Genomic DNA, 72,089 nt, shown 5'->3' on the forward strand with positions numbered 1-72,089 from the left:
ACCTGCTGACACTGAAGGCACTTGGACACATATTCTGCAATCTCTTTCTTCATTTTAGGCCACCAATAGGTTTGTTTCAAATCCCGATACATTTTATTGTTACCCGGATGCATAGCAAATACGGATCTGTGGGCTTCATCTAAGACCCTCTTCTTTAGTTCCGTGATATCTGGGACACATATTCGGTTTCGAAATTTCAACATTCCATTCTCGACGCCGAACTCCGCTTTTGGGCTTACTTCAAATTCATCAATTACCTTTCTGAGGAACTCATCCTCTTTCTGTTTTTGCTTGATTTCATCAACAATTGCCGGCTCGGCTGTAATAGCGGCTATCAATCCGCCCTGTTCACACACTACCATTTCAATTTCAGACTTTTCAAAGTCTTGCAAGATCTCCCTTTGTTCAGTAAGCAAACAAGCCATACTCCCTGTTGATTTCCTGCTCAAGGCATCAGCCACTGTATTAGCTTTTCCGGGGTGGTACTGAATTTCTAGGTCGTAATCTTTTATCAATTCCAGCCATCTTCTCTGATGCATATTCAACTCTTTCTGCGTGAAGAAGTATTTTAGGCTTTTATGATCTGTGTAGACTTCACACTTTGCCCCATACAAATAATGCCGCCAGATTTTCAAAGCAAAAACAACTGCGGCCAATTCTAGGTCATGTGTTGGATAATTCTTCTCATGTGGCCTCAACTGTCGGGAGGCGTAAGCAATAACCTTTCCGTTCTGCATTAACACACAACCCAAACCCTTATAAGATGCGTCACTGAAAATCACAAAATTTTCCGTACCTGAAGGTAGTGTCAAAATCGGTGCAGTGGTCAATCTTGTCTTCAATTCATGAAAGGCTAATTCTCTTTCACTGTTCCACTCAAATGGTTGTCCTTTACGTGTCAATTGGGTAAGAGGCACAGCTAATTTCGAAAAGTCCTCTACAAACCTTCTGTAGTACCCAGCTAAGCCCATGAAACTGCGAACTTCTGTCACATTAGTTGGTATAGGCCAATTCACAATTGCTTCTATTTTCTGCGGGTCCACTGAAATTCCTTCCTTGTTGACCACGTGCCCTAAGAAAATAACCTCATCCAACCAAAACTCACATTTCTTTAACTTAGCAAATAGTTTTCTTTCCCGAAGTATTTGTAAAACAATCCTCAAATGATGTTCATGTTCAAGTTTATCTTTAGAGTAAATCAAAATATCATCGATGAAGACTACAACAAACTCATCAAGGTAGGTTTTAAAAATTCTATTCATCAGGTCCATAAACGCTGCCGGAGCATTAGTCACTCCAAATGGCATAACAAGAAATTCAAAATGACCATACCTCGTTCTGAATGCGGTTTTCTCAACATCCTCTGCTTTAACCTTCAGCTGATGATACCCAGATCTCAAATCAATCTTAGAAAACACCCGTGATCCCTGCAACTGATCAAATAAGTCATCAATACGGGGTAAGGGATATTTGTTCTTTATCGTTACCTTGTTCAATTCCCGGTAATCAACGCACAGGCGTAAGGTACCATCCTTTTTCTTTACAAATAACACTGGTGCGCCCCAAGGCGAAGTACTGGGCCGGATAAATCCTTTATCAAGAAGGTCTTGCAACTGTTCTTTTAATTCTTTCATTTCGGCTGTAGCCATCCTGTAGGGAGTTTTAGAAATAGGCTGGGTGCCTGGCACAGTTTCAATAGTAAACTCTATCTCCCTGTCTACCAATTCCCCTGGTAATTCATTTGGAAACACATCTGGGAATTCTCTAACAATGGGAATATCATTCAATTCAACATTCACGGATTGTTCAGTCAATACATAACACAAATAACCCTGGCATCCCTTCCTAATCAATTTACATGCTTTCATTGCAGATATCAAATATGGTGGAGGTACTACCCCATTTCCCACAAACACAATTTCTTCCTGTTCTGGTGGTTTAAACACAACCCTCTTTGTCACACAATCTATAGTAGCACTATATTTGGTCAACCAATCCATGCCCAAAATTACATCGAAGTGTCGAAAGTTTAAGGGCAACAAATCTACATATAGGGTAGCATCCTCAATATGCATGTCACAAAACCGATATATATAGTCACATAACACAGATTCCCCCGATGGAGCAGACACACATAATAAATATGGCAACAATTCTAGGGGTCTTTTCAGTCTAGATGCAAATGCATATGTCACGAATGAATGCGTTGATCCAGAATCAATTAACACAAAAGCATCCTGATTACATATCGAGATAGTACCTGAGACAACGGCATTGGCATTCCGTGTATCACCCGGAACGAGTGCAAAGACTCTCCCTTGTCTCACTGTATCCCCAGTAGTAGCAGATCTCAAAGTGTTTCCCGGCTTCGGGATCGATGCAGTGGAGCTAGCAGCTATCTTCCCACTATTCTGATTACAATCTCGGGCTATATGCCCTTGTTTCCCACACTTAAAACAGGCTCCTGACGTACGGTAACAGACTCCACGGTGCTTTTTGCCGCAAGTGTTGCACATGGGAGCTATGTCTCGGGAAGAACCGAAAGTAGTTGAGGAGCCCGTGTTTTGCTTTTTCAAAAATCTCTTCTTCGAAAAGAAGCCTTGTCTTTTGTTGCCTTTCCATTCGGGTGTTGGCTTAGCTTGTCTAGTTATGTTAGCCTCTAATATAATGGCCCGGTCAAGCACCCCAATGTAGGTCTCCAATTTCAGGACATTCACTCGCTCTAGGATGTCACTTCGGAGCCCACCTTCAAAGTGCCTTGCCTTCTTATAATCAGTGTCAATTACGTGTGGTGCAAACCTGGCCAACTCAGTAAATTTGGCCTCATACTCAGCTACAGTCATGCTGTCTTGTTTGAGTTCCATGAACTCTGCCACTTTCCTGTCCCGGACACACTGCGGGAAGTACTTGTCATAGAAGATTTCCAAAAATTTCACCCAGTCAACATCCCTGTGGTTTTCTCGCATCAACATCCACCATCTTCTCGCTTCGTCTTCTAGCATAAAAGTAGCTAGAAGCACTTTCTGTGTATCCGAGCACGGAAATACCTCAAACAGTTTTTCGATCCCAAGAACCCAAGCTTCCGCTTTCAAAGGATCCAGTCCACCATGAAACTGCGGTGGTTTCATTTTCTTGAACTCCTTGGTGAGAGCAATTATCCGATCATCATTTTGATTATCCGGCACGGGCGGTGCCTGAGGTGGAGGTGGCGGGTGTGGTTGCTGCCACTGTTGCTGCCACTCTTGTTGCTGTCTCAAAGCTTCTGCCATTTCCTGAATCAGTCTTTCCATTCTGTCCAGTCTGGCAGCAGAGGATTCCTCTAACTCATCACCTCTGGTTCTCACCATCTGATTAAACTTGCATCATATTCCATACCAAAGGTACACAAGTACACATACACTAAGGAGCACATATTTCCAGATAATTCGTAATGCAAGTAGTTCACAACTTACACATATAATTATTCATAACAAAACATTTAAGCATAAAATCAATGCTTCCAAACTCGTATTTATCACATGAGTGCATCCTAGATCTTATCTAGACGCTTATTGCTCTTTTTGGACAAGTGTGTGAGTTATTAACTCGTGCTCTGATACCACTCTGTCACGACCCGAACCCGCCCCCGTGGGTTAAGGACGTAACCGGCCAGTAATCATGAGATTACCTACGGCCTCAAACTGTTGTAAACGTATTTTAACAGAGTTAATGGGGGCCAAACGGAAGCAAAATTAAAAACTTTGTCCATAGAGCCGTGCTTATATGCACATCAAACAAGCCATACTCAGATACGTTAATAACTCACATCAAAAGTACGGTTTCACAAAATTCATTACAGACAGGATCGTCCAAAACGAGTCAACCTATAACAGACTATGTACAGATATGCACTAGGTCCTTGCCAACAAGACAAAACATAGGTACATAGTGAAAGGGCAAGGATGGTCTCATGCGCGAGGCACAAGGCTGACTCTCCCAAAACTCCTGTTGTTTCTAGCAGACTTCACTGGGGCTGGGTTTGGACTTCCCTTGGCTCACCTACAAATACATGAATGAGCGTGAGCGATAGCCCAGTGAATAATATCAAATATAACAGTTACATAACAATATGTAGAACAACATGCTCCAAACGGCCTTGGGCCCAATTCATACTTCTGTTTAACAACAAAATATATATATATCTATACGAAATGCAAGTCAAGTAACGGTAGTTCCAAACATTCTGGCCTTTGGCCCATTCAGATTTCCATTCATGTCAAAACGGCCTTCGGCCCATTCATTCATGTCGAAACGGCCTTCGGCCCATTCATTCTTATCAAAACGGCCTTCGGCCCATTCATTCTTATCAAAACGGCCTTCGGCCCCTTCATTCTTATCAAAACGGCCTTCGGCCCACCCATTCTTATCAAAACGGCCTTCGGCCCATTCATTCATGTCAAAACGGCCTTCGGCCCATTCATTTATGTCGAAACGGCCTTTGGCCCATACATTCGTGTCAAAACGGCCTTCGGCCCATACATTCTTATCAAAACGGCCTTCGGCCCACTCTTTCATGTCAAAACGGCCTTTGGCCCACTCATTTATTTATTCTTGTCAGACTTCTGTCCACAATCCCGATTAACAACTCATAATATTTATAGGGGAATAACAATTGGACATTGACAAGTTTTCAAATATTGATATTACTCACAGTGATCGGCTTGTGGATGCGCCCTGGAGCTTGACCCTACACATTTCATGAATACAAAAGGGTCACTAACAGTTCAATCCATTCTTTAATTCACATATTCCTCTTTAGGCTTTGTTCTTATCTCATTAACTCATTTACAATGCTTAACATATGCCTAAGAGTGCTTACAAGTGAAAGGGAACGGAAAACGAATCACAGAATGCATGAACAAAATTCCAGGAAACAGGGTCCCCGCTCGAGCGTGAACTTATCCGCTCGAGCGGACCCTTAAGGCCTGCAGAAGTTCTGGTTGCACGAAAGATGAGCTCGAGCGTGGAATAGAGCGCTCGAGCTGAAGGCCTGTCTACGAAAATCCACGCTCGAGCGTGGAGTGTACCGCTCGAGCGGACATCCAACTCTGCAAAAATGCTGGGAGCACGATTTTCCCGCTCGAGCGGCCATTACCCCGCTCGAGCGGACCTCAAAAATCTGGGTTTCCCAGATCGTGTTCTTGAGCTCAAATCGGTTTTCCATCTACATTTCTTGCATGCAATGGTTCAAATTACACATTTACACATGCTAACATGCTACTAATGCAAGATTACAACATTAGGAAAGCTCAATTACATGAATTACATGCATTTCCCAAAATATCTCAAACCCATCATCAACATGCTCAAATTCAAACATTCAAGACTTATACTCCCATGATTTGTACATGCATGTGGGAGATGCTTATCATTCTCAACTTAGATGGTACAAATGGTGATTACAACATGAGCTTTAACCAAAACTCTACACGAATCATGTGTTTCAAGCTCAAACATGCAAATTCAAAGTAATTTCTTACATGCATGAGTTCTAAGACTTCAAACTCAACAAAAATCAACTCATTACATGTTCTTGATCACAAACAACCTTTGAACTTGCAAATTACAAGTAAGAGTCCATGAATTCACTTACCTAAGAGCTTCAACACTCAAGCTCTAGCCAAATCTTGAGCTAGATCTTCAAATTCCCAAGTCTTGAGCCCAAATTACACAAATCTCTCCCTTTTTCTCTCCATGGCCGGCCTCTCTCTCACCCTCAATTGTCTAACTCAGATTTTGAGTTTTTAAGAGAGCTAAAGGAGAGTGCAATACAAATATACAACAAGCCCCACTAACAAATATTTTAATATAAAATAATGGGGTACTTAATTTATCAATTTAATCAGTTTAAATTGACCAGAATCAAATTTCAATTAAATTTCACCGTAGGCTCTAAAAATTATGCCAACCACAATGGCGTAATCAATTTCGGGTTCCGTGGCCGATAAGGCCCTCAATTAATTTTCCAAAGCAGACTACTCAAACAGATATTCCTACGATGAACAGATAAAATTTCAAACCACATATTTTCACATAGTGGAACACCAAATCATATCAAAATACATAATCACATCATGTTAAGGACCAATTAACATATTACGGAACAGGGGTATTACAGATGTAGTTAGAATGATGCGCCGAGCCCGGTGCATGCAAAACAAATGTATGAATGCACGCATGCATTGCATGAGGTATGCTAATTTAGACGTGCCCTAATACTAACCATCAAAGCGGGTAAATAAAAGGGAAGAAAGAAGTGGGGATTGGAAGACATACACGCCACTCACCCACACTTATTACAGATTCGCCCTCGCTCGGAGGGACCAAATAAATAATACAAATTAATTAACTACGCAAGCTAATTAAATATTACAAATTACCTAATTAGCTAACAAACTAATTAAGCTAGGAAAAACAGTAAACCGCCTCGGGAGGAGGGCCGGATGCAGCGCGTGCTCGGGTCTTGCTCGGAAGTGCACCGCCATGCATAGTCTGCCTCTGTTTTCCCTGCTCTGCCCCTCTGAAGACTGCCAAAGTCTCAAAGATGCTCTTCTGGATACTGGAGATCACCACCGACTGAATGAAATTACCACCGGCAGTGGTATATAGTCACCGGCACAAGATGAAGCTATCGGCAGGAGAATGACTGCCGGTCGGCAATGTACACTGCCGGTCGGCAAAGAATGCCTGCAGAACCTGCAACTCACAGCAGCAGAGGACAGAACTTGCATGGCAATACAATACAAACAGTGTATGCACCAATCATGCCCCCTATCATGTTTGTGACTCAAAAGGGCATGTGCCTCGATTCTCGGACTGTCAATCACGCATTTCCATGTATGACGGCCCAAAGAATCAAGTGTGCAACTTTCATGTCAAATGAAATGCAAACCAAACAAACAAACCAAGGCCCAATTCCTATCACCAAGTCAAGGAACAAGGCATGCATGCAAGATGCAATGCAACCTAGGCATGCAAGCTAAGGGTGCAACATGGCATGGCAAGACACTTATGCAAACATACAAGCAAACATGAGGTAATGCAAATCAATGGAAAGGTGGACTTACACATAATTTAGGCAACTCTAAATAGGCCTAAAGCAATGGCCAAAGTGCCATAATAAGGGACCACACATGCACACATACACATGATTAAAGACCAACACTTAGGCACAAATTGGACAACTCTCAAACACATTTGAAAGAAAGTAATCATGGACATATAGCATGCAACATAAGCATTGAAAATCATGTTAAAACATGGAGCCAAATCAAGTAACAAATCAAGCCAAACATGCAACAAATGGCCTAAATGCTTGAAGCAAGTCAAAGGGGCTTGAACCATGGCCAAGCCAACCAAGCCTCACAAGGCAAAGGGGGCTTAAAATAAGTTCAAGGCAGACCTAGACCATGCAAAGGGGACCCCCTAGATGGCATCTAAGTGGCTCAAAATCAAAGGCATGTATAATCACCAAAACATGGAACATGTTACACAAACCTTCAAAGCATCAAAGAGGTAACTAAAGCAAGCATACAAGCAGACTATAAGGTCTGAAATAACATGGTGGATGATTCCAAATCACCAAATCAATGCAAAAATGTCATGCTATACACTCATACACTTAAGGCCAACAAGCCGGAATGCAAAGGAGCTATACTAAGCATGCCAAATTCGATCCAAACAACCTAGGACAGACCTTAAACATGGCAAAATGAGCACAAAACCTTCACAAGGCTAAGCCTAAAACATGCTAGAACAAAGGCTAACAACCTAAGGCATATTAAGGCAATAACATGGCATTACATGGTAGGTATGCTAAGCATGCATGGTGTACCAAAACCAAGTAAAAATAGAGGCATATTATGACATAATAAGCACAAAAAACAACTAAGGCATGGTCAACATGAAGCTTAGCTAGGTGCTCCCTCAAGAGGCCAAAAATGGTCCTTTTCAAGGACAACAAGGAGAGGGGGTGGCCCTCTCCTTTTGGAGACTTCAAGGCACCATCTCCACCGCTGAAATCCCTCAAGATTTTAGTGGTGAAGAGGCCCAAACACCAAAGTCTCGAAACTTGCTCAAAATGGCTCAAAATGGGGCCTTTCAAGGCCTAAGAGGGGTCAAACACCCTCAAACCACAAAACACTCTTAATAAACAATCAAGAGGGCTAAAAAACAGAACTTTTTTTTGTATTATACACTAAGCACAAAAATAGTTCAAAGATAGGCAAAAACAAGATGCAAAAATGGGGAATAAAAGGGAAGTTTCTCACCCTTGTAGACCACCTTCACAAATGATGCTCCAATGGCCCTCCTTGGCTTGAATCCAACACCAAAACACCAAAATCAGCCCCTTAGAACCTCAGGAGCCAAAGGAAGGTGAAACACTAGGTGTTTGTGTGCAATAGTATGAACTAAAACACCTAGAGCACAAAGAGAGAAAAAAAGAGATAGGAGATATGTATGAACCCTAACCCTAAAACCAAAGCTTCTCTCTGTCTTTTCTATCTCTAAAATGTCTCAAGTCTCTAACCCTAAAGCCAAGAGACAAGGCTTCTCTTTATAGAGGCTTTTGTCTTGTAAAGCTTACAAGACAAGCTTCTAAAGAGGGAGATCCCTCCATACACGTGTATGGAGGGGAGCCAAAAGCAAGACAGCTGTCTTAAAATATCTGTAAAAGCAGATGCACAGTAGTCGGCCGGCCAAAGATGCCATTTTGGCAAAAAAGAGTGCCGACCGGCAACAAATAGCGCCGACCGGCAATAAAGATTGCCGGTGGAAGTAAAAACCAGCCGGTGGCCTCTAGCCACTGCCGGTGGTATGTGGGGATGCCTCACAAGGCATTCCCTGCCCCTCCAAGGCAAAACACAAGTGTTTGGTGCAAAACCAGACACTAAACAGTCGAGTTCGGAGATCCTGAGGCAAGGCGCGCGAGCCGAGACCTCCAGGAACTCCAAACGAACACAAACATGGATAATCACCGAGTGTTCCAAGCGGTGACGTCCGAGTCTTGAGGACGGTCAAAAATGGGGTGTCTACAGTTGCCCCTCTTTGACAGAACTCGAAAGTCATAACAATGACGGGAGTGAATGTCAAAGCCCAGAAACGACCCATTTTTGACAAGGCCGAAGACTCAGACAAACATGCAAGACAAATAAGATATGCGCCCGAAGGCAGGGGCAAAATGCAAGACAATGCACGAAGCCGGACACAACTTATGATCATGCAAAGAAAGCTGTAATGAAGCAAACATGCGACAGTTTTAAGCTAGCGTACACCGAACTACACTACAATGCAGAAAGGATGTAAGAGAATTATGCAATTCTCAATACATCTCACTCGGAGGATACAATACCTGTGCGGCTCGTCTGGTTGCACCAGCCTCAAATGAACCGTACATACAATATCGTGCCTGAAAAGAAAACAAACTTAACAGGTACAATATTGTTAACAACATGCATAACAATGCAGAAATGGATGCAAAATGATATGGAATATATACAAAACAATGTATAAATAATGCAAACGAAGATGCAATGCAATTGAAACAATGCAAACTATATGCAAAGCAATTGAATCACGATCCAATCACGAGTGGTTCGAAACAACACCTATGTCAAATAGATTGATGGAGGTAACAAGTCTGTCTACCATAGAATGGTCAACTGAACTATGAGCATCGTAGACAGACACAAGAACAAGTATTGGGGGGGGATTGACATAAGTGGGGAAACAACCCGCTGGAGAAAGGACAATGATCCTAATGCCGGATGCAAAAATTACACTACAATGTAATATATATATATATATGGATATGCTGGGGAGATAAAATGGATATGGCACGCGGGCCAAACCAAATCTTGCCTAGGTAAGGCATGTACGCATACAAGCCACGTCTAACATAGAATGGTCCACTGAACTATGCTTCGACACGAGAAGTATGGGCACATACCAGACCAAGCTCAATCATGGAAAGGCGCAAGCCATAGATGGAAGGTGATGCAATGAATGCATGCGATCTACGATGCAATGGATATGGCACGCGGGCCAAACCAAATCTTACCTAGGAAAGGCATGTACGCATACGAGCCATGGCTAACACAGAAAAGGTGCCGCAACCCTTAAACCAACATACCAGCGTGGAATAGGCGCGTACACATGCAGAACTATGTTTTACATGAAAAGTAAGGGCACATACCAGACCAAGCTCAACATGGAAAGGCGCAAGCCATAGATGGAAGGTGATGCAATGAATGCATGCAAACTACAATGCAATGGATATGGCACGCGGGCCAAACCAAATCTTGCCTAGGAAAGGCATGTACATAAACAAGCCGCGGCTAACATAGAACGGTCCACTGAACTATGCTTTGACACGAGAAGTATGGGCACATACCAAACCAAACTCAACATGGAAAGGCGCGAGCCATAAGCGGAGGTGATGCAATGAATGCATGCAAACTACAATGCAATATTTACAAACATGCAATGGAAAGGGTATTTACAAAATGCATGACAATGCAGTATGATGCGATCTACTAGGGAAAATGCAATAGATGCATGCAAGCTATAATGGAAATGCATGACAATGCACTATGATGCAACAACTATGATTGCAACTTTCCCTATCTTACCAACAGGGCGATATACTAGGTTGGTTCAGTATCCAGAACTGAGGCGCCGACATGCTGCCTCAATCTATGAGGCTTCCATACAGATTTCAAGCCGAGGATACAACCCTGGGTATTTAAACCAGACTTTAGTCTCGGAACTCCCGAACCTTTGCGTTCTAGGCATAAGCCGTTCGAACTCTAGTTTCCACCGTCCCAGTTGGTCTTCTAGGAACTCACCTCAACCATAGGCAGGTGGCTTTACCAGACCACCGAAAGTCGTTCGGGCACGACAAACACCAAAGGAATTGCACCTTCAGAGGATTTAGGGTCTCCTAGACCGGGATGCAAAATGTATGCATGACAATGCAACCGAACTGTGCACATCAACATGCTGAAGGTTTCGCACCTTCAAAGGATTTAAGGTCTCCTAGACCGTGTAGATACCTGCGCGGTTCGTCTGGTCGCTCCAGCCTTGTAACAACCCTCATATTGTTTACCGATTAATGACTGATTGATTACCAATAACCATCGATTACCGTTAAACTAAATTGATTATGACTGATGATTGAACTGATTAAAAGTACTGAACCGACTGACTGAAATTGAAACTGAATTAGCCAAGTATAACTATTGTGTTGCACATTCTATCTATTTGATTGATTAATTATCTGTTCATGTCTTTGTCTTTAAACTGCTAATTGAAGGCCTTATCGGCGGCCGAATCCGGAATTGATTGAAGTTTTATGATCATCATAATTAATGTGATTTTATAGTAAAGTTATCTGAAAAAGGATTAGGTATGATTAAATTAGATTAAAACGAGTTAATTGCAAAGTTTGCCGTAATTACCAACTTGCCACTAAGTGGGTCACTATCTCACACACCTTTGAGCCTTGTATACACTTATACACTTGAATCAAAAACCATTTCCTCAGCCCTTTTTCCTTACACTAGCCGACCAAGAGAGGAGATAAGAGAGAATTGAGCTCAACTTGAGAATTGCTTGCTAATTGAAGTGTGGATTGCTAGATTGAACCTCAAGACTAGTAATTAAGGAACCTAGGTATGAATTTCATCCTTTTGGTTTGTCTTTAAGTTGATTCTTGCATGGTCCATGTTTAATTGTAGAGCTAAGTCATGTTTTAGTTCATACATGTTGATATAGAGCATAATTCATGCTTGCATGTGTTCTTGGTTGAATTTGGAGTTGAGTTCATGGCAAAATGGTGCATGCATGTCCATAATTTTGTAATGGTCCATGTTTTCAACTTGTTTTTGGATCAATTGGCTCCTTAGAGCATCAAATTGGAGCTTCAAAATGGTTTGAATTCATGCATGTTTGCATGTTCATCTTGTGCTTGAAATTGGTTTAAATTGAGTTTGAATTAAACACCCTTGGGCTTTGATTTCTTAAAATTGAGCTTTGAAACATGTTATTCTATGTGTTTATAAATGTTTTCCAGAAAATGAGCCTAAGAGGATCGGTTTTGAGTTGTTAACAACTTGGTTTTGAGCTTGGAGGTGCAATCTGGAATTTCCAGATTCTGCACTTCCGCTCGAGCGGGGGAAATGCCGCTCGAGCGTGGAATCCGAGCATCCAGTATCTCTGCATTGTTTTACAGTCCGCTCGAGCGGAGGATTGGGCGCTCGAGCGGAGTCATGTCTCAAGCTCGAGCGGGCGTCGAGCGGAGATTTCACCCATCCAGTACTTTTACAGTACGCTCGAGCGGGAAAGTTTACGCTCGAGCGTGTACCTTTGTTGCATGACCGCTCGAGCGGGGAAACTTGCGCTCGAGCGGGACTCTGTTTTTCTGAAAATGCTTTTAAATGTGCATCTTTGCATCCTCATTCCATTCTAGGCATTCTTAGGCCTAGTTTAAGACATCTTGTTGAGGATATAGATGTAGAACACACCGAGGCATTAGGGATTAAGTTGTTATCTTTCCCAACGGTGTAGCTTAGTGTGTGTTCAACCTGTGAACTGTGTAGGGTTGACGACTGGGGAGGCACGCTCTAGCATACTGTAACCCAAACTCTGTGAGTAACAACTGTGTAAAGATATGTTCAAAATGATTATTTTCTGAACAATTGAACTGTACTGCTTTCTGAACTGTTACTGTTAATTGAATGAATGTATGTCCTCTATTCTGAACTGTATTGTGGCATCCTTAGCAACTACTGTTACTGACTGTTAATGTTACAGAGATCTCTGTCGGTTCCCTCGTGGAACCACTACTGTTTACTGATTGATGGCCATCATTACTGTTCGGTCTTTAAGACCTATTGTTTACTGCTATGCTAATGGATGTACCACATATGACTGAATAACTGTTCTGACTGAAAGACTGAAGTATTGTTTAATGAATTGATTTCATTACTGTAAGGACATTTCATTCATAACCCCTTTACGCATTATGTTATTCACTGGGCTTTAGCTCACTGTTTATATATATATATGTAGGTGCTCAGCCACCAGATCGGAGCTAGGAGCGTGGGTTAGACTCCAGTTTTGTCAAGCCAGCCTATGTGCCTCCCTGCGAGGTTCCGAGCCTATCGTGTTAAGGCTTAGGGGTGTTTTACAATTCCCCCTACTATACCGTCTACTGTTCTGTATAGACTGAATGTTTACTGTACTGTTATCAAGGGATTCGGTCCCTGTACTGTGTGACTGTAAATTTTGTATAGACTGTACTGTTTGTATATGTGAATGCATGAAAAATCTTTTTGGCATACAGACTGACACAGCTCAATGGACATTATTCATTTACTGTATTGGCTTCCGCCAGGCCCTGTACTCTGTTTTACTGTACTACTGTTCTGCAGGCCTTTGGTAATCTCGGATTACTGGCCGGTTACGGTGCTAAACCCATAGGGCCGGGTTTGGGTCGTGACAAGCCTCAAATGAACCGTACATACAATATCGTGCCTGAAAAGAAAACAAACTTAACAGGTACAATGTCGTTAGCAATATGCATGACAATGCAACCGAACTGCACACATCAATGTGCCGAAGGTTTTGCACCTCCCAAGGATTTAAGGTCTCCTAGACCGTGCGTGTTTAAGGTCTCGCCAGACCAATTAGCAACATGCATGACAATACAAGAATGAGGCACGCATGCTAATGCTAATGCCGACACACATGCCAACAAAAATGTGACACGCATGCCAATGAAAATGAGACACGCATGTCGATGAAGATGGGGCATGATGCAAGATGATACAAATGAGACACGCATGCCTCATAAGATGCAAAATGAAACAAATGAGACACGCGTGCCTCATAAGATGCAAAATGATGCAAATGAGACACGCGTGCCTCATAAGATGCAAAATGAAACAAATGAGACACGCATGTCTCATAATATGCAAAATGAAACAAATGAGACACGCGTGCCTCATAAGATGCAAAACGATGCCCAGTGTGACACGTATGCCACACGGAATGTAAAATGAAGCTAAGTGTGACACGCATGCCACACGGAATGTAAACTGACACAAATGAGACACGTATGCCTCATAAGATGCAGCATGATGTAAATGAGACACGCATGCCTCATAAGATGCAAAATAATGCAAGTGAGACACGCATGCCTCACGGAATGCAAAATGAAACAAATGAGACACGCATGCCTCATAAGATGCAAAAATGATACAAGTGTGACACGCATGCCACACGGAATGCAAAATTTTGAAAATTGGACTTATACGCTACGCGAAGCCGGTTTATATTCAAAACAATGCAATGTGCTAACAAGTACAAGTAAGGTGCGCAAGATAGCGCGATAGGATACAAGCAAGATGCAAGTAAGGTGCACAAAATAGTGCGATGCGGTGCGCAAAATAACGCGAGTGATTTTGAAATGCACAAGACAGTGCGATGTGCTAAACAGCGCGATTGATTTGCAATGCACAAAACAGTGCGATGCGCTAAACAGCGCGAGTGATTTTGAAATGCACAAAACAGTGCGATGCGCTAAACAACGCGAGTGATTTTGAAATGCACAAGACAGTGCGATGCGCTAAACAGCGCGATTGATTTTGAAATGCACAAGACAGTGCGATGCGCTAAACAGCGCGAGTGGTTTTGAAATGCACAAGACAGTGCGATTGCGCTAAACAACGCGAGTGATTTTGAAATGCACAAGACAGTGCGATTGCGCTAAACAGCGCGAGTGATTTTGAAATGCACAAGACAGTGCGATGCGCTAAACAGTGCGATTGATTTGCAATGCACAAAATAGTGCGATGCGCTAAACAGCGCGAGTGATTTTGAAATGCACAAGACAGTGCGATTGCGCTAAACAGCGCGATTGATTTTGAAATGCACAAGACAGTGCGATTGCGCTAAACAACGCGATTGATTTTGAAATGCACAAGACAGTGCGATGCGCTAAACAGCGCAATTGATTTGCAATGCACAAAACAGTGCGATGCGCTAAACAGCGCGAGTGATTTTGAAATGCACAAGACAGTGCGATTGCGCTAAACAGCGCGAGTGATTTTGAAATGCACAAGACAGTGCGATGCACTAAACAGCGCGATTGATTTGCAATGCACAAAACAGTGCGATGCGCTAAACAGCGCGAGTGATTTTGAAATGCACAAGACAGTGCGATTGCGCTAAACAGTGCGATTGATTTCGAAATGCACAAGACAGTGCGATGCGCTAAACAGCGCAAGTGATTTTGAAATGCACAAGACAGTGCGATTGATTTGAAATGCACGAAACAGTGCGATGAAGATGCGATGCACGTGGGGCAACTTCTGAATTTTAAAAGGATACAAAAAGGATACACCTTGCACGAATTCGAGTGCCACGCACAGAAGACACGACCCGAGGTCAAAACGGAGGTCGGTTGAGCGTCGGAGATGCACTTTCTTGCACTTTCTTGAGCTATGAAGACCAGAAACTACTCATATGGCCTAAACAAGGCTGTGGGAACACCACCGGCCGGGAGGGGAATCCACCGGCTGTCCATCGGCTGAAAAAGAATCCCATCGGCACAATATTCTGCCGGCCGGCACAAAAGGTTGCTGACCGGCAAACAGTTCCTGAGTCGGGGCAGTTTCGACAATTCACCATGGGTGTTTTAAAATAGGGTTCCTAAACCCTATTCTTCACTTCCTCTTCCGTCGAAAACCTACACTTTCTCTCTCTAGAGCGTTTTCCCTTCCTTTTTCTTCTGTTTCTTCGCGTTCTACGCCCGTTTTATCGTCGGATTCGCGATTTCCTTCGCGTTTCGGACATTTTCAACCGAACAAAACTTTGTTTCGGTGCCTCGTTTGCCGTTCCCACCTTTTTGGGGTTTGTTCCCCTCACTTTTCTCTCGATTTCCGTACCATTTCCACATCCCGGCCTTTCCGGCCATTTTTGACCTTCTCGGGAGTTGACTTTTTGGTTGACTCTTCGTATTCTAGCCCGATTTTCCTTCCTCCGGCTATTTTCTCATCATTCTCGACATGGCAGACGACATTCCACGCGGCGGGACTCCCCTGGACCACGAGATGGATCCCGGGGTCGAGCTCCTACCCTTGAGCGAGCGCCCGTTCGACCCGGCGACCTACCGGCCGGCGATCCATGTTCTGCCCCCCGACGGACTCCGCCAGTTTCGGAGCTTCGAGAGGCACGTGCCACCCGAGCTATTACTGCGCGAGCCTACCTCTCACCTGTCCTTCGGCACTTCCGAGGTAACTCTTTTTCCTCTACTTTACTTTCTGCAATGTAGGGCACAAAAACTGTAGCTTATTTATGCTCTTTAACTGCTTTAGCTGATATGCCGTATACCGTAGTTGACTGTAAACATACACACAACTGATATCTGCTTGAAACTGACACATGCACACACACTGCACTGGCCCTGAATCACCCAAACACACTGTATTTCACTGCATACATACTGGTACCCAGCATTTGCTTGAATCTGTCAAACTATGCACACATGCTATACTGTACTGAACCACCCGAACACGCTGACGCATCACACGTATTTCACTGTAAGCACACCGGCACCCGGTATTATTTTTTTTTTTTTAGATCTGTTAAACTTGCACGCATGCTACATCTGAACTGAATCACCAAAACACGCTGACACATCACACGCCGTAGTTCACTGCAAGCACACGGGCACCCGGTATTTATTTAAATCTGTTAAACTTGCACGCATGCTACATCTATATGCTCCTTAGAACTGCATTTTGAAAATTGCCTCGCAATTGTTATTTTCTGTTTACAGGGAGATTCCCATACCATCCGCGGGTATGGGAACACTGGCGCTCGGGAGTGGTACGACGAGCTTCCTGACGCGGTCCGTCGCATAGTGGACCAGGCGGGCTTCGGCGCCTTCTGCCGAGGACTCTCGCGACTCACTACGTGCAGACCTCTACTCGCCGCTCTGGTGGAGAGGTGGTGGGACACCACCGATTCATTTCACTTCTCCGCGGCAGGGGACATGACGATGACCCCTTACGATTTCTCGATGCTCACAGGCATCGGGGCAGGGGGTGATCCGATCCCCTTTGATAATGACATGGACGAGTGGACTGCCGCTCAGGTCCATCTGCTGGGGGAGGCGCCACCTCTAGCTCGTCCAGGCTTTGTCCGGTATTCCTGGTTTGAGGTGCAGTTTAGGGTTTAGCCCACTCTCGTTGATGCAGATCCGATGACCCCGGAGGCCGTGGAGAGGTACGCTCGCGGCTTCCTCATGTTCTTATTCGGGACGACCATCTTCGCCGACCGGGCGAACACCGTGCCTCTCTGCCTTCTCAGCGCACTAGTGGACGTCCGAGACATCCTGCATTATGATTGGGGTGGCGCCGCTCTGGCCACCCTCTATGGATACATGAGCTCAGCTTCCCGCGGCAGCGGACAGTTGCTCGGAGGCTACTGGCGGGCGTGGGAGGTACACTTCTTCTCCGCTTTTCATTTCTGCCTTTCTATCTTTTCTGTACTCTGTACACTCCACACACTGTAGTCTGCTTTATACTTGCTGTATACTGTACACACGGCACACACATACACTCTGCTTTACACTGACTGTACACTGCTCACACTGCACACTCTGCACAACATACTGCACAACACATGGCTCCGCCATTTCTGCTTTATTCTGTATTTTGCTTTATTTGATAAATGCACTGGTATTTACTTTGCAGTTGTGGGTTTACGCCTACTTTCCCAGGCTCGCTCCCGTACCAGTCACAGAGACTTCTCTGGTCGTCCCCTTTTCGCGCCGCTTTGACGGGAGATGCACCCGGAGGCCGCGAGAGACTTTCAGCTTCTTCCGCCGATACTTCGACACCATTACTCCTGCCGAGGTATGTTTTACTTGCAGTTTATTTAAGCTTCGCCTTTCCACTGCATATTTCAAAGACAGTAGATAACAAACTGTATTGCATTTTCAGATCACCTGGCAGCCTTGGGCTCCTTTACCAGCTGTGACGCGGGATCGGTTTGCCGGTGCCGATGAGACCTCACGTTTTCGGATCTTGTTGGAGGGCCCGGTCTGTCGGGCTTGGTACCTAGGTGAGCGTTTCTTACGCCAGACCCTAGGGTTACCTGAGCAGATAGTCCCGGTTCACCCTCCCGAGGATATGAGGGAGACCGAGAGGCTCACCACTGAGCAGATGGACGATTACACCATCGACTGGGAGGAGACCTGCTTCAGAGGCATTGGCGATTACAGAGAGTACGTGCAGACGTACCTTATGCAGCCTCTGAGCGGCGGCCGTCGAGCGGAGGGAGCTAGGCCCGTGGCGCCAGCGGCTGGGGCAGGAGCAGGAGCTGGAGCGGGAGCTTCGAGGAGGGCCCGAGTCCGTGGCAGGGGCGGAGCTCAAGGAGGACGGGGGGCTAGCTGGCCCGCCCTGCCTGCTGTACTGACTTTCCGGGGGCAGGGTGGGGCGACCTATCAGATCCCCTTCGCCCCTCCGCCAGCTGATCATGAGTTTGTCGGTGTCCCCGACTTACCTCCGGTATGTATTACTGCATTTTTGTACAGTCATTTCATTTCAGTTTATTTGATATTCCACAGAATATTGATGCATCTGATATTTTTGCAGGCTTCTTCTGGGTACACCCGGCAGTCATTGGAGATGAATGCCTCCATGATGGGGATGCTCCAGCGGACCTTTGATCTCCTGGCCCTCTACAGCATTCCGGTATGTTCTTCTGACACTGGCCTCAAACCATTCATACACTGCTTCACATAATCTGATGCATGACATCGCACCTGACACACTGATCTCACAGCATCTGACACACTGCACTCATTGCATTCTGTACTGTACTCTGCATTCTGGACTGATAAACTGCTCGCGGCATCCACACACTGTACTCATACACTGCATTCTGCACTGTTAAACTGCCCACGGCATCCACACACTGTACTCATACATTGCATTCTGCACTGTTAAACTGCCCACGGCATCCACACACTGTACTCATACACTGCATTCTGCACTATTAAACTGTTCACGATATACTGATGCATTTGCCTTTTGTGTACTTTTTCAGCCTCCCTTCCAGATTCCCGGGGTAGGAGGTGCTTCAGCTGGACCTTCCGTCCTTGCCCGAGGGAGAGATGAGGAGGGCCGAGTATTCCCCCGCACCAAGGCAGGGCGCACTCATGTCGGGAGTAGCTCGCGAGCTCCAGTCCCGGATGATGATGATGACGAGGAGTTAGAGGCGGAGGCAGAGGCGGAGTCCGAGTCATCGGAGGAGGAGACCGGAGGCGGTTCTAGCTCGGGCTCTGATGACGATGCTGATGATGCTCCTGGACCCTCGTCCAGGAAGAGGACCAGGACAGACTAATGGCCCTTGGAGTCGCTTGACATAGATTTTTGTTGTTTTTCTTCTTTCTTGTACTTTTCCTTTTCGTTGGTAGTTAGATTACCTTGTACTGCCGCAGGCAGATTTTGTTTTCCTCAAAACTTTGTACTTGAAAAAGATTATAAAATGAAATGAACTTTTTGCTTAAAAAGTGTTACATTTACATATCTCATATATTGCATTGCATCACATCATGTTACACCTCAATGTAAATGGAATTGCTTGGTTGTCTGAAAATTGAACACTTGCACTGTAATAATCAGATAACTAAACAGCTGACAGCAAAATAACCCCAAGCAACCCACTGCCTGATTTTGGATACACAGCCCTTGCTCTACTGGGGATTAATTTGCACACAGCCCGTGACAAAGCATTTGGTTCATTCTGCACTCAGCAAACTTTAAACGAAACAGCTCAATCTGACAAGACGGCCTTCAAAGGTGAAACCAGCTAGGGTTGAAACATGCTCAGATGCCCCAAATTTTCCCTTCCTTCTTTCGGTTCGCCCAAATGTAGAGAATGGCACAGCATTCCGAGCATAAACGATTTTTGGACTTAAATAAGGGTTTTCAACCGGGGTATCGAGCCTACAACTGGACACAGCGGGGAGGACTCAACAAAGGTACACGACCTAAACACAACGAGACACGCTCGAAAAAGACCTAAAACAAAGGTTGAGATAAACAAAACAAAAGACACAACATACAGACGCGTTAACGAAGACGGGGGACCTCGGATCACGAGGAGCCAGTTCAATCTGGGTATTGTTTCCCACCCCCTTCTCATTTGTGATTCTCACATCACTCTGGCACTCAAGCTCGGATTTTCTCTCAAAACCCTTTTCCTCACTTTTCTCTCAACTCACACCTCTCTATTCTTCATTCTCTCATTTTTCATCCCTCTCCGGGGTGATTGATGAATGAATAGGAAGTTGCGGGTTCATGCCCTCTTGGCAAGTACGTCGATGACGGGGAAAGACGGAACGCCTGACTCAACTGTACCCCTAGTTCATCATTTTAACCATTTTTTATTTTTGCTTTCTACTAAAACAGTTTTGATCAAAATGAGAGTCGGATTAACGTACTTGTTCGATTTTTGATTTGAAAATCATGCAAGTCAGGCCATGAGTACTGAAAATTTTCCTTTTTGGGTCCATGAAAATGGTCCAGTTTTGGAAAATGAAATAGTTTTCGAAAAAAATAGTCAACCTCAGTAAAAATTTTCAAAAACTATTTTTCAAACAGTCAATGCTCAACGAGCATGGAACTTACTCTTTGAGAGGCGCAACCTTGGATCGGAGGCAATGGAAAATTGCCCCTGGTTTAGAGGGGGCGGATGGCAACGGAAAGTTGCCCCTGGTTTGAATGGCGGCTCACGGTGACTGGTGGCAACGGAAAGTTACCCCTTGTTTGGATGGTGCCGCAGCAGTCCGTAGACAGTCTTCATTGGCGGTGGTCGAGCTCTTGGACACAGAGATGATGAAGACGGTTACAACAAATATATGGACACAGTCACCTTGGAGGGTGTTGGCGGCTGGGCTTTTGGGATGAATTCGAAACCATTTGTATGGACTGAGACGCTATGAAAGCGTTGGGGGCTGGACTTCATGATGAAGTTGCCTACGTATCCCGAATCATGGGAATCAAGCCTTACGTAGTTCCGGTTAAGGTACACTCGGGTATTTTAACCTTCACTTTTTCAGGCTCTAACTTTTGCCAAGGTGCCCGATGCGGGTTTTCGACCTTGCGAGCTTTTCTTTTTTTTGATTTCTTTTTGTTCATTTCTTTTTTTTTTTTTTGCATTTTTTTTTCTTTTCTTTTCATTTTTTTTTTGCTTTTTTTTTTGTATTTTTCTCTTGCTCTAACTTTTGCCTGGGTCGCCTTTCCGGGTTTTCGGCCCAGCGAGCCTCTCAAAGGGTAAAAGTGTAACAAGTCCATGCCAAATGGTTTTTGAAGTTGAAGCCTCTCTGTGTCTAGGAGAACGGCTGTTGCAATGATTTGTAGGAGAATCTATCATGGCTGCTCCACGAGCTCCTTCTGGTGAGATCTACTCCTTTGATGCAGATTCAGCTTTGGTGCCTCTTGCTCGTGGGCTGCCCCTGATCTGGCCATACAGACCTTGCATGACGTTTGACCGTTGAACTTTCTGAACGTTCTGAACGGGTTCAAAGTTTGAAAACGAACGGGTTGAATCTTGAGGCTGAGAGCGATCCTAGGCTGCACAATCTCAAGAGCGATTCCGCACAGGTCTTCACAGGGCCGCGTAAAACATTTGTTTTTGAAAGTTTTTAAGAAAGCGACAAATCGCTCGCGCTGAAGATAATGTGGAACCAATCTGGATCAAGCCAGGATCCTTCTCAGTACTCACGCCGACAAGCATGATTTCATTCATTAAAAGGCCTAGCATGCCTCTCCTTTCTCTCAAAATGATCAAAATTTTGCAAAACCCGAGGAATTCCTTCCTCTTCGTTTTTTTATCACCGCAGTGCTCGGAAGAGGTTTTTTGAAAAACTTGGGTTAATGCAATGAGCTTGGCGCGCAGGAGAGCAGGCGAGATGTACTGTCTGCCCATTCAAATCCTCTGGTACTTGTACTGAAAGCAAGCACGAAAGTGAGATAGCAACAGATGTTTCATTCAGATTTGTTGGCGTAACTGGCCCCTCGGCAAAAACAGACTCAAACACAAAAATAGGTAATTACAAGACAAAACGGTGTTCGAGGCAACAACCCTAGAATCACTTGGTATTCTATACAAAGGGGACTGACTCGATACAACAAGACAGACCCTTAAGCAAAAAAAAAAGACTGACTCAAGACAAAGAGACAGACTCAAAACAAAAGACTGACTCGATACCCAAGCCAGGATTTACAAAGCTAGCGTTCACAGCCACTCAAAAATGCGTGCCAGACGCTACATTCAAAACACATCCAGATGCCGCCCGCAGGTGGTTCACCTTCTGATTACATACTTGCAGTATCTGTGTCCTCAAAATCTAATAGCTGAGTGGTAACGGACTTGGCTGAGGTGGGCGGGAGGATAACCTCGTTGTCAATCAAATCTTGCACCTCATGACGGAGGCGGAAGCAATTGTCGGTGGCATGGCCCGTCTGCTGGTGGTACGCGCAGTACTGAGCAGCATCATGCGTAGTGGGGAGATTCTTCGGGAGAGGCCGAGGCTCCAAGGGTTTAAGGTGCCCCCTCTCGGCAAGGATCTGAAGTGCCTTGGACAGGGGCATGTAGAGAGCATGAAAGGTCCTGCACCCCCGGGGCAGGTACTTTGGAGTCTGAGCGCTCTTACTAGCCGCGCAAGCGAAAGGGTCGGCAGACGCCACCTTAGCTTTCTGATCTTTTCCGGGTGCGGGGGCGGGAACAGGAGGAACTATTCTGGCATGACGGGGCCTATCCCGATTTTCTGACTGGCTTGAACTACCCTCAGGTGGAGTGGGGAAAGCATCCTCCACAGTTTTTACCACAACTGCGGATATCTGTTGCTTGTTCATCCCCCCGGCTTTTAAAGCCTCGACTGCCCACAGCAGTTGTTCAATGGGATTGGCAGCTGCCTTTGTTTTATCTTTTCCTCTGACCTCAGCCTGATCGGGGGTTTGAGTTGATTTTGATATGTCATTGCCATAGCTGGAGGCCATCTCCGGTTGGCTAAGTTCAATCACAATGCGTCCTAACAACGGGGACTCCTGGGGTACAAAGCTCCCGGCATATGGTGCGGCTGGGGGTGAAGCTGACATTCCGTAGGCGAGATCCGCCACAGACTTTTGGAGATCACCTATCATCCCCATTAGTTCAAAGGTGGTGGGCTCGCGAGCCTGATACAACTGGGGGGTCCAGACCGGGTGCACAACAGGCGACCTGGGTGGATGTGGCATATCAATGTTGGTCTCACTTTGCAGAGTGATCCCTTGATCTAATGCAGTCGTCATAACCACGAACTCTTCTGAATTCTGCGTTACCATAAGTCCTGCCTCAGCAAGGGGGAACACTGGCTAATCTGTATCAACTTTCCGACCCTCTAAACTGAAAGGAAAAACAAACAGCATTTCAGCCCCAAACGGATCAAACACAGGTGTAGCCGAACAACTGTACTCCACTACTGATCACTGTTCCCCGGAATTACTGTCCCCAAAACTGAATCCGGATACCCGCAGATAACTGATTCTCAACAACACTGATACTGGTGCCCTTGGGCCCGATCCTTAAACTTGCAAACTGACATGTACATTCCTGTAGAGATACATTCTACAAGCACATAGCAAGTAAAGAGAGCCAAAACACCCCTATATTGGGGTAGGGTTTCCCTGTCCTATTTTGTCAAGAACTAGGGTTTCATTATGCACGCAGCAGTTTTCAAACAACCTAACATCAGGTAAGCAGCCTGTCCTAACTTGGAATGGTTACTATGGATCCGAATATGCACTAGGTCGAATGGTCGAAAAGGGTGCCCCGGTAAAACCGGGGTTTGTGTTCCCATACTGTCAGAGCCCATAACCGGTTAGCCTTATGGTCATGCCTTGACAAGACAAGCCTCCGGCAAACCGTTTAGGAATGGCAGATGGCAAACACTGTGTCCTAGGCGCACCAATGCACATGCAATACAAAGAGACACGTAAATGAAATCAAAACAGGATATCACGAGTTCGAGTCAAGCTCTCTAAAATTCCCCAGCAGAGTCGCCAGAAACTGTAGACGCGTCCTGCGAGGGGCCTTCGCTACAGTTCGGACTCGATTTTGTGTCACGGTTCTAAATCTGAACCAAAGAGTCCAAATCTGGCAAATCATTTTGAGAAACAGATTTTTTTGAAAAGAAGTGCCAAACATGGACTGCTTTGCCAGATACAGAGTCGCCACCTAAATTTTTTTTTTTGGGGAATTTAGGAAACCCTGACTCGGTGCCGAAGGCCACATGTCCGTCATCACCGGAGTTGTCTCGGCTCGGGAGCTTGGGTACGATCGGGGAAGGTCAGCTATGAGCACCCCCTTTCGCCCGGTCCGAAGACCGGCCTCTACTAACCATGATATCCGATTTTGAAAACACTATGTGTTCTTATTCTGGTTATTTTAGCCTAGAATTACTATGTTATGCGCACGGCAAACAAGTATAGACTAGATTGTCTGATTTGGAAACAAGCATTGCATATCCGTTTGTTTTGAAAAGCGCTTCAGAATTTGCTACTCGCAAGTAGGCTAAAACACGGATTTCAACGAGTTTTCCAACTCAAACAATCCAACCTTCACCCTCAGGCATTCAAACAGTAATATCACGTAAGCATTTAGCCACATGGTAAGCATACTGTCATGGCAACATTCACACGCATGCGAGATGCTAAAGCGAAAATACTTACATCGTACTCCGTGCCAAAACAATAAACTAGTTAGTAAACATGCATGTCCTAGTTCATGTTAAAATGACTAATGCAACACAAGCAAAATGTCACTAGAGTAGGCTCGGCTAGTCTAATCATGGCATGTGGAAATGCACAACTAACATATATTCAATTTGGGGTTTGAAATACAGATGTAGTTAGAATGATGCGCCGAGCCCGGTGCATGCAAAGCAAATGTATGAATGCACGCATGCATTGCATGAGGTATGCTAATTTAGACGTGCCCTAATACTAACCATCAAAGCAGGTAAATAAAAGGGAAGAAAGAAGTGGGGATTGCAAGACATACACGCCACTCACCCACACTTATTACAGATTCGCCCTCGCTCGGAGGGACCAAATAAATAATACAAATTAATTAACTATGCAAGCTAATTAAATATTACAAATTACCTAATTAGCAACAAACTAATTAAGTTAGGAAAAACAGTAAACCGCCTCGGGAGGAGGGCCGGATGCAGCGCGTGCTCGGGTCTTGCTCGGAAGTGCACCGCCATGCGTAGTCTGCCTCTGTTTTCCCTGCTCTGCCCCTCTGAAGACTGCCAAAGTCTCAAAGATGCTCTTCTGGATACTGGAGATCACCACCGGCTGAATGAAATTACCACCGGCAGTGGTATATAGTCACCGACACAAGATGAAGCTATCGGCAGGAGAATGACTGCCGGTCGGCAATGTACACTGCCGGTCGGCAAAGAATGCCTGCAGAACCTGCAACTCACAGCAGCAGAGGACAGAACTTGCATGGCAATACAATTCAAACAGTGTATGCACCAATCATGCCCCCTATCATGTTTGTGACTCAAAAGGGCATGTGCCTCGATTCTCGGACCGTCAATCACGCATTTCCATGCATGACGGCCCAAAGAATCAAGTGTGCAACTTTCATGTCAAATGAAATGCAAACCAAACAAACAAACCAAGGCCCAATTCCTATCACCAAGTCAAGGAACAAGGCATGCATGCAAGATACAATGCAACCTAGGCATGCAAGCTAAGGGTGCAACATGGCATGGCAAGACACTTATGCAAGCATACAAGCAAACATGGGGTAATGCAAATCAATGGAAAGGTGGACTTACACATAATTTAGGCAACTCTAAATAGGCCTAAAGCAATGGCCAAAGTGCCATAATAAGGGACCAAATACACATGCACACATACACATGATTAAAGACCAACGCTTAGGCACAAATTGGACAACTCTCAAACACATTTGAAAGAAAGTAATCATGGACATATAACATGCAACATAAGCATTGAAAATCATGTTAAAACATGGAGCCAAATCAAGCAACAAATCAAGCCAAATATGCAACAAATGGCCTAAGTGCTTGAAGCAAGTCAAAGGGGCTTGAACCATGGCCAAGCCAACCAAGCCTCACAAGGCAAAGGGGGCTTAAAATAAGTTCAAGGCAGACCTAGACCATGCAAAGGGGATCCCCTAGATGGCATCTAAGTGGCTCAAAATCAAAGGCATGTATAATCACCAAAACATGGAACATGTTACACAAACCTTCAAAGCATCAAAGAGGTAACTAAAGCAAGCATACAAGCATACTATAAGGTCTGAAATAACATGGTGGATGATTCCAAATCACCAAATCAATGCAAAAATGTCATGCTATACACTCACACACTTAAGGCCAACAAGCCGGAATGCAAAGGAGCTATACTAAGCATGCCAAATTCGACCCAAACAACCTAGGACAGACCTTAAACATGGCAAAATGAGCACAAAACCTTCACAAGGCTAAGCCTAAAACATGCTAGAACAAAGGCTAACAACCTAAGGCATATTAAGGCAATAACATGGCATTACATGGTAGGCATGCTAAGCATGCATGGTGTACCAAAACCAAGTAAAAACAGAGGCATATTATGACATAATAAGCACAAAAAACAACTAAGGCATGGTCAACATGAAGCTTAGCTAGGTGCTCCCTCAAGAGGCCAAAAATGGTCCTTTTCAAGGACAACAAGGAGAGGGGGTGGCCCTCTCCTTTTAGAGACTTCAAGGCACCATCTCCACCGCTGAAATCCCTCAAGATTTCAGTGGTGAAGAGGCCCAAACACCAAAGTCTCGAAACTTGCTCAAAATGGCTCAAAATGGGGCCTTTCAAGGCCTAAGAGGGGTCAAACACCCTCAAACCACAAAACACTCTTAATAAACAATCAAGAGGGCTAAAAAACATAACTTTTTTTGTATTATACACTAAGCACAAAAACAGTTCAAAGATAGGCAAAAACAAGATGCAAAAATGGGAAATAAAAGGGAAGTTTCTCACCCTTGTAGACCACCTTCACAAATGATGCTCCAATGGCCCTCCTTGGCTTGAATCCAACACCAAAACACCAAAATCAGCCCCTTAGAACCTCAGGAGCCAAAGGAAGGTGAAACACTAGGTGTTTGTGTGCAATAGTATGAACTAAAACACCTAGAGCACAAAGAGAGAAAAAGAGAGATAGGAGATATGTATGAACCCTAACCCTAAAACTAGAGCTTCTCTCTGTCTTTTCTATCTCTAAAATGTCTCAAGTCTCTAACCCTAAAACCAAGAGACAAGGCTTTTCTTTATAGAGGCTTTTGCCTTGTAAAGCTTACAAGACAAGCTTCTAAAGAGGGAGATCCCTCCATACACGTGTATGGAGGGGAGCCAAAAGCAAGACAGCTGTCTTAAAATATCTGCAAAAGCAGATGCACAGTAGTCGGCCGGCCAAAGATGCCATTTTGGCAAAAAAGAGTGCCAACCGGCAACAAATAGTGCCGACCGGCAATAAAGATTGCCGGTGGAAGCAAAAACCAGCCGGTGGCCTCTAGCCACTGCCGGTGGTATGTGGGGATGCCTCACAAGGCATTCCCTGCCCCTCCAAGGCAAAACACAAGTGTTTGGTGCAAAACCAGACACTAAACAGTCGAGTTCGGAGATCCTGAGGCAAGGCGCGCGAGCCGAGACCTCCGGGAACTCCAAACGAACACAAACATGGATAATCACCGAGTGTTCCAAGCGGTGATGTCCGAGTCTAGAGGACGGTCAAAAATGAGGTGTCTACACGCACCGACTGTTACTACATTTGAAGAGATCGTAAAAAAGTTCAATTCCGGTAAGAAAATTGCAATCGATTTCCTCGGAAATCTACCCCCACAACATTGGGCAAATGCTTATTTCAGGTCCGTACCTTCACATGTCCCACTTGTATATAAATAGTACAAAACATTGACCGCGTCGTGTTACATTAAATTATCTACACTAATGCTGCTGCTATATTGTGAAACACATTGCAATACAGAGGTAACCGGTACGGCGAGATGTCCTCCAATGCCGCCGAATCCTTCAACAACTGGATTTCCGAGGCACGTCACCTTCCGATAACCCGTTTGGTGGACAGTATAAGGGCACAAATAATGCGACAAATGTCAACTAAGCGGGAAACGTCACAAAAATGGCATGGAGTGTTATGCCCAAAAATGGAAAAACTCCTAGAAAAGTCATACAATGACGGGAGGTCATGGACTGTAAGCCAATCAAGCCCTACCGTGTACGAGGTACACTCACACTCGTCCGTCATGGTTGATGTTGACAGCTGCACATGCTCGTGTTTCCAGTGGCAGATTAACGGGTTCCTATACTCACATGCCATTGTTGCTGCTCGAAAAAGTGGACAAGATTTGTACACATTAATCGAGCCTTACTTCCATTCCTCAGAATATCGCTTGTCGTACAGCCCAACGATTACACCAATCCCAACAGTGGAACAACCACCCATCGACATACACAATTTGATCATACTGCCACCCGCTGTCAAATGACCACCTGGCAGGCCCAAGAAAAAGAGGATACCGTCACGCGGTGAGAAAGTCCAACCAATACGTTGCAGCAGGTGCGGTCGCATTGGACACCACAACTGAAAGACCTACAAAGAACCAATATAGCAGATCAACCCAATCATGTGGAAACACATTATTTGACACTTTTATTACTTTACTTTTCCCAGTTAATAATCATGAGTTACACATATTCCCTATGTATGCATTTAATTTCCAAGTACTTTCTGCATTACTTTATTTTTCCTAGTTAATAATTATGGGTTACACATATTTTCCATGTATGGATTTAATTTCAAAGTACTTTTCGCATTGTGGACAATGTTCCATAACAGTGCCCCATTCATAATGTAGTGGTATACTCATTTACCTTTTTTCTTCACATCATTTTCAATTATCCATTCCCTTAAATTGATTCCTATTTTAATGAAATTTTCTTTCAGCGGGAACACACAATACATAACAACACACAAATTGCACCACTACCCACTACTATGAATTGCCACAACAAATGTAATGTCCATACACAAGCCAGTAATACCATTAACCCTTAGCAGTTTCACAAAGTCACATTGTCACAATATCTTCATTTTACATGCTAAATGCAATACTATTCATACACCATCACACAACTACGTGATACCTGTTCCACTTCTGTCCAGCAAATATGTCCAACATACAAAATTCAAAAGCTGTTACTAAGCAACACAACATGTTCAACACACAAAATTCCTAAGCAGTAAATGAACGAAACACAAGGTCAAATGTAACATAACACATAATCGCATAACCTCCATATGTAATTACTGTTATTCACAATTTAATACCCAACGTTAAAACCAACCAAAACATTCACAAAAAAAGTTAACAAACTTAACAAAATAAGTTCATCCCTGTGCAAAAAAAAAAAACCCCACAAAAAAGTGGAATATAACGTAGCGCCACCATACTGCCAAAGGAAAACCCAACCGACAAATCAACCCCAATCACAAAAACCAAACAGCTCCATACTTCATGCACTATCTTTCAGACCCCTTCCGTGGTCGTTCACAAAACCTTTAACCATGTTGGCGCGCAATATGATGCAGTTATCCCCCTGCAACGATCTGTTCACGTCCATATGATGTACATACTGCCGCATCACAGCACACATAATGATTGCACAGTCCTCCCTGCAATGAGCGACAACACAAACAAAAACAACTTATTAACTCCTCCAACAAACCATATACCACATTACATTTTATGTATGTACTATCAAATTAATTTGGACAATACATGTATGAGTCGTGTTTTTGCTGCGGGCAGTCAGTAACTGCCTCCACACCTAATTGACCAAACTGCGTTGCGTCGTCATCGCCCAATACGCCAACTGCGCCTCGCTGGATTTCAATAATAGTATCCCTCTGTAAAACAATACCCTACCATTACCAAACACACACAATGAAGACACACAAAAACACATCAACCCCACACATATAATGATACATTTAACTCACCACAAACACTGCCTCCTTAAGGTGCTTGTTTTCTAGTCCAACCCGGGGCCTCATAGAGTTGTAATGGTTCCAGAGACCCGTTTTAGTGTCATAAACAACCAACGTCCAGTGTGCTCGGAAACAAATAGGGAAGTGGACGTACCGACAATCTTTACATGTCGCGAAGTTGTCCAGCACGAATTTGTCCTGTGCATTACTGTTATCGTTTTTTAACATATTCTGCATCATTATTTCACCCGTTAGATTATAAGATTTTAATCGTTCCAACCATGCACCACAAAGCTTTCCAATGTAACTTTAAAAACAACTTCAAAAACTCACAAGGCATATGCTACTAAAAACATGACTTGTCCGAGAACTCCACTCTAACAGCAAGTCTATCTTGTTATTCCATCAACAAGACTGCGTACGCATCTATCACCTGCCACAAAACGGTAAACTTTAAACAAAATATACATTTAAACAATAACATTACAACTTTACACCAGTTACTTACATTGCCACGCAATGACAATGGTCGAACAAGCGACTTAATATCCACAAAGTAGACACACACATCATGTCCACTACTAGCCCACATCACTGCGCTACAAGTAAAACACATAATGCATGTCAAACAAATGTATACACACACCCAACTTCATTTCCATCACACGCACATTACATACCTGTCCCCATCTTTGTCATACGCGTTTCTGATCTTCTCTTTCTCCACTGAAGTCATCAACTTCCACACCCCTAACCGATTGTTCAAATCAAACCCAGACCACTCCTGTCACGACCCGAACCCGCCCCTCTGGGTTAAGGCCATAACCGGCCAGTAATCACGAGATTACCTACGACCTCAAACCAAATAAGACAAAACTCATCAGAGTAAAAGGGGCCAAACGGAAGCAAAATTTAAAACTTTGTCCATAGAACCGTGCTTATATGCACACCATAACATTCCAGACATACATATGTTAATAACTCACAACTGTAGTGACATAAGATTCTATACAGACAGGATCATCCAAACTAAGTCAACCCATGAAAACTATATACAGACGGATACAAAATTTCGCCAACCTGACAAAATGTAAATACATAACAAAAGGGCGAAGACGGGTCTCGTGCGTGAGACACAAGGGCTGACTCTCTCAAAACCTTAGTTGTTCCATACAGACTTCACTGAGGCTGGGTCTAGACCTCTCTTGGCTCACCTACAAACACATGAATGAGCGTGAGCAAAAGCCCAGTGAATAATATCAAATCAAATACAGAAGTTACATAACAATGTAAAACAACATGTTCCAAACGGCCTTAGGCCCAATTCATATTTCCATTTAACAGATATATAACTATACGAAATTCAAATTAAGTGACTGTAGTTCAAAACATTCTGGCCTTTGGCCCCTTTAGATTTCCATTCATGTCAAAACGGCCTTCGGCCAATTCATTTCTGTCAAAATGGCCTTCGGCCTATTCGTTTACGTCAAAACGGCCTTCGGCCCATACATTCGTGTCAAAACGGCCTTCGGCCCACTTATTCATGTCAAAACGACCTTAGGTCCATTTATTTCTATCAAAACGACCTTCGGTCCACTTATTCATATCGAAACGACCTTCGGTCCATTCGTTTACGTCAAAACGGCCTCCGGCCCATACATTCGTGTCAAAACGGCTTTCGGCCCACTCATTCATATCAAAACGACCTTAGGTCCATTTATTTCTATCAAAACGACCTTCGGTCCACTTATTCATATCGAAACGACCTTCGGTCCATTCGTTTATATCAAAACGGCCTCCGGCCCATACATTCGTGTCAAAACGGCCTTCGGCCCGCTCATTTATGTCAAAACGACCTTAGGTCCATTCATATATATCAAAACGACCTTCGGTCTACTCATTTCTATCAAAACGACCTTCGGTCCGTTCATATATGTCAAAACGACCTTCGGTCCATTCATATAGGTCAAAACGACCTTCGGTCCGTTCTTTTGTTATCAAAACGACCTTCGGTCCATTTATGTTTATCAAAACGACCTTTGGTCCATTTATGTTTATCGAAACGACCTTTGGTCCATTTATGTTTATTCCAGTCAGACTTTTGTCCACAATCCCAATTAGCAACTTATGAAGCTTATAAGGGAATAATAATTGGACATTCACAATCATTCAAATATCGATATTACTCACAGTGATCGGCTTGTGGATTTGTCCTGGAGCTTGGCCCTACATATTTCATAAACACAAAAGGGTCACTAACAATTCAATCCGTTCTCTAATTCACATATTCCTCTTTAGGCTTTATTTTTAACTCGTTAACTCATTTACAATGCTCAATGCATGCCTAAGAGTGCTTACAAGTAAAAGAGAACGGAAAGATATAACACAGAATGCATTTTCAAAGTTTTAGAAAACAGGATCCCCGCTCGAGCGTAGAATACCCCGCTCGAGCTTACCCTTAAGGCCTGCAAAAGTACTGGTTGCATCAAAAATACGCTCGAGCATTAAATAGGGCGCTCGAGCGGAAGGCCTGTAAAAATAGCTCCCCCGCTCGAGCGTGAATTACCCCGCTCGAGCGGACATCAAGTCTGCAAAAAATACTGGGAGCACGCATTTCTCGCTCGAGCGTCAGGTTCCCCGCTCGAGCGGACCTCAAAATTCTGGAAAACCCAGAATTGTGTTCTTGAGCTCCAATTCAATTTTCAACCAACAAAACATGCATGTTATGGCTCAAATCTCAAATATAATTATACTAACATGATGTAAACCTTAAATCACAACCCAATGAAGCTCAATTCACAATTAATTCACATGTATACCCCAAAATATGTCAAACTCATCACCAACATGCTCAAATTCAAGCATTCAAGACTTACTCTCCCATAATTTGTACATGCATGTGGGAGATGCTCACCATTCTCAACTCATTTGGTGAAGAGGTGGTCAAAACATGAGTTTCCTTTAACATTTCACATGGATTATACGTATTTGTGCTCAAACATGCAATTTAAGACAACTTCTTACATGCATGCACAATTTAGCCTTCAATTCAGCAAAACCAATTCAATTTCATCATACTCAATTAAATTCATGTTCTTTATTCTTATTCAACTCTGAATTTACAAATTTACTCACCAAAGAGCTTTAATCTTCACAATTATGGTTAATTCTTGAGCTAGCCATCCAGACTCCAAAGCTTCAAGAGCAAACTTAGATGATTTCCCCTTCTCTCTCAATTTCGGGTCTCTCACTCTCTCTAGAGAGTTTAATCAGTCAAGGCCACATCAGGGAAGGAATTGAGGGTGTAATGCCCTTTTACATCAAACCCCACTATTCCAAAATAATAATAATAAACAATTGGGCACTAAATTATCAATTTAATCAACTTAATCTGACCCGAATCAATTTCTAATTAAATTTCACTGTAGGCTCTAAAAATTATGCCAATTACAATGGCGCAATCAATTTCGGGTTCTGTGGCCGATAAGGCCTTCAATTTAATTCCCAAGACAGATTATTCAACAGATATTCCTATGGTGAACAGATAGAACTTCAAAACCACACATTTTCACATAATGGAACACAAAATCATATCAAAACACATAATCACATCATGTTAAGGACCAATTAACGTATTACGGAACAGAGGTATTACAGTCTTCCCCCATTTAGGAAGTTTGGTCCTTCAAACTTAATTTATCTTTAGTCAGGCATAATTCGGAACACTTTTCATTCAATGGTTTCAATCCTTTTTGATAGCCACTTACTTAGCCCCAAAGTCAAACAAAACTCAGTTCTCAACCAGTCAGAGACTTATCTTTTCTTCCATACAAAGCTTGTATGGTACCATATTGAAACTAGAGCGTAAGCTTTTGTTGTAAGCAAAGTCTGCGAACAATGGACAGATTTTTCTGACTTCTCCAAGATCTAAAGTACACATTCGGAGCATTTCTCTTAGAGTCTAAATAGTTCCTTCTGACTATACATCAATCTATGGATGGATAGTAATGCTGAATCCCAATTCAGTTCTCATTGCCTCTTGAAGGCTTGTCAAAATTCAAATACATTTTAAAATTTCTGTCTAAAACAATAGATACTGGGACCTCATGCAAACGAGCAATCTTATTGGTATAACAGTGACTAGTCTACAAGCATCTTATGAAAATGTCACAGGAAGGAAATGAGCGAATTTAGTAATTCTTCATACAATAACCCAAATGGGACTTACACCTTGAGTACTTAAGGTAGCCCCACAATGAAATTCATAATCACATATCCCTAATTCCATTCCGGAATAGAGGGACGTCGAAGTAGCCCAGTCTATACCTGATGTTCAACTTCGACTTATAGCTACCGAAAATATTTAGACACAATTTCAATAATTGCCCTTTTCAAAGTAAGTCACCAACATATTCATTTCAGATGCCAGCCAACTTTATCATAGAAGTTCGGTTCATTCCCTTGTCACAAAAGTTCAATTCATTTTTCAATAATTCCACAATACACAATCCGATTCGGTATTTTCAGTAGCTCATTATAGCTATTCAAGGTTAATCAAAAGTCTTTAGGAATTTAAAGTGAATTCAGGCACTGATTCCCGAGTCAACAAAGATAACAACGAAGCGATCAACCACACGACATACGTAACTTACATCCCCATAGTACCAATTGTAAAATACAATAACACTGAGGCAGTCGACTTCTAATAGAATACACGTGTTCTTCATTCATTCAACAGTTTACAGTTTGCAATTCACAATTCAGTTCAATATTCAATTCTCTGTTCCATCGAGTCTTTCTACTTTATCTGAAAGTCGTCAAAAGCATAAGGCAATTCATATACGTAAATCCCCATGACGTCAAAGGCATTATCAAAGGAGTCAATCGCATGTCAAACACAATTCACACATTCTCAGGGTTCCAATCACAGAATATAATGACACTGGGTGGTTATATACAAAGCGTACCGAATTCACGCACTTTTCGGACAATCAGGGTTTTTCAAAGTTTCTTGGATGTTAAAACATTTACATAATACCAAAGGATGACATTCCGAACAAAACAAAGGAATAATCGTCTCGAAATCGAAGCACACCCGTTCGCGACCATCGGTGGCCGATTCCAGATCGATTAGTCAAACCCACCCGTACGAAACCGTCGGTGGCAAAAGGTATCTCAATCAAAGGTGCTACATAGGCTTAACGTCCCCTAGCACGAAAGGACACTCTAAGAATGTCATCAAAGCAACACAACACCATTCACTATAACCTGATTTCCCCAAAATCTGATAGCGCTGAAGCAACCACTCTCCCTTACAAAACATGTTTTGATCAGTCAAAGACAAATGTTCAGTACTGCTCAAAATCAAATCAATCTACCGTCATCGGTTCCCATAGCGTCAAACAAACAAAATGGAACAACACTCCTTACGACACCCAATCACGGGGTTTGTACAATTCGATTCATTTTTAACACATATGTCCTCAATAGTTAGGGATTGGTTCTCAATGATGCGTTTGGTTAGGTCAATCTGTTGATAGTCCACGAAAGGTCTATCCAATAAGTCGAGTATTCCAAACGAATTCAAGTTTTGGGTCTATCAGTTTTTCTGCCAAGAATAATCTAGCTATTTATTCACAAGCAATTCTTAATCCCCTTTTTACAAAATCAAATTAGATAGAGGGTCTTATCGGTCAATCCAAGCAAAAGTCTTGTCAGATTAGATCAAACAAAGGTTCCATCAAATTATATCAAATGTGGGTTCTATCGGAACAATATCAGGCAAAGGTTCTAAAGGACCGAATCAGATAAAAGTTTTCTCAAATGGGGTACATTCGGTTCTGTGAGGCTCACTTCGTTTGTTTAGGCACACGGCTGATAGTTTCACAACTGTCTTAAGTTTATCAGTTCTCAAGAATTATTCATCACAACTGTTCATATCAAAGCGTTTCAAGTCATGTATAATATGGCATTGACTACATAAATTCGGGGGTAGTTGCATAAACATGCAGTTATTCAGATCAGGAAGTATGTACCATAATCAATACAGCAATTCCCAAACAAGTCTTATATACAAGCACATGGTGCACAGTAACACATTAAACAGAGTTCCTCGGTTGTACATAAGATACGATCTGTTACACAAAGGTTCCAAATTAGTCACAAAATGTAGGTTTATGAGTCGAGCCCAGTATAGTCACATAATCCAGTCAATTTTCTACCCATCAAAATGCATGGTCTCACAATTATAGAGTTTATCATTTGGGGTGCTCAACTCAATTATACAATCACAAAGTCACAATTCCAGTGGTTTAGTCATTGAAGACAGTAACATAACAAATCAACCTGAGCATAGGTTTAGATATACATGTGCATGTGCAGAGTCAATCAATATCCCAAAACGTATTTCACAAATTTCCTAAACGGGGCATATATCTCCAATGAACACGGTCTCAATTATGTAGGTCTAACTGATCCAGATACACATGCAGCAGATATGGAAAAATATGTCGATCCGAATCAAATAATATCCCAAGCAAAAATGTACACGTGTACTAATTCAGAATCAATCAACACATGAGCATTTGTTCATAAATAGTATAAATACTTGGGATAGCGTTCGCAGTATTTTGAGCACTTTCTGGGATGAGTGCAATTACTCCATCCTGAGTAGCAATTCCTACCACTGGTACGAATCTAACTGAGGCATAAGATTTATTCACATTTTGTTCAGTTCGGGGACAGTTCTTTACCATACGGCCCATTTCACCACACCTATAACAAACCCCAGAAATCCGATAACAAACTCCTCAATGTTTCGTACACTGATGGTGGCAAAGGTTCTCGCCGTAACGGCAACTGACGTTGTCGTCTTAAGGTTCCTGCCATTTCTTGTACCATTCTTTCCAGTCTATCAAGTCGGGCTGCGGAAGAGCCTTCCAGCTCATATGCCCTTAATTTAACCATTCTCTACACAATTCTCACTAAACGTTGCCAAATACTGGGATGCCCGATACGAAAATAAACACAGATACACATAGTCATATTCGTACATAGGCACGTCTTTATATTCTCATTTCACATCTCGTACATAATTAATCACATACGTAACAGATAATTGCATACTTATCAGATATCGCATGCTGAACATTTACTAAGTAATTATATACTCAAATCATGTTCATATTTCACATAGACACCCGTAGGCAGAATTGAATGCACATAGACAACTTTTCATGATTTATATATTCATGTATGTGCATTATATCAAAACAAACTTGTTGTACACATTAGTGTAACAATTCATATCTCATATTCAAATCATGTGTGGTACTTCCTTTAGCGTAACATATCATGTTGGTCAAGCATATCAAGTTTCATAATGGAACCTCTGGTACCGGATGACATGTCTCATACATAGGCCACTGTATTGTTTCCCCCGGGCGAGGGCCTGTGCCACGGTATTATTTCCCCCGGGCTAGGGCCCCATAACCATAAGCCACAGTATTATGTCCCTTGGGTGAGGGTCTCCGCTAAGGATACCACAATTACGTTCAAGGAGAATTTTGAACAATTATTCATTCATACAAAACAATAACTTTACAGAGTTATTACTCACCATCTGATTAAGCTTGCATTATACTATACACAAAAGAGTCACAAGTATGCATATACCAAAGAGCATACGTATCCAAATAAGTTGTAATGCAAGTGAATCACAAACTTATAATACATAATCGTTCGCATTAAACATTTAAGCGTATTCTTGATGCTTTCAGATTCATATTTATCACACGAATGCATCCTAGATCTTATCTAGACGCTTATTGCTCTTTTGGACAAGCGTGTGAATTATTAACTCGTGCTTTGATACCACTCTGTCACGACCCGAACCCGCCCCTCTGGATTAAGGCCATAACCGACCAGTAATCACGAGATTACCTACGGCCTCAAACCAAATAAGACAAAACTCATCAGAGTAAAAGGGGCCAAACAGAAGCAAAATTTAAAACTTTATCCATAGAGCCGTGCTTATATGCACAACATAACATTCCAAACATACATATGTTAATAACTCACAACAGAAACTGTAGTGACATAAGATTCTATACAAACAGGATCATCCAAACTAAGTCAACCCATGAAAACTATATACAGACGGATTCAAAACTTCGCCAACCTGACAAAATGTAAATACATAACAAAAGGGCCAAGACGGGTCTCGTGCGTGAGACACAAGGGCTGACTCTCTCAAAACCTTAGTTGTTCCATACAGACTTCACTGAGGTTGGGTCTAGACCTCTCTTGGCTCACCTACAAACACATGAATGAGCGTGAGCAAAAGCCCAGTGAATAATATCAAATCAAATACAGAAGTTACATAACAATGTAGAACAACATGTTCCAAACGGCCTTAGGCCCAATTCATATTTCCATTTAACAGATATATAACTATACGAAATTCAAATCAAGTGACTGTAGTTCAAAACATTCTAGCCTTTGGCCCCTTCAGATTTCCATTCATGTCAAAACGGCCTTCGGCCCATTCATTTATGTCAAAACGGCCTTCGGCCCATTCATTTCTGTCAAAATGGCCTTCGGCCTATTCGTTTACGTCAAAACGGCCTTCGGCCCATACATTCGTGTCAAAACGGCCTTCGGCCCACTCATTCATGTCAAAACGACCTTAGGTCCATTTATTTCTATCAAAACGACCTTCAGTCCACTGATTTATATCGAAACGACCTTCGGTCTATTCGTTTACGTCAAAACGGCCTCCGGCCCATACATTCGTGTCAAAACGGCCTTCGGCCCACTCATTCATATCAAAACGACCTTAGGTCCATTTATTTCTATCAAAACGACCTTCGGTCCACTTATTCATAGCGAAACGACCTTCGGTCCATTCGTTTACGTCAAAACGGCTTCCGGCCCATACATTCGTGTCAAAACAGCCTTCGGCCCGCTCATTTATGTCAAAACGACCTTAGGTCCATTCATATATATCAAAACGACCTTCGGTCCACTCATTCCTATGAAAACGACCTTCGGTCCGTTCATATATGTCAAAACGACCTTCGGTCCATTCATATAGGTCAAAACGACCTTCGGTCCGTTCATTTGTTATCAAAACGACCTTCGGTCCATTTATGTTTATCAAAACGACCTTTGGTCCATTTATGTTTATCAAAACGAACTTTGATCCATTTATGTTTATCGAAACGACCTTTGGTCCATTTATGTTTATTCCTGTCAGACTTTTGTCCACAATCCCAATTAGCAACTTATAAAGCTTATAAGGGAATAATAATTGGACATTCACAATCATTCAAATATCAATATTACTCACAGTGATCGGCTTGTGGATTTGCCCTGGAGCTTGACCCTACATATTTCATAAACACAAAAGGGTCACTAACAGTTCAATCCGTTCTCTAATTCACATATTCCTCTTTAGGCTTTATTCTTAACTCGTTAACTCATTTACAATGCACAATGCATGCCTAAGAGTGCTTACAAGTGAAAGAGAACGGAAAGATATAACACAGAATGCATTTTCAGAGTTTCAGAAAACAGGGTCCCCGCTCGAGCGTAGAATACCCCGCTCGAGCTGACCCTTGAGGCCTGCAAAAGTACTGGTTCCATCAAAAATACGCTCGAGCGTTAAATAGGGCGCTCGAGCGGAAGGCCTGTCAAAATAGCTCCCCTGCTCGAGCGTGAATTACCCCGCTCGAGCGGACATCAAGTCTGCAAAAAATACTGGGAGCACGCATTTCTCGCTCGAGCGTCAGGTTCCCCACTCGAGCGGACCTCAAAATTCTGGAAAACCCAGAATTGTGTTCTTGAGCTCCAATTCAATTTTTAACCAACAAAACATGCATGTTATGACTCAAATCTCAAATATAATTATACTAACATGATGTAAACCTTAAATCACAACCCAATGAAGCTCAATTCACAATTAATTCACATGTATACCCCAAAATATGTCAAACTCATCACCAACATGCTCAAATTCAAACATTCAAGACTTACTCTCCCATAATTTGTACATGCATGTGGGAGATGCTCACCATTCTCAACTCATTTGGTGAAGAGGTGGTCAAAACATGAGCTTCCTTTAACATTTCACATGGATTATACGTATTTGTACTCAAACATGCAATTTAAGACAACTTCTTACATGCATGCACAATTTAGCCTTCAATTCAACAAAACCAATTCAATTTCATCATACTCAATTAAATTCATGTTCTTTATTCTTATTCAACTCAGAATTTACAAAATTACTCACCAAAGAGCTTTAATCTTCACAACTATGGTTAATTCTTGAGCTAGCCTTCAAGACTCCAAAACTTCAAGAGCAAACTTAGATGATTTCCCCCTTTCTCTCTCAATTTCGGGTCTCTCACTCTCTCTAGAGAGTTTAATCAGTCAAGGCCACATCAGGGAAGGAATTGAGAGTGTAATGCTCTTTTACATCAAACCCCACTATTCCAAAATAATAATAATAAACAATTGGGCACTAAATTATCAATTTAATCAACTTAATCTGACCCGAATCAATTTCTAATTAAATTTCACCGTAGGCTCTAAAAATTATGCCAATTACAATGGTGCAATCAATTTCGGGTTCTGTGGCCGATAAGGTCTTCAATTTAATTCCCAAGGCAGATTATCCAACAGATATTCCTATGGTGAACAGATAGAACTTCAAAATCACACATTTTCACATAATGGAACACAAAATCATATCAAAACACATAATCACATCATGTTAAGGACCAATTAACGTATTACGGAACAGAGGTATTACAACTCCCTGCTCCTTACTGCACATGCATCCACATCAATAGACCGTCCAGCGTTACCACTTCTCACACTGGTACGTAGGACATCTACCACCTTACCACACCCCATCATCATTTTACCCACACCACTGTACTCAAAATCTGGATTCATAAGCTCCTTCCTCACCTTACCCTTCAGGTTCCTCACAAACGAGCTCTTTACGCCCTCCACCGGTTGTGTTCTCGTCACACACCCAGCAACTTCAACTACATCGGACCCATTCCCACTAACTTCAACCACCACACCACTTGTCATTTCATCGAATCCCCCACAATTTTCACCCTTTTTTAACACATTATTTCCCCGCTGTCCAACACTATCAAATGTCGCCCCTTCGTTACTTCCAATACCGTTGCCTTCCCACATATCAGTGTCACCATCAGTGACCTTACGGAATGCTTGTGTCACGTTGTGTACATCTTGTTCAGCTAACTGCTCCTCTAAAACACCTATCGTTTTCCGTAGCTCAACATTTTCCTCCACCACCTTCATCTCATCTTCCTTCACCTTGAAAACTAAGGTGAAACCATCAACTATATCCACAGCTTGTTTTTTTTTCATCCTCCTCAGCTGGTCCACCTTTGCTTGCAACTCCGCAATCGCACCATCTTTAACTCTATATTCCGTCCGAAGTGCGTATAACTCGGCTAACGCCGTCTCCAGTTTCCCATTGCCATCACCAATCCATTACACCCGTGTTGCACATACAATACCACCAACATCCCGCTTCGCTGAACTTACGGCATCCATCACAACACAGGGTTTACCTTTTGCAACCACACCCCCCTCCGCTTCAAATCGTCTACAATCACCACTGCCCCTTACGTTCCTTTTAGCAGCCACCCCGACACCACCCACAACTTCATTGCCACAAACACCCATGTTCACATTGTTCCCAGCCCCACTGTCACTACAAAAATCATCACTACCATTGCTATTGTATTCTCTACCCACTTCTCGATCTTCATCAATATTAGCGTCCTCCCCACCATCAAACTCTTCTCCAGCTATTATAACCTTTTCGTACGGTTGGCTCACAAGTTTGCCCCTAATCACCTGCCATAAAAAAAAAAAAACAAAATTCAATTACGCAGTACAACAAAAAAAACCAAAAAAAATTTCAAGTTGAACACACCCACAAACATAACACACATCAAACTCATACTGACGCACCTCAAACTGTGACACAGCCCCCAAATCCAAGCAGCGTGTTTTTGCCAACAGTGTGCTGATGTTCCATTTCAAAAATCGGGAGAACATTATGGGTTTAGTCGTGCACACGATGTTCGTATGCTCACAAAGCCAGTACTGTGCATGCACAAAGACAACATCAGTTACTCCGTGATACGAACAACATATTCAACAAATAATAGACAACTTCACACATCGGCAACGTGCATCACACATAACATCAGCAAAGTAAAAAAATCATTTAACGTAAACAACATACCAGTAGCGCAACAACATAACCCGTAACTTTCTCCGAAGACCGCCAAAATTCACGAACAGATCCCACAACGTGTTCAAAATTGTCACCGTCTAGTCATAATTTTGGACAGTGTCCAAGTTGTCCATGTATCGAACAAACACCCAACTGATCGTTTCCCCGGACGTCGAGAAAAATAATTTGACGCACACATATAAACACAGCAGCTTAGCAGTGTCCTTCCCATCGCGCTTCGAATTACCTTTCACCGCATCATCAAGTAAACTTTTAATCAGACTCGCTGTTATCCGCCCTACGCCATTACAACGTCGCTGAATGAAATCAGATGCAGGCCGTGTGCCCGGCGTCAGGTCCAACTGCTAGACACCACGTTGCAACCCGAAAACCAACCTAATGTCAGCTTTGCAAACTTTAACAGGACAACCGCCAACATAGAACGCGTCGTCACGTAGCCTAAACGTCCTCAGAATTTTAACCACCAGATCATCACATTTTTTGTATTCATTGAAGTCCAGTTTGTTTATAATAATGGCTTCAAACATTAGCCAAAACGGTGTTTGCCTCAGCCGCCGAAAGTATCTTTCACTCAACCCTAGCTCGAAAACAATCTTAATTACACCTGCCATATTCGAACGAAAATTAATACGATGCGTTGGTTTCCGAGGCGAGCGTATATGCGTTGGTTTCCGAGGCAAGCGCATATTCTGACCAACTCTTTGTGGCTGTTTAAACAAAACATGCCCCTGCAACTTCACACGAAGCCTTGACGACGATGCAACACTTGGACCCTCTAAACGTTTACGCTCAACCGACCTAGTCCACGGGCTCCTCAATGGCACAACATTATCTGTTCCACAAAACAACACCCACTTAGTGTTTTATCCAAACCACATAACATATACTACAAAACTGATGTAACACAACAAAAACTATTCAAACCAAAACTAAACCAATAACTTTCAACATCACTACCCCTTCCCCCCAACAGATTGTTGACGTCATCACACGTTCACAACACCATCGTCCGTTACTACAAACAACCCTATACATTTTTTTACATAAATGAATATATGTGCTAATAGATATTACAAACTTATGTGAGCATGTCACACACACGACGGACACCCAATTTAACAAAAAAACAACACAGAATTACAGGTTGACGACATAATGTGGAGACCAAACATGTTAAACCCACACACTTTCGACTTTCCCACAAACCCGACACATTGTTACAAACACAACAACCAAGTCACATACATACATGATGACAAAAAATAAGAGTACAAATCGAAACCAACATACCCCCCATGTCACACAGAATGATGGACCACACACCCAGACAACTGCCCCCCCAACAACCAAACATGCCGACCCACCATTCAACAACTTTCAAAACAAAAAACAACACAGAACATCACTACAACAAAAAACGAGAAAAAAACTTACGATTGTGCGCCATTGCCACCGTCGAAGTTCGTCCCACACGTCTATGTTCACAGCGTCCAAACCCAACAAACACACTGCGCCTCCAACACACAATTTCGAAAACAAATATGGACAATCTCACTCGAAACCCTACCTTATTCCTGCGAATCCCAAATCAATATCCAAAACCCCACCCAATTCCACAGAATCCCCCAAATCCAGTAACACTAAAACGGTAACACCAAGAAATTAGGGATTACGCGACACTGTTTGCTTGATTTGGGGTTTTGCCTAACATAACACGCGGGTCGTTTCGTATGGGTCAGGTTGCACGTGTATGACTACACATCGTCATACACCCACAACATCACTAAAAACTACTATAGGCCTTTTGCCGCCGTGACACCCAATCACACCCCACGCATAACCCAACAAATGAGGGCATTTCAGGAAGATACATTACCACAGGACCAAACGGAGTAATAAAAGAATTTAAGGACTAATTGAACCAACATTCCACATTATGAGATTTATCAGTAACTCTCCCTTAATATAATAGGTCATACATATTTTATTTTTTATTTTTTATTCAATTACCGTGATTGCATAAAATAGTATGATAAAATATAATATGAACTCATAAAAAGTATAGCATTATTCACCAAAGAAACACAGTTCCAAAGGATCACCCTTACACTCTCAGTCATTAGCTCCAATGAGTTTTAATGACATCATCCCAACACACTCATATGATAGGTTGAACATTTAATTGGGCGTAAGGTTGACAAAAATTTTCAACCTGATTGTATTTGTCAAAAACTTGATTCTAAAAAAAAATAAATATTAGGAGAGCTTTAATAAAGTAGGATTACATATAGGGATACATGGGTCAAAATGGTCAAGATTAAAATAAAATATGAAATTGTATAACTAAAGTAATTAAATTCAAAATAAAAAATTCACGTGTAAAACACGAATATCCCAACTCGTTGCCATCCCTAATTTGGGTGTGTAAACATCATAAAATTCTATCTGTACCAGTGTCAAGTATTGCAAGTTCACATACCTTGCTTCTTAGTGGCTCCCCTCCCTGTAAATGTTATTTTTGTTCATTTAAACAAAATAGAATAAATGATCATTCTATCAAAATATTACTTCTTACATTTAATTCACTACAGAAAAGAAAAGAAAAGGAAAGAAAAGAAAATACATTACAAATGAAATCAATGTTTATTATTGTTAAGAAATAATCATTCTATTTCAATCCACCTTGTGAATCAAACAATAGCTTCGGAAGAAGCCAAATATATATTCTGTATTTCAGTTTTCAAAAAAAACTCCAAGCATTAGATTACTCAGCCAAACCTATGAACACTCTTATCATTCTTTAAATATACAACGAACTTAAGCTGTCCATTTTGATCTAAACATTTGAACAATCAGGTATACTAGAATTTCAACAAGACATGCAATCATTTTGACCAACCATTTTGATTCATGTCATTCTACAAGGAAAATGATGTCGCGTGCTAAAATGTTTGTGTTATGCACTTCTCTATATCAAGAGTGTAAAAAAGAACAAAATACACCTATGACAGACCAAATTGTTACTTCTCACAACACATCTCTATTGTTGTTTCACAAAAAATTTGCAGCATCTCAATGCCCCTAATCATGTAAATTCACTTTCAACAAATATTCTCTTTGACAACAAAAAAAAAAAAAAAAAAAAACTTTGATGCTTGATGGGGCTAAACCAAAGCTTTCAATACTTGATTATAAGTTATACACAGAACTTATGCTTAAATAATCTGATGTACATCACAAGTATAATAGGATACAATTTCTTAGAAGAATACAATCAAGCAGAATTTACCTGTTTAATCAAACCACTCACTGACTTCACCATTTTTGCAGATTGTACATCCAAGTTTACTAGGTGACATCAATCAATCTTTTCTCTGGCTTTTATTTGATTTTTTATTTTGTAGTAAATTTTTTCAAAATTTATCGGTTTTGTTGTACTTTTTAGGTACTAGTATTCTACTAGAAGCTACTAAGAACTACTTTAAAAAAAGAATCAAATCTGAACAAATCTACTAAAAGCAAAAGTAACAAGAAAATCAGATTTTTTTAGTGGACTTTTTTCAAATTTAGTTAATGTAAAATAATTTGATGTATTTTTTTTACAATTATTTGGTGCAATACAATCCAGTCAAGAAGCACGTAAAAACTAAAAAAGGTTGACACATAATTAAAAAATTCACGAAAAAAAAAAGAAAAGAAAAAAAAGAAAGAAAAATCTAGCTTAAAAGCTGGATTTGTGGTGTCCTGTCCCAGCCCCAATCACTGCAATGATCGTCAATAATAATAAAATTAAAAAAAAAACAAAAAAAAAAAAAGTCAATTGCTTGCCAATTACCTTGGTAATTCCGAAGCTTTCTTATTTGAGTCGGTTCAGCTCCTCCATTAGATCATGTAGTAATGTCAACTTTGCCATGGATGGATTTCCAAGAGTCGTATCCATAATTGTTACTTCAAAAAATTCACCTGCAAAGCCAACTGGATCTGGAAGTGGGTAACTCTGATTGACCTACACATATCCACAAACTGCAGAGAAACAGAGCATTCTAGGAAGAGAAGAAGTTTTGGGGCATCTGTTAATAAAATCATCATTTTCATCGTCTTGCTAAAATGCTTTTCTAAAAAAATTCAGCTTTCAATACCAATATTTGAGTGTGTAAAACTATTATGGTTTAACTGCCCAAGACTTCGTAATAGGGAAGGAACCATATATGAAGCATGAAACAAAATTGAGTTAATAATGGCCATATGAGAAAAATAAAGGAAAAGAAAAAGGGTTTCATGAAGCATAACGAGTTGCGTAGGATGTTGTTCCAAATGCCATGAAATGGATCTATTTAAAGAATCACAAATTTTAGGAATGTAAGAATAACAAACCATGTTTAGTTAAGTTCTCAGGTAAATTGACTCCATAAGTGGCCGAAAAATAAAGTCAAGATAAATACACTTTTGTGCATAAAGTAACTAGAAAGCTAGAAAGTTGGTATGAATCACCAAATCAGTATTTCTCTCCCAGCCCTTTTCAAAGTTTGATGTCTAACTCGATACCCACCACATCCATTCAGTGCCAGCTAACTATATATCCCCTGCTTATATATAACATCTACTCAAAATCTGAAAATCATGGTTCCACCATGTTGCCAGCTCTTTGAATGTCAATACAATTTCTTTAATCTCAAAATACCTTCAGATGAAACTCCCATAATAATTTGAAGAACATGAGACAAATAGCTTTCCCATTTCACATTATCTTCTATACAAGTACTTGGACAAAGGAAACTTCAGGCTCCTCGCTACCTATCAATCATTTCAAAAAAAAAAAAAAAAAAAAAAAAAAAAAAAAAAAAAAAAAAAAACAACATAAAAAAATTATAACAATAAGTAGAAACTAGATGGAGCTTGTTTCCATCACACACAAATGTTATAGAACTTCTGTATTACCTTTAAAGCCATATCTTCAGAAACTGTAGATCGGTAGCGAGTTGAGCCCTCCAATGGACAGCTACTTCCTTTGCTGATAAAATTAGCATTGCAGAGACTGGATAGTTGCAATAGAACATCAGACATAAGTCCACTATCCCCGCTCTCCACACCCAACCCATTATTTCCTTCTTCTTCATCAAGTGAACATTCTGATACAGATGTGATACACTGAAATATGGCTAATAACCTCTCCAATGGAAAAGTTCCTGGTCCTTTCATGAGTGATTCTTGTTCTGCAGTTTCTTTCAGCTCGAGTGATTTTTCTGAACTCCTAATGGGAAACAAGTCGATAAAGAAAATAAAATTACATTTATAGTGAGTCAAGCTATGTGCATACAGATTATATAAGGCAAAGAAATATTATGACAGTAGTAGGAGGTAATCAGTCAGAAATGAAGAAATAAAAACATATACATATAAAATATATTCAAGTGTGAATAGAAAAGCAAAGCAATATTAGAAAGATGAAGCACAATAAAGATTGCTATGGTTAGAGATATTAATAAGCATAAATTTCTATAAGTAATCATCATCGTATATGAAAAATATTAGCCAGATCTTAAATAAAATTTACAGAGAAAAGGCTGTTGCACAGAAGACTACATTTACAGGAAGAAAAAGTTTTTGTTTTTTCGCCATCTAAATCTCACAATAGTAGAATTTTTACAAGCAAATATATCAAGCTAAAACAAGTGGAGCATGACTTACTATGACCTTCAGCCCAGAATTATATCAGATAAAAATATTGATTTGTCAATTTACTTACTTCCTCTTTCGTTTTCGATTATCCAAACCCCCGGTTGAGTCAAACATTGATGCATCAAGGGTGGCAGGATTTCTTGAAGCAAGGAAGGCTGAAATAAGAAGATACTTAGCAGAAGTAGACATATGGAAATCCACCTCATCTAATGGTTGAGAACCCCCCAATTTCTGCATAGTACCCTTCCGTTTGGCCTTTTCTTTCCTGGCTTCAACTTCAGAGGAAGACTGAGACGATGAAACCCTAAATATCTCATTCAAAGACAGTGCAATGTCAGGTTGAAGATGACTAAACAACCTTCTCTTCATTTCTTCATTGGGAGAAATGCTAATGTCACTTAATGGTTCACAATATTTTTTGAACAATGGTGAAAAGGCAGCAGATAGTTCGTCAACCCGTCGTGTAATTCTACAGAATGGCTTCAGTACCACACTGTTTAAAAACAAAACTCATTAATTGAATGATGCAAAGGAAAAGATCATAATGACAGAATTGAGAACAACAAACTATTAGTGTTCTTACTCGAGAAAAGATGAATAAAGTTTCAGATTTGCTTGGTTCCTCATGAAGATTTGACGAAAATCATCTTCGGTATAATCAGGAAACTGAACAGGAATTGGCTCTATGTAACCTGTATCAGAGTAATATGTATCGGGCGAGGTTTTACTAATAAAAATCAAACCCATTTCAGGAATCTTCAGAATATCATAGAGCTTAAACAGAAAAGGCAATATGTTGGCACTCTTATCCCAATTGCGAACAAGCTCCAAGTTATCAATTATCAAGTAAACCATCTTTCCATTAATCAATCGCACTGACTTTTTCGAGGTTGATTTTCCCATTTGCCCCTTGAGGTTATTTACAACATTCAACAAGGCTTCGTGTAAAAGATTAACAAAATCAGAGGGCCTTTCACATCGTTTTGCACTCGTGTAACCATTACCAACATCTTTCCTGTGACGCAACAACTGATTCAAGATGGATTCAAACAAAATCCGAGGATTGTAGCAAGTGAGACAACTCGAGTAAACAAATGGCCTGTTTAAGTGTCGAAAAATTTGAAGAACTGCACTTGTTTTCCCAGTCGAAGTGCTTCCGTATATAAACAGAGGGATTGTTGGAGTATTTAAGGGACCCAAAAGGCGAATTAGATCAAGAATCTGAATGTCCCTACCTGGAAAACTAGAAATCAAATCAGAAAAGCTTATGGGTTTATCTCCAAATAGGAGATCGTTGAGTGTCAGAGGTTGGGGATTATTAGTTTTCGCGGTTTGAATTGAATTGTTCAAATTGGGGGTAGATGAGGAGGATCTTGTTGTTCTTCTGGTAACTTGTGGACTTTCTTCTTTACCCATATCTTAAAAAATGTGCAAAATGCAAAATTTCTGTCAGATAATAAAAACCCATATTAGACACAAAGCTTGAAAATTAACAACAATGAAGGAGTCAAAAGCACCAAGTACTCCAAACAGAATTAGAAATTGGAGAGGGATAAAAAAACAGGACAATATCTATCAAGACGCAATATCTCTGAAAGCATATATATGGATTGGTTTATTAAATTGACATGTGAGAAATCACCAAACACAAACAAACATAAAAATATTTACCAATTCGCAAGTTCTATATGAAGCACAGCAACACCAACTCTCTCTTTCTCTTCTAGATTTTCTAGATCTCTCTCTAGATACCCATGTCTTAAAAAATGCACAGAATTGAAAATTTGTGTCAGAAAATGAAAACCCTAATTAGGCTACAGAGCTTGACAATTATCAATTTTTAAAACTAAATTGAAAACTTTGAAGGAAGTGAGAAGGCAAACACATATACTTATGCATATATTTGATGTATATATATATATATATATAATGATCGAAAGAAAGAAAGAGGAGATTGAAGAGCACCTGATCAGAAATTTCGAGAACCCTAATTTCAACAACCGAGGGTTGCAGAGAGAGGAAAAAAAACACTCCCATAGAAAAAGAAAAAAAAATGTTTCCCGCCAAAATATTTTATACTCTGCGGTTAAGTGTATCCTTCCATTTCATGAATGAAGAGATACACGGCTGCCGTTGAGCCACATCAGGTGGAGGAGCAAGTGAAGCGGAACGATGTCGTTTCGAAACCTCGCAAACGGCGTTGCTGGACACGCTTCCAGATCAGAACCTCTATTTCATGATGACATGAGATGAGAATAAGCACTGTATCACGCATTTTATAATTTATATATATATATATATATAATTTTAATTTTTTAAGTTATAATTAAAAAAATATAACATGCGACATAATTAAATAACTTATAAATTACAATTAAAATAATATTCAGTGTGTTTGGTTTGAATTTTTTGAATTAAATTTTTTGGTTTTCGTGTTTTTTTTTTATATTTTTAGTGAATATTTTTAAAATTTTAAACATTTTTTTAAAATTTTTTTAGATGCACCTTACTTAGATGTATCTAAAAAGTAAAAAAAAAAAATTGTGAAAAATATTTTAAAAAATTAATAAATACGTAAAAATACAAAAAAATGTACTGAATTCTCATTCTTTTTTTTTTGTATTTTTGGTATTTAGTGAATTTTTAAAAGATTTTTTTTTTTACAAATTTTTTACTTTTTAGCTATCTTTATGTTGGTATGTCTAAAAATTAAAAAAACTTGCTTAAAATATTAAAAAAATTCAGTAAAAACAAAAAAAATACGGAAAATAAGAAAGTAGAATCTTCTGAAAAGTGCTTTTGGAAAACTCCAACCAAGCAAGGTAACTAAAGAAGAAAATTAATCATAACTGTTACCAAAAATTCAGTTTAACCTAATCGACACTAATTGATCGACATGCTTCAACTAATTTTAATAAACACAAAAAGATCAGATTTTGTGGTTGAATTCTATGCTTTAAACAGATTAAGAATTTTACTGGAGGTAATTAAGTAAAGAATGATCTGAATAGAAAATAATGTGTATTTATTCAATTAAACTGTTACTTGCTATTAGTTATAGGAATTTAAACAAGAATAAAGAATTGAAAAATACATCAATCGACAGAAAGAAAAGAAGTGGGGTTGAAAAAAACTACTAATTTACTACTAAAATGGCTAATTTAGAACTGCTACTAAATAACTCTTCATGAGTGTGCTTGATGGTTGTTTATGATTGATTCCATCATTCCTTAAGTGTTCCTTTTATACTTGTTTGGTCATTTCATGTTATAGTCATCAATTCATGATCTTCCTTGATCTTTGCCCCACTCAACCATATCCCATCTTCATAGGAACTATTTGCAGATTTTGTACTTTGATTTGGTATTGATCCTCGAATTTTAGCATATGATTTCTAATGGATTCTAACAGATATCTTTACTGGCTTTTATTTAATCTTTTCAAGCCATATCATCATCTTTTTCATGCCACGTTACTAATATATTTGTCATGCCATGTCAGCATATTTGTCAATAGGAATAATAATAATAAATGTGGCCAAAGTTACTCTTAAAAAATAGTCTATGGTCTTAATCGACAGACCATAATCGAACTTGGCCATAGTCAACAGGCCATAATCGATAGAAACATAAAATGTGGTGTTAAGAATGCCTCTTCATTTAAATGGATTGAAAAATAAAATGAAATTAAATAATTTATAAGACGATTTACACAATCAACAAAAAATATTTATGATGCAAACAATGCCCCCCACTTGATTTACATCACAAGTATTTTCTAAGGCTTGACATTACCGATAAATGGTGTAATTTGAGCCCTTTTTGTATTTACTGAAGCAAGGCATATTACACTTCTAACATTTAGCACTATTTCAAATTTTGAAATAAAAATAATTAATTGGCCCTTTGTCGATACAAAGTATAGCCAATTGGCCATTAGCTATTAAACTGGCATGTGTTGACACTAAACAATTAGCCATTAAATTGGCCTTCATGCAAAGAATAACCAATTGGCCGTTGGCAATTTATTGGTTTGGCTATTATATAGCCATTTTTTTTTTATTCCATCAAACTTACATAAGATATTATTTTTGTTAACTAGTTTATCAAAATTAACTTTTGATGTGAACCACAAACCCATAGTGGTCGTTGGGTAGCAGAAACCATAGTATCAAATGGTTTTAAAAAGTCAAAACTTTTGACAAATTTAACGATGTTAAAAAATTAAAATTCAACAAATGTGGATTGTTTATAATTTTTAGCCATGTTTGGCTTAAAATCATGCCCCCCACGTTCATAATTTTTAGTCATCTTTGGCTTAAAATTATGTCCCAAAGTGAATCTTCACCATTATTTTGTGATTGTTCTTTTTTAGCCATTAATGGCTTGTCACTTTTTGCCACATTTGGTAAAATATCATGCCTCCCAAGTGAACCTTTATTATCAGAATTCTCAATATTTTTTGAAAGAAGGGGTTGTTTTTTAATTTTAGCCATTAATGGCCTATGAAAAATTTCCAAAGTCATATTATCTTCATGACTTCGTGTGCTAACCCTTCGAGCTACATATCTTGGCTTTTCGAAAATATGTGTATTAACTCTATGAGCCACATTATTTTCATATCTTAATGTTTCATTGGCCATTATGCCTTCTAATTTTTGCTTCCAATATAGAATTTATTCATCAATTAGAAAAATTTGGCATTTAAGTCGATGAATTTTGTCATCACAGTAATTTAAATCTCTTTGCATCAAATAATACAGAAATGATGAATTTATTTGAAATATTTGCCTATAAAGAGAATTAATTTCTTCTTTTAGGATTAAAATTTCACTTCCACACCAATAAATTTTATCCTCATAATGCTAAATCATTCTTTTAAAATCATTTGTCATACCATTATGTTGGCAATAAGCAGTAGAACCACCACCATAACACTGACAATTTTTAGAATATGAGGCATTACACTGATAACATGTATCCATAGAAATACTGCTACTCCATTGGCGGTTTGCATCCATGGGTTCACAAGATGTAAACATGCCACTTGAAGGCATGATTTCATACGCATTAGTTTGCTTCTTTATTGCCATTACTCCAAGTTAGAATGGTCCCACTGGGCGTGCTAATTTATGTTAGCAAAAATTAGGTTTAGGCCTAATCAACAATGATTGATTGACAAACTTAAACAGATTTTAAATAAACATAAAACGATCAGACTTTGTGGTTGAGTCATATACCTTAAACAGATTAAGAACTTCCCTAGAGGTAGTTAAGTAAAGAAGAAATTGAATAGAACAGAATATGTATTAATTCGAATAAATTGTCACTTGTTACAAGAACCTAAACAAGAACAAAAAATTGAATAAATATAGCAATCGACAGAAATAAGAGAAATGAGGGGTTGGAAAAGCTACTTGTTTAATCTACTCCTAAAATGACTAATTTAAAACTACTCATAAATAACTCTTCACGAGTGTGATTAATAATTGCTTATGATTGATTCCATCATTCCTTAAGTCTTCCTTTTATACTTGCTTGGCCATCTCATGTTATAGTCATCAATCCATGATCTTCCTTGATCTTTGTTCCACTCAACCATATCTCATCTTCCTAGAAACTACTTGTAGATTTTGTGCTTGGACTTAATATTGATCCCCCAATTTTAGCATATGGTGTCTAATTAATTTTAATAGATATCTTTACTGGCTTTTATTTAATCTTTACAAGCAACACCATCATCTCTTTCATGCCACGTTACTAGCATATTTGTCACGCCATATCAGCATATTTGTCGATAGGAATAATAATAATAAATGTGGCCAAGGTTACTCTTAAAAAATAGTCTATGGTCTTAATCGACAGACCATAATCGAACTTGACCATAATCAACAGGCCATAATTGATAGAAAAAATAAAATGTGGTGTCGATAATAATTACAAACTTGACCATAATCAACAGGCCATAATTGATAGAAAAAATAAAATGTGGTGTCGATAATAATTATTAAAAAAAAAAATTAAGATGCATATGATACACCATTTTTAAAAGGAATATATATTAGAATTTTCCTAAATTTATTAATCTTTTCTAGTTGTTCCACTAAAAAACATTGAGAATATAAATTTGATTAATCTTTCTTGAGAATTATTCCAGAGTGAATTGACTACTTAGCATCTTGATTTGCAAACTGAATTTGAAAGATTTTAGCCATCTCGTGTAGAAAGTTTTGCCGGGCAAACCTTGAAATTTCGTCTTGAGGATTGGGATACATGAAAAATTTATTTATGAAAATCTGTCTTGAGGATTTTGCAGACCATTCCAACTTTCTCTATTGAAATTTAGTCTCGAATTGCAAGCATATTGAGTTCCATGAGACCCCAAATTTTGAAAATTTTCAAAAAAAACCCTTAAACTTGGAGAAAGTTTTTGAAAATATGAAGGAAAAAAAATCCCTAGATTTCCAAGGGAAAACAAGACTTTATTAGTTTTTTCAATGCAATTGTTCTCTTACAGATCCACTCAACTGTTAACAGGCCCGTTTCTCTTAGGAGCAGGCTCCTCTCTAGTCCAAATCTGATTGGAGGGTGCTTTTGGCACTCCATGGGACACTACTAAACCTGTATTGATAATTTGAACCGTTTAATATGTAGAGATCATCAAGTATTTCATCCTTATAAAATATTACGATAATCGGATATCAATATCCACTTGATTTGATCACATACAATAAAACTGAGTTTTTACAGCTTCAAATTAACGACATACAGTAAATGCAAGCTATGATTTCTCATTTTTACGACTTACTTTTTTTGCATGTCGTAAATAATTTCCCAACCACAACGTGTCTATTACATAGGCCGTGAGTGCTAATAATGATGATTTTTTTTTACGGCTTGCAATGTTAGTCGTAAATAATAAAACTTTCTATGACGTGCATATGGTATGCTGTTAATACATCAACTATACATGACACGCGTACACCAGCTGTCAAAAATATTGAACATTTCACGATGCACAAAAAGCCAATCGTTAAAAATATTACACTTTTTACGATGCACAAAAAGTCCGCCATTAAAAAGTACACTTTCCACGACGCTTATATGCTAGCTGTTAAAAATATTTTACTTTTCACGACATGCAATTTATGTCATGAATAATATAACCAAAATAAAAATAGGTGCCAAATGAAATAGTTTGGCGCCAAATGCTAAAAATAAATACTCTTCAAATTGGGCATAGCTCTCTCTCTCTACAAATGTTATCTCAATTTGTCCGTTTCCTTCTCTCTCTCTCTCTCTCTCTCTCTCTCTCTCTCTCTCATGGCGATTTCAAGGTCTCGAACCAAAAACCTAAGTTTTTCTCATTTTTTTCTAGATTGGAACTTGGAAGATCTTCACCATTCTTGGAAAAAGTTGGAATTTGTTTTTTTGTTCTTCTTAGCAGACCGTTACTCTCTTCCTCTCTCTCTGCAAATCGTTGAGGAGGAAGAAGACATGACTACGGTGAATATAGCCACCAGACACTGCAAGAAAGCAATGAAATTGGGAATCTCTCTCTTTTGCAGAGGCTTTAACTTCTCCAGATGGTTTGTCTTCTCTCATTTCTTGTTTCAATTTTTTGTAAAGCCCTAAAATTTGACAAACAATGGGTGTGTGTATGTATATTGAATTTGATGATTGTAAAAACAACAAGATGTAGACATCCAATTTTTGACCATCCTTACGACTTGGGCGCCACTGATTGCGCACCCAATGATGAATTTGCATGTGCTTGTCAAATGCTCGAAGCCCTCAGCAGAATGCCTCAACTTTGAGCCTCAAAACCCTATGAACCTCTTGCCTTTTTTGTGGACCAAAACAACAGTTTTTCAAGCCTAAACATCCTGGGACTTGCAGACCCATTAGTGTGGACTGTCGGCCACTTGTGTGTTTTTTCAGATCTTTTTGCCAACTGTGCCAGCTGTTTCCACAGATGCATGCACCAGTCCATACATGTCTGTATAGATATTTCTGAGATGGTCTCATGTTTTTCTATATATAGAGGACCCTCTCTCACATTTTAAAAGGTTAGAAAATTTGGGAGCAAAAATATTTCTCTCTCTACAATTCTCTTTCGCTCTCTTGCAAGTTCTTCATTCTTTGCCTATACACTCTAAACCAAACCTAGTGGTATTTGTGCTGAGGTGTTTTTGAGCTTGCATTTAGCTCTTGAGGGTGTGTAATTGTTGGTTTGTAACTCAAAAAGGGTATTCCTCTTCAAGAGGTATAATTCTTAACTTGTTTTCCTTTTTTATTTGCCATCTTTTCTACTGTTTTTGGACTATTTTTACACTACATTTCTGGGTTGAAACTTGTGGTTTAAGGCCATTAAGGGTGGAGGGGTGGATCACCCTTCTTTGCACCTTGTTTCTAAGGCCTTTGCCCTTGTGTTTCCCACCTTCTCACCAACTTTTTTTGAGCTTTTTACTACTGAATCTCAGAGGTTTTTCAGAGGCTAAAATCATTTTTTGAAGTCCCAAAAATAGAGGGGGTAGCCTCCCCCCCTTGTGCTTGCTTACTAACTTAACTTGCTCCATGTTGTAGCTTACTCTTGTAGCTCTTTTGACTTCAATTCCAGCACTGTTTTAGCTTATTTTAGGACTATTTTTGTTTTTTTTTTATTTTTTTTTATGAGTTAGCTTTATTCATGCTTTGTATAGTATGCTTGTAGTGTAACGGTCCTCATAGGTTTGGTGGTTTAGGCCTTAGCCACCAACCTATTTGAGTTGATAGTGTTTATTTCTTGCTTTCCATACTTGTATTTATCTCTAATCACCTCTGCAACCTCTCTCTTTTCTTGGCATTTTATTTTCTTTGAGAGTGGTTTCAAACAGATTGTTTGTTTAAGCTTAAGATTGAGGTTGTTGTGCTTAATGGTTTAATCCCTTTAGGGGTTCATTACCAACGACATGACATCTCTCTCATGCCTAAAATAACATTTGGCTTGGTACTTCTTTCCATTAGAGGACTTAATCTTCATTTTTGGACTTAGTGAATTAATGAATGGAAGGTAATTAAAATGAAGTAATAAAACTTGGACTAAAATGGAACAAGATAATAAAAGGTTTTGTGTTCAATCGGACGTTAATTGAACACATTGAGACTTGATTCATTTCATACTTGTTAAGTGATGAAATGGTTCAAGTTTCCATGGTCAACCATTTCCCTTGATCAATCTATGATAGGGAGGAGGTCTTGTTGGTATTTTGTTATGCATTTATTGAAATTGTGTCCCTTGATTCATAAGGCATCACGCAATGAGATTGCGTCGATTGATGGCTTGCAAATCAAGCCTACCCCTCATTTGACTTGTTTGCTGATAAGGAGAGGCAGGGTGGGCAAACATCCCCTAAAAATACTTTGGTTTGTGCTCTGTTTGTCCTCTGTTGCTGCAGGAAAGAACCAACATCAGTGGCCGGTATGCCACTTTTACTGGACATTAACCCACTATTAGTGGCTTTGCCGGCCACTACTTTTGGATTGCCAGCCACTTTTTCAAGAAGACAGTGTCCTTTTTCTAGCAGAGCAGAGCAGAGGTTGAGGTGGAAAACGTGTGCAATTTTCTAACTGTGCAACAGAGGCATTCTAGTAGCAAAACGGAGAGCATTATCGGGTGGAAATCTACATCCATGCATGAGCCATCTCTCGATTCTCAGGATTTGTGAAATGATGTTGTAAATAGTGGACTTGTAACTAATTAGTTAGATTAGCTAGTTAGTTTTGTGTTGTACTTAATTAATTAGCTAAAGTAGTTAGTTAATTTATTGTTGTAATAATTAGCTAGTATAGTTAATTTATTTCCTTTGGTTTGCAATAGTTAGTTAATTCGTAGTAATTAGCTAGTCTATTCATTCGGACCCTCCTGCGTGAGGGCAAGCTTGTAATAATGTGTATGTCTTCCAACCCCACGTCTTTCTCCTTTTTATTTACTTGCTTATGATGGTTAGTTTAGAATATCATGTTTCTTTTAGCATATTCCATGATTTGCATCGATTTGTCTTGCATGCATTGAGGCTTGGTTCATAATTCTAACAAAGCATTGTCGTTTAAAATACTTAGTTGAATTCGTGTTAATAAGCATGCTATCAAATTGATCAAATTGATTCACATGTCATAATTAATAGTCGAGCTTATTAGTCGCATCATTGCATGTGTTGCATTAGCCGTGTTGCATTAGTTAGGACCATGCATTTTTCTAACTCTTTTGTTTCTTTTGGCTCGTCTCGGAGTACTAGGTGAGCATTTTAATGCTTTAGCATATCGCATGAGTGTGATTGTTTCCATGTTTAGCATGCTTGCCATGAGGCTAAGTGCTTAATTGCTAAATTGCTTGAATGCTCGTTATGGGAGCCGAATTTTATTAGATCCATAGGGACAGATGAGCGTGTCCGGTCCGAAACGTAACCTGTATTCGGCATATACCCCAGCTAATTAAGGAGCCGAATAAAACAACCAGTATCCCAGCCAATAGAACTGACGCCGAGTAGAGGTACATATGACGGAACAAGTATGAGCCCAACCCAAAGGCCTAAAGAAAATACTATAAATATGGGATCATCCATCAGAGAGAAGGAGGTGAAAATTGTTGTGCTTAATTTAGAATATAAGTAATCTTGAGTGTTGAGACTGACTTATTTGTTAGAGTGCTAATTCTGACACCTCCGACCGGAGTGTTTATTCCTTTTCAGGTGACTATCAGTGGATCACGAGCGTCCCCTAGGATCAGAAGAATATTTCCAAACCACTTCTCCACAATTGGCGCCGTCTGTGGGAATACTCAAGCATATCCATGGCGGGCGTGACAGAGGACCCTCCAATAGTCACTGATGAAACCACGCAAAGAGATGACCTCACTCCACCAAACAGGCTTGGATCGGACACCATCCTCATAAGACGTGCTCTGAACTTTGCCTCACCCTCGACTCCAGAGCATGAAGCCATGCAAGCGATCATGGAACAGGCAAAGCAAAACGAACAAAGGTTGGAGAACATGATCGCAGAAAATGAACGTCTTCGTGAAGATTTGGCCTTGGAAGTGGCGAAGTCCAAACAAGCTGTACGACTAAATCCGGAATGATCTCCGACGGCAGGTGGTCGACGACCTCAAGCCCGACAGGACGACACTGAAGTGACTCCGACTCGTTATCCCCGGAGCCCAGAAAGAAGGGGTGACCTGAAACTACCAGTTCTTCTGAAGAAAGTCCCCGTATAAGGCATAAGCGAAGAAGGAACAGTTCAGATGAAGATCAACACAACCCATTTGTACGACAGATCGCAAATGCAGTACTACCCAAGAAATTCAAAGCACCGTCATTCACCTTGTACGACGGCAAATCAGACTCCACCGACCATATCCACCACTACAAGTAAGCCATGACATTGTATACAGACGACGAGGCCCTCATGTGCCGAATATTTCCCAGCAATTTGGGACCATTGGCCGTCAGGTGGTATTATAAACTGGAGCCGGCTTTGATCAAAACCTTCCACCAATTATAGAAATCCTTCAGGGCCAGATTCATCACTAACGAGGTCCAGCCGAAACAAGCCGACTCTCTCTGGGCGATGCAAATCCTGCCAGGAGAAACACTAAGAGCATATTCGGCGTGATATTGGAAATGCTTTAATTTTGTTGCTGACGCTTGCAACGACTCCATGGCCATCACCGCCTTCAAAATGGGATTACATCCAGATAGTACCCTCCGCAGTTCCTTGACTAGAAGACCCCCCAAAATGGTCTGGGGGTTGATGAAGAAAGTAGAAGAATACTGCTGTGGGAGCCGAATAAATTCTGGATCAACGAGCGTAAGACAGGTTGACCCCGAATGAGATTTCTATTCGACATTGACCCTATCCAGTTGAGGGGCTAAGTATAAGAGCCGGCGTTCCTATTAATAAGTGCCATGTAGGAATGCATTATAGGGGCTAGGAGTGGGCCAGGTTCCCAGACCCAAGGAGAATACTATAAATAGGAGACCTGCAATCTTAGAAAGGTATGTGTGATAATTGTGGTATTTAACTTAGAATATAAGTAATCTGGAGCTTGGGATTGACTTGTCCATCGGAGTGCTAATTTCGGCATGCCCGACCGGAGTGTTTATTTCCTTTCAGGTGACTAACGGAGGATCACGAGCGCTTCCCAGAATCAGAAGAGTATTTCTAAAAACCACTTCTCCACAACTGGCGCCGTCTGTGGGAATACTCAAATACATCCATGGCGGGCGTAACGGAGGACCCTCCAATAGTCATTCATGAAACCACGCAGAGAGACGACCTCACTCCAACAACCATGCTTGGACCGGAAACCATCCCGTAAGACGCGCCCTGAACTTCGCCTCAACTTCGACTCCAGAGCGTAAAGCAATGCAAGTGATTATGGAACAGGCAAAGCAAAACGAACAGAGGTTGGAGAACATGAACGAGCGTCTCCGCCAAGATTTGGCCCCGGAGGTGGCAAAGTCCAAACAAGCCGCCCACCAAGGCCTGGAGCAACCCGTGAGGACAGATGGTTGACGATCTCGAGCCCGACAACAAGACACTGATAGGAACTTCGACTCATTACCCCCGGAGCTCAAGAAGAAGGGACGAGCTGAAACTTCCAGCTCTTCTGAAGAGAGGGTTCGTATAAGGCTTAAGCGAAGAAGAAACAGCTCGGATGAAGATCAACATAATCCTTTTGTACGACAGATTGTAAAGGCAGTGCTACCTAAGAAATTCAAAGCACCGGTGGTCCCAAACAAAGCAATAACCTCGAGACAGGATTCACCTCCGCCCGGCGTAATCCACATGATATACAGCCTGTCGATGTCATCAGCGGTGCATGCAATCCAGTCAGAGTCTGAACCTCAGAACCAACTCACCCCGGCTAAATGGCCCCACGAAGCCAAGGGCATTACGTTTGATGATTCAAATTTGGCCGGAGTAACACTGCCCCACATTGATCCCTTGATAATCGAGTTACGCGTAAATCGGTTCACAGTTGAGCGTGTACTCATTGATCTGGGGAGCACTTCAGAGATTATGTACTATAAGACTTTTACCAAACTCGGCTTCTCCGAATCCGATCTTTCTCCGGCCCCTTATCCACTATTCGGTTTCAATGCCAATCTAGAGTATCCGTTGGGGAAAATCAGGTTACCCGTTTGAGCAGGCTCCCGAACAGTGGATGTAGAATTCTTTGTCGTCAAGCTGCCATTGCCGTATAATCTCATCATGGGACGATCTTGGTTGCATACAATGCAAGCCGTGCCAAGCACCTACCATCAGCTGCTACGCTTCCTGACAGAGCGCGGTATTGAGCAAATCCGCGGCTCCTAGAAATCGGCACAAGCATGTCATCTCCTTACTGCCAAAACGCCAAAGGAACTGCAGGTGAATTCCATTAAGGTCCCGAATCAAGAGAGCCTCGACGATGTTGGGCGGCCCCCAAATGAAAAGGCCACGGAAGGTTTAAACCGAGTTGAAATCGATGGAAGCCAGGACAAGTTCTTTATGATCGGCTCTTCCCTGAATCAGGCTGACAGACAGCAGTTGGTCTCTTTCCTGCTCAATAACCTGGATGTCTTTTCCTAGACTCCGTATGAGATGTCAGGTATCAATCCGTCAGTTTCTCAGCACTAGTTGAATGTCGATCCAAAATGCAAGTCGATTATTCAGAAAAGTCAGCGGTCAGGCGCAGAACACACTGCCGCCGTTGTTGAGGAGGTCGATAGGCAACTTGCTGCCGGGGCAATTAGAGAAGTAACCTACCCTACGTGGCTCTCTAATATAGTGGTGGTGAAGAAGAAAAATGGGACTTGGCGAATGTGTGTCGATTTTACCGACCTAAACAAAGCCTGCCCTAAAGATTGTTTTCCCCTACCCAGAATCGACCAACTTATCGATGCGACGGTTCGCCATCAACGTATGAGCTTCCTCGATGCTTACAGAGGCTACCATCAGATCGCCATGCATCTAGAAGACCAGAACAAAACTGCATTCCTCAACCCAAGAGGAACCTACTGCTACAAGGTCATGCCTTTTGGGCTGAAGAATGCAGGGGAAACCTACCAAAAACTGGTCACCGCCATGTTCAAGGAGCAACTCGGCCACACTATGGAAGTGTACATTGATGACATGGTGGTCAAGTCCAAGGAAGAACAGAATCATATAGCCGATCTAAAGAATACATTCGGCATTTTACGAAAATACAAAATGAAGCTGAATGCTTCCAAATGTGCGTTTGGAATCGGCTCCGGCAAGTTCTTGGGCTACATTGTCAACCACCGAGGAATCGAGGCCAACCCAAGGCAAATTACAACAATCTTGGAACTCGGCTCCCCTTGTTCGGCAAAAGAGGTTCAAAAGTTGATGGAGATGGCCGCCACACTCAACAGGTTCATCAGTCGGTCCACAGATCGCTGCCGACAATTCTTCCATACACTACGGCAGGGCAAGGCTTTTGAATGGTCCGCTGAATGCGAAGCCTCTTTCAACGGGCTCAAGACCTACCTTCGCTCAGCACCAGTCTTGTTAACACCTGCTGCTGGTGACCCGCTCATTTTGTATTTGGCAGTTTCCGACAGGGCCGTCAGTGCCGTACTGATAAAGGAAGAGCTGGGGGAGCAGCGGCCAGTGTATTATGTGAGCAAGGCTATGGTTGACGCGAAACACGCTACCTTCTGTTGGAAAAACTCATCCTTGCCCTAGTCATGGCGGCAAGAAAACTGATGCATTACTTCTAGGGCCACAGCATTGGGGTGCTAACAGACTATCCCCTCCAATTAGTACTACGAAGTGCGGAAGCGTCAGGACGTGTTTCAAAGTGGGCTCTTGAACTCGGCCAATACGACATTTAGTTTCTATCGAGAACTTCAATCAAGGGACAGGTTCTTGCCGACTTTGTTACCGAATTCACTAGGGGTCTTGCCGATTTCAAGTCCGCTGAGGAGAGTCGATCGGAGCCGAACTGGAGGATTTATGTCGGGGACATTTGGCAGTTGTACTATGATAGATCATCCAACCATCGGGGCAGCGGAGCAGGAGTTGTGATCATGGCTCCGGATGGCACAATAATTGAGCAAGCCGTCAAGCTCGGCTTTGAAGCGTCAAACAACGAAGCTGAATATGAGGCTTTTCTAGCTGGTTTGAGGAATGCACATCTTCTGGGCGCTCGGCGTTTGCTTGTATTTTGTGACTCAAAACTGGTGATCAATCAGCTAAAAGGGGAGTACGCGGCAAGAAACGACCGTATGGCGGCTTACATGAAAACGGCCAACTCCTTGCTGGAAAATTCGACCATCATGAGTTGAACCAGATAACACGTGATCAGAACACACATGTAGATGCCCTTGCTTGCCTAGCCTCCGCCATCAACTCGGAGATTAAACGAACTATCGAGGTAGGATTTATCCCAATGCCAAGCATTGGCTCTTCGGAGGAATTCCAGGTCACTATTGTAGAACTTGGACCAAGTTGGATGGATCCCATTGCTGCATTCCTCTCTTCCGAACAGCTCCCAGAAGACAAGAAAGAAGCACACAAACTGCGAAACAAAGCTTTGCGCTACTACTTGGATCTGCAAGGAAGGCTTTATAAAAAATCCCTCTCTGGCCCGTATTTGGAATGTGTGCACCTAGACAAGGTCGAAGAGTTTTTGAATGAAATACATGAGGGCAGTTGTGGCGTCCACTCTAGCGGGCAGTCGTTGGCCCACCGAGCCGTGACGCAGGGATATTACTGGTCGACAATGAGAGTAGATGCCGAATGCTACGTGAAAAAGTGCGAACAGTGCCAAAAATTCTCTCCTTTGACCCACGTGCCTGCTGAAGAGTTGAGCTCCATAACCAGTCCATGGCCGTTCGCCCAATGGGGACTCGACATCGTCGGACCACTATCTCGTGCCCCGGGTAACAAGCGATTTTTGATTGTCGTGACAGATTATTTTACAAAATGAGTAGAAGCAGAGGCACTAACCCACATCCAAGACACCGATGTGAAGCGATTCGTTTGGAGAAACATCATAACAAGGTTCGGCATTCCAAGAGCACTTATCTCCGACAACGGCACCCAATTCGATTGTGGCGTCTATCGAGAGCTGTGCAGCAAGTACGGTATACGGCCTTACTTTTCTACCCCAGCTTATCCACAAAGCAATGGTCAAGTCGAAGCCTCTAACAAATCTATCTTGGACGGCATCAAGAAGAGGCTAGAAAAGGCCAAAGGCAAATGGGTCAAGGAATTGCCAAGTGTGTTATGGGCTCATCGAACTACGCCAAGGCGGTCTACTGGGGAAACCCCATTTGCTTTCTGCTTCGGAACACAGGCCATCATACCCCTGGAGATCGGCCTTCCAACCCTGAAATCGGCAGTTTTTGATATGGGCCAAAACGATATGATGCTGGCCTTGGTCTTGGTCTTAATTGAAGAACGAAGAGACCGTACCCTCGCATCCATGGCGCGGTATCAACAGCAGCTGGCTAAGTCGTACAATCAACGTGTTCAGTTGCGCCGCTACACACTAGGAGAGTTGGTCCTAAAGAAGGTACTGCTAGCTGCCAAGAAACCAGCCGATGAAAAATTAGGTCCTAACTGGGATGGCCCCTATGAGATTGATTCGATCGCAGGAGTAGTGGCATATCGGCTCAAAGACATGTCAGGAAGGAGTCTGCCACGGCCTTGGAATTCCACGTATTTACGCAAATTTTATCATTAACCCGACTTGTGGGACATAATGCTATGTACATCTTTTTTCTTCTGTAATACAAAGATTCCCGTTCATTTATCACACGTAGTTCAAAGGTGCCCCATCGGCGTAAGGCGTCTTTGGGCCAAGAAAGCCTCCGGATTCGGAGCGCCCTCGGCGTAAGGTGTTTTTGGGCTGAGAAAACCTCCAGATTCGGAGCGCCCTTCATGGATATCACGATTGGCCAAATCAAAGCCTCCGGATTTGAAGCGCCCTCGGCGCAAGACGTCTTTGGGCCGAGAAAGCCTCCGGATTCGGAGCGCCCTTCGTGGATATCACGATTGGCCAAATCAAAGTCTTCGAATTCGGAGTGCCCTTTGTGGATATCACGATTGGCCAAATCAAAGCCTCCGGATTTGGAGCGCCCTCAGCGCAAGGCGTCTTTGGGCTGAGAAAGCCTCTGGATTCGGAGCCCTGTTTCTGAAATTTTGAAAAGATGTTATGTGATCATTTTTTCGTTCTCTTCCATTTTTAAGCACTCTTAGGCATACATTAAGCATTGTAAATGAGTTAAAAGAGTAAGAAAGAAGCCTAAGAGGAATGTATGAATTAAGAACGGATTGAATCGGTTGTGACCCATTATGTTCATGAAATGTGTAGGGTCAAGCACGAGGGCAATTCCATTGGCAGATCACTGTGAGTAATATCTAAGTAGAGATATTTTGAAGTATGTTATTTGTCCAATTGCTTATTTCTATATAAGTCTTATAAGCTCGTTAATTCAAATTGTGGACAAATGTTTGTCATGACAATTGATTGGGCCAAAGGCCGTTGGATACATAGGAATGGACCAAAGGCCGTTTGACATGAATGAATGGGCCAAAGGCCGTTTGACATGAATGATTGTGCCGAAGGCCGTTCGACATGAATGAGTGGGCCGAAGGCCATTTGACATGAATGATTGGGCCGAAGGCCGTTTGACATGAATAAATGGACCGAAGGCCGTTTGCCATGAATGAATAAATGGGCCAAAGGCCGTTTGCCTTGAATGAATGAATGAATGGGCCAAAGGCCGTTAGATACAATTGATAGGGCCAAAGGCCGTTTGACATACATGAACGAATTGGGCTCGAGGCCGTTTGTTAAGAACGAAGTGGCCAGAGGCCGTTTGATATGTTCGAGCTTGAAATCGCTTGTTGTACTAGATAGAATCCTAAATGGGCCCAAGGCCGTTTGATATATGTGAATCTTATTTGTGCACCTTCTTTATTTGATATTATTCACTGGGCTTTAGCTCACATTGATTCATGTGTATGTAGGTGAGCAAAGAGATGTCCAAACCCAGCCCCGGTGAAGCCTGTGTGGAAGGTCAAGTTTTGGAAAGTCAGCCCAAACGTCTCACGCACGAGACTTACTTTCTCCTAATCTCGTTATGTTGGCAAAATTGTTGGATTACCTCTGTATATAAGTTTTGGCTAGGCTGACTAATACTGGAATGATCCTGTGTGTGTATAATACTTTAAGTGGATTTTCCTTTTTGGGTGAGTTATTAATGAATACCGATATGTGTTGTTGATGTGCCATGTAAGCACAGCTCTATGGACAATTTGTAAGTTTGCTTCCGTTTGGCCCCTTAACTCTGATGTAGTACCTTTTGTCTGGTTTAAGGCCGCAGGTAATCCCTTGATTACTGGCCGGTTATGACCTTAACCCATAGGGGCAGGTTCGGGTCATGACAGAGTGGTATCAGAGCACGAGTTAATAACTCGCACACTTGTCCAAAAGAGCAATAAGCGTCTAGATAAGATCTAGGATGCATTCATGTGATAAGTATGAATCTGAAAGCATTAAGAACATGCTTAAATACTTCAAGTTGAACAATTATGTGTTACGAGTTTGTGAATTGCTTGCATTTCAAATTATTTGAATATGTATGCTCTTTAGTATATGCATACTTGTGAATCTTTTGTATAAAGTATAATGCAAGTCTAATTAGATGGTGAGAACAAGAGGTGATGGGATAGAGGAGTCTTCTACAGCCAGAATAGATAGAATGGAAAGATTGATTCAGGAAATGGAAGAAACGTTGAGGCAACAACAACAGTGGCTACAACCACACCCTCCGCCTCCTCTTCTAGTGCCACCTGTGCTAGATAATCAGAATGATGACCGAATAATAGCTCTCACCAAAGAGTTTAAGAAAATGAAACCACCACAGTTCCATGGAGGATTAGATCCGTTGAAGGCTGAAGCATGGGTTCTCGGCATTGAAAAGTTATTTGAGGTGTTTCTTTGTTCAGAAACACATAAAGTGCTCCTAGCCACCTTTACTCTTGAAGATGAGGCTAGAATGTGGTGGATGCTAATGTGTGAAACAATAAAGGTGTTGGTTGGGCACGGTTCTTGGAAATTTTCTATGACAAGTACTTTCCACAATGTATCCGTGATAGGAAGGTGTCGGAATTCATGGAACTCAAACAAAACAGCATGACTGTAGCTGAGTATGAAGTCACGTTCACTGAATTGGCTAGGTTTGCACCACATGTGGTTGACACCGACTATAAGAAGGCAAGACATTTTGAAGGGGGACTCCAGGAAGATATTCTAGAAAAGGTAAATGTTCTCAAATTGGAGACCTATATTGAGGTGTTAGACCGGGCCATAATATCAGAAGCTAACATAGCCAGACAAGCTAAACCAATAACTAACTGAAAGGGAAGCAAAAGATAAGGCTTCTTTTTGAAGAAGAAATTTTCAAAGAAGTAAAATACGGGCTCCTTGAGTACTTCTAATTCTTCCCGAGATACATCTTCTACGTGTAATAACTATAGTAAAAGGCATCGTGGAGTTTGTTACCTTGTGTTAGGGGCCTGCTTTAAATGTGGTAAAACGGGGCACATGGCTAGAGATTGTAACCAGAACAGTGGGAAATTAGTTGCTAGTTCAACAACATCAATTCCAAAACCGGGAAATACTATGAGATCTACTACCGCTGGGGATACCAGCGGTATACCATGAGGCAAGGAAGAATGTTTGCGCTAGTTCCGGGTGATACACGGAACGCCGACGCCGTTGTCTCAGGTACTATTTCTATATGTAATCAGGATGCATTTGTGTTAATTGATTCTGGATCAACACACTCTTTTGTAACTTGTGCATTTGCATCTAGACTAAGTAGCCCCTAGAACCATTGCCATATTTTCTATGTGTGTGTGCTCCGTTTGGGGAATCCGTGTTGTGTGCTTCTATATATCGATTTTGTGACATGCGTATTGAGGATGTTATCCTATATGTAGATTTGTTGCCATTGAACTTTAGACATTTTGATATAATTTTGGGCATGGATTGGTTAACTAAATATTGTGCCACCATTGATTGTGTGACAAAACGGGTTGTATTAAACCACCAGAACATAGAGAAATTGTGTTTGTGGGTAACGGGGTAGTGCCTCCACCTTACTTAATATCTGCAATGAAAGCATGTAAATTGATTAGGAAAGGGTGCTAGGGTTACTTGTGTTATGTGTTATCTGAACAATTTGCGAATATTGAACTGAATAGTATCCCTATTGTTAGCGAATTCCCAGATGTGTTCCCAGATGAATTGCCAAGGGAATTAGTGGATAGAGAGATAGAATTTACTATTGAAGTTGTGCCAGGCACTCAACCTATTTCTAAAACTCCCTACAGAATGGCTACTGCTGAAATGAAAGAACTAAAAGAACAGTTGCAAGATCTACTTGATAAAGGATTTATCCGACCTAGTACGTCACCATGGGGTGCACCGGTGTTATTTGTGAAAAAGAAAGATAGAACTTTGCGCCTATGTATTGACTACTGAGAACTGAACAAGGTGACAATAAAGAATAAATATCCCTTACCTCGTATTGATGACTTGTTTGATCAGTTACAGGGATCACAGGTGTTTTCCAAAATTGATTTGAGATTCGGGTACCACCAGTTGAAAGTAAAGGCAGAAGATGTTGAGAAAACAACATTTAGAACGAGTCATGGTCATTATGAATTTCTTGTTATGCCATTTGGAGTGACTAATGCATTTGCAGCATTTATGGACCTAATGAACCGTATCTTTAAGACCTACCTTGATGAATTTGTTGTGGTTTTTATTGATGACATTTTGATATACTCAAAGAATAGACTTGAACATGAACAACATCTGAGAACTGTTTTGCAAACACTTAGAGAAAAGAAATTATTTTCCAAACTAAAGAAATGTGAGTTTTGGTTGGATGAAGTCATTTTTTTAGGACATGTGATCAACAATGAGGGGATTTCAGTGGACCCACAGAAGTTAGAGGCAATTGTGAATTGGCCTACACCGACTAATGTGACAGAAGTCCGCAGTTTCATGGGCTTAGCCGGGTACTATAGGAGATTTGTGAAGGACTTCTCAAAAATAGCTATACCTCTTACCCAACTGACACGCAAAGGGCAACCGTTTAAATGGGAAGACGACAGGGAAACTGCCTTTCATGAACTGAAAACAAGATTGACCACTGCACCAGTTTTGACACTACCATCAGGTACGAAATTTTTTGTGATTTTCAGTGATGCATCTTATAAAGGTTTGGGTTGTGTGTTAATGCGGAATGGGAGAGTAATTTCTTATGCCTCTCGACAGTTGAGACCACACAAGAAAAACTACCCAACACATGATTTAGAATTGGCCGCAGTTGTATTCGCTTTGAAAATCTGGCGGCATTATTTGTATGGGGCAAAGTGTGAAGTCTACACGGATCACAAAAGTCTGAAATACTTCTTTACGCAGAAGGAGTTGAACATTAGACAAATGAGATGGCTTGAATTGATAAAGGATTATGATCTTGAAATTCAGTATCACCCCGGGAAAGCTAATACAGTTGTTGATGCCTTACGCAGAAAGTCGATGGGGAGTATGGCTTGTTTGCTTACTGAACAGAAAGAGATCTTGCAAGATTTTGAGAAGTCTGAGATTGAAGTGGTATTGTGTGAACATGGCGGATTGATAGCCGCTATTTCAACTGAACCGGAAATCATTGGTGAGATTAAACAGAAACAAAAAGAGGATGAATTCCTTAAGAAAGTGATTGATGAATTTGAGACAAGTCCAAAAGCAGAGTTTAGTGTTGAAAATGAAGTGTTAAGGTTTCCAAACCAAATGTGTGTCCCAGATATACCGGAACTAAAGAAGAGAGTTCTAGATGAAGCCCATAAGTCAGTGTTTGTTATGCATCCGGGTAACAATAAAATGTATCAGGATTTGAAGCAAAGCTATTGGTGGCCCAAAATGAAGAAAGAAATTGTAGAATATGTGCCCAAATGCCTTTAGTGTCTGCAAGTAAAAGCTGAACATCAGAAACCAAGTGGTCTACTTCAACCCCTCCCTATTCCTGAATGAAAGTGGGAACATGTGACTATGGACTTTGTTGTTGGTCTACCCTGAACTCCCCGAGGTATGGATTCCATTTGGGTTGTAGTTGATAAATTAACTAAATCTACACATTTTCTACCTGTTAGAACTACATTTGATGCTTATAGACTGGCTACAATATATGTTGATGAGATTGTCCATTTACACGGATTTCTGATATCTATTGTGTCGAATAGAGATCCGAAATTTGTATCTAGATTGTGGAAGAGTTTGCAGAAAGCTATGGGGACAGAACTGGGGTTTAGTACTGCATTCCACCCACAGACAGATGGGCAATCAGAACAGACTATACAGACGTTAGAAGATATGCTGAGAATGTGTACCTTAGATTTTCAGGGGAGTTGGAAGACTATTTGCCACTAGCAGAGTTTGCATACAATAACAGCTTCCACTCCAGCATCGGTATGGCACCATATGAGGCTTTGTATGGTAGAAGGTGTAGATCACCAATTTGTTGGACATAAGTCGGGGATAGAGCTTTACTTGGGCTTGAAATTGTGCAAGACACTTCTGAGAAGATCAAAATAATCCACCAGAGGCTCAAAACAGCTCAGGACGAGCAAAAGAATTATACAGACATTCGAAGAAGACCTCTTGAGTATGAGGTTGGTGACCATGTGTTTATCCGTGTGACTCCAATAAAGGCCAAGTCAAGTTCAGAAAGAAGGGAAAGCTATCACCCCGTTACATTGGGCCGTTTCAAATTCTAGAAAGGCTTGGTCCAGTTGCTTAAAGAGTTGCTTTGCCACTGGGATTCGAGCAAATCCATAATGTGTTTCATGTGTCGATGTTGAGGGATTATCTTCGACATCCGTTTCATGTGATTGATTATCACCGGGTAGCTCTTGATGAAAATATGGAGTACGCCGAATGGCCGGAACGAATCATTGACCGGTAAGTGAAACAATTGAGAAGCAAGTCCATCCCGATGGTGAAAGTGGAATGGAAAGAACACTATGGGACAGATTCCATGAGGGAAAAAGAGGATGAAATGCGACTACAGTCTCCACATTTGTTTCCCGACGAAGGTAAAATAAGTTTGGAGGACCAAACTTCCTAAAGGAGGGAAAACTGTGATAACCCTGTTCCGTATTATGCTAATTGATCTTTATTATGAATATGATTATGTGCTTGATATGATTTTGAGTGCCATTTATATGAATATATGTGGTTTTGAATTTCTATCTGTTCACCGTAGGAAAATCTGTTTGAATCGCTGCTCTAGAATTTAAATTAAAGGCCCTATCGGCCACAGAAAACGAAATTGATCACGCCATTGTGATCAGCATAATTTTTAGTGCGTATGGTGAAACTTAATTGAAAATTGATTCAGATCAAAATAATTAGATTCAGAATGATTAATTAGGGCACTATCATTAACCTTAATCAATTTGATTAAGTGGGAGACTATAAAAAAGGGGCATCACACTCACATTCATGAAGTTTTGAGCCCATTTCACTCATTTTGCCTGAGATTAGCTCTCTAGAGAGAGAGAGAGAATCAAATTTAGTGAGAGAAAGGGGCCAACATTGAAGAATTGCTAGAGAATTCAAGAGGCTAAGAGGATTAGCTCAAGAGTTAGCTATAATTGGAAGAATTGAAGCTCCTAGGTGAATGATCAACCCTTAATTCATGAATTTGAGTTTGTAATCATGTAAATTCAAAGAGAATATGTGATCAAGAACAAGAATTGTGTTGTAATTGATGAATTTGAAGTCAAAGAATGCATGCATGAAAGGAATTGCCCTGAATTTGTATGTTTGAGCATGAAATACATGATCCA

At 41.2% G+C, this 72,089-nt stretch overlaps 2 protein-coding genes across 4 annotated transcripts; both read right to left on the minus strand.

Moving 5' to 3' along the window:
* Positions 1-29,459: 29,459 nt before the first annotated feature.
* Positions 29,460-46,467, minus strand: LOC114283131 (uncharacterized). 2 transcript variants are annotated; one of them, XM_082869774.1, is made up of 9 exons: positions 46,328-46,467; positions 42,481-43,324; positions 42,204-42,338; positions 30,860-42,086; positions 30,688-30,773; positions 30,513-30,612; positions 30,192-30,410; positions 29,971-30,098; positions 29,460-29,864 (listed from the first exon to the last, which is right to left on the minus strand). In XM_082869774.1, exons 7-9 carry the CDS (start codon positions 30,405-30,407, stop codon positions 29,705-29,707), a joined length of 504 nt encoding a protein of 167 aa, XP_082725900.1. In that variant the 5' UTR covers positions 30,408-30,410; positions 30,513-30,612; positions 30,688-30,773; positions 30,860-42,086; positions 42,204-42,338; positions 42,481-43,324; positions 46,328-46,467; the 3' UTR covers positions 29,460-29,704. The 2 variants fall into 2 exon arrangements, with proteins under 2 accessions (XP_082725900.1, XP_082725898.1); XM_082869772.1 differs by having other exon boundaries at positions 30,688-30,778.
* A 330-nt stretch (positions 46,468-46,797) lies between these two features.
* On the minus strand, positions 46,798-50,241 carry ORC5 (origin recognition complex protein 5). 2 transcript variants are annotated; one of them, XM_028225963.2, is made up of 6 exons: positions 50,137-50,203; positions 49,843-49,929; positions 48,755-49,617; positions 48,239-48,664; positions 47,431-47,743; positions 46,798-47,286 (listed from the first exon to the last, which is right to left on the minus strand). In XM_028225963.2, exons 3-6 carry the CDS (start codon positions 49,585-49,587, stop codon positions 47,236-47,238), a joined length of 1,623 nt encoding a protein of 540 aa, XP_028081764.1. In that variant the 5' UTR covers positions 49,588-49,617; positions 49,843-49,929; positions 50,137-50,203; the 3' UTR covers positions 46,798-47,235. The 2 variants fall into 2 exon arrangements, with proteins under 2 accessions (XP_028081764.1, XP_028081765.1); XM_028225964.2 differs by lacking the exon at positions 49,843-49,929 and having other exon boundaries at positions 50,137-50,241.
* Positions 50,242-72,089: the final 21,848 nt, after the last annotated feature.

This window comes from Camellia sinensis, chromosome 5, assembly GCF_055761805.1.
Source record: "Camellia sinensis isolate YWXY chromosome 5, ASM5576180v1, whole genome shotgun sequence".
Taxonomy (NCBI): Eukaryota; Viridiplantae; Streptophyta; class Magnoliopsida; order Ericales; family Theaceae; genus Camellia; species Camellia sinensis.

Excerpts from the sequence above, each read along its gene's own strand:
- LOC114283131 (XM_082869772.1), bottom strand. The coding sequence starts at position 41,591 with ATGAAAAAAAAACAAGCTGTGGATATAGTTGATGGTTTCACCTTAGTT.
- ORC5 (XM_028225964.2), bottom strand. The coding sequence starts at position 49,587 with ATGGGTAAAGAAGAAAGTCCACAAGTTACCAGAAGAACAACAAGATCC. Across the intron at positions 47,744-48,238 it reads AATCGAAAACGAAAGAGGAA|GAGTTCAGAAAAATCACTCG; the intron begins GTAAGTAAATTG and ends GTTTCCCATTAG. Across the intron at positions 47,287-47,430 it reads CTGAAGATATGGCTTTAAAG|GTAGCGAGGAGCCTGAAGTT; the intron begins GTAATACAGAAG and ends AATGATTGATAG.